The 65,587-nt window shown below is 37.9% G+C and overlaps 1 protein-coding gene across 1 annotated transcript; it reads right to left on the bottom strand.

The window, feature by feature from the left end:
• Positions 1–5,730: 5,730 nt before the first annotated feature.
• Positions 5,731–46,806, bottom strand: LOC134534577 (A disintegrin and metalloproteinase with thrombospondin motifs adt-1). Its single transcript, XM_063373062.1, has 14 exons — positions 46,619–46,806; positions 43,454–43,715; positions 35,537–35,642; positions 34,255–34,389; positions 33,561–33,667; positions 30,611–30,753; positions 26,417–26,619; positions 24,450–24,631; positions 20,725–20,867; positions 19,969–20,247; positions 16,939–17,050; positions 15,095–15,252; positions 13,316–13,478; positions 5,731–10,438 (listed from the first exon to the last, which is right to left on the bottom strand). Exons 1-14 carry the CDS (start codon positions 46,685–46,687, stop codon positions 10,329–10,331), a joined length of 2,172 nt encoding a protein of 723 aa, XP_063229132.1. The 5' UTR covers positions 46,688–46,806; the 3' UTR covers positions 5,731–10,328.
• Between the last annotated feature and the right edge of the window lie 18,781 nt (positions 46,807–65,587).

Below are 65,587 nucleotides of genomic sequence, written 5' to 3'. Positions count from 1 at the left end.
CAAAAGTCTCGCAAGCTGCCTTACCTTTGTCAGCGTGAGTGAACTACTACTCTTCTTGTAAAAACCAAGCATTGTAGTATAAAGAGAGCTTACAGATTGTATACTTTCATGTCTTAATCTTATTACAGCAACAATTATTATCTTTGCGAATCATGTGGAGCAGTGCCGTAGATTGTCCAAAATAGCAAATTTTTTTTATCCACCAATGTAAAGAAAATGTGATACATATTGTTGTCTGGGGAAATTAAGCATAATTATTTAGATGTATTGCTGGTCATGTACTTGGGCACCACCAAGTTGATGGGTACGTAGGCCCGGTTTGAGACTTTGTCTCTGGGCTGTGATGTGGTCCGTGTGGGGGCTAGGCACGAGTTACTTTGTGATCTTATTAATTCTACCCTATCATCCTGCTCTGAGCGGCGAGCACACTATTACAAAAACAAACAGTGGTCGTCAGTGAGCTAACTAGGCATCCCACATGCCTCAATCCCTATACAGGCGCAAACGTGGTCGGTAGACAAAGAACTCACAGTTTCTGCTATGATGGTTTTTTATTCACGTAAATTTCCACATGAGAGAACAATAAGCAAACACAACTTCTAACAATGATACTATAAAAATGCCAACTGCAATTCAACCAGCTTAGGTGCAAACTAGGACACACGTGACCTGGTCTAGAAGTTAGTCTCGTTTATACGTTTAAAATGTCCATTACAGCGCTTAAATTATCAGACAAAGCAGTCTACCACCCAGAATAGGCCTCAGAAATTAAGAAAAAGTTTAAATATTAATTAATAAGGACAGATGCTAATGTATTAGAAATACAAATGGTGACGTTCTCGAGTTGCTTCCTACTCCAGGCGGCAGTCCAGAGAGACAGTGAGTCATGGTGACAGGAAGCTTTTGAATTACCATGGCAGACCTGCCAACTCTCACGATTTCAAGGTCCATCTCACGCCCTCACGCCAAAATAGTTTCTCCTCACGATTTTTCGGGGCTCCAAGATTTTGTTTGTAAAAGTTACAAAACAAGTTTTACGAAAGCTTACAGTAACGAGTTTCCATCAATACTCGAGTCACGTAAAGGAAGCAATTTTGGGTTTTGTAGCGTGTGCCGTGCTGATTTTTCTATCTCGCATAGTGGAAGAGGAGACATTGTGAAACTAGTCACTACATAAAAACACAACTAACACGTGAAGTGTATTGCTTCCAATAAAAAAATTCATTTTGCTGTGAACAGTGATAATAGTGTTAAACGAGCAGAATGTTATTTTACATCTTTTTTAGTTGCGGCCCTGAATGATCACTACATGATAGCGCTAAATTATGTTCAACTAAATTAAATCTGCAACCTATAATTTGTTGAAATAAATTTTGAAGCAGAGACCATGTAACACATGTACCTACAGGTATGTCACTTAAATTTAAAGATTCTCATTTGTTGTTTTTTATATCTAACCTGTATTTATGGGCCTGAAAGTTTTTATAGAGGACCTCATGATTTTTTAAATTTGAATGTTGGCAGGTCTGCCATGGGGTCATGAACACTTACGTTAGGAATCAGTGTAACATAGCATATTTAGTATAAGCATGTCAAACTAGTCGAATATGTTATAATAAACAACTAAAAACTTGATCTTGCGTAACTTGCAGAAGAGACCAAATCTGAGAGTTTCGCCACCAACCCACTGCGGTAAAACGTACAGTATGTTTATCGTATATGCGAAGTGTTCTTTATATTTGTTCGCATATGTATGCACAAAATTAATATTTATTTTAATTCTGCTGGGTTGCATATGCTTACTTTCGGGTTTGGAACTGAAATGTATCGAAAATAGTAATATTTATTCTCTTACACGCTTTGAGGGTCGAGCGGTCAGAGAAGTCTGAGGAGAATTGACATAGAAAACCAAGCGGAAATCTTACTGCTCTCCGAGGCAGGCAGTTGGCTGGCTTCCTCCATCCCCCTTTTCATCCTCGTTGAAGAACATGACACCCCGCTGGGCAATAAGGAATTCCAAGAAAAGCGCCTTATTTCCTCCTGCTCCTCCACCCCCCCCCCCCCTCCCCATCCCCCCTCACGCTACCATAGCTCATCCGTACAGCTAGTGCTCTCTATTGAGGATTTTGGAACTACGTGTGTTGTGTTCTTTCTCTGCACGCCCGGAAGAAACTCAGGATCTTAGCCTTAAAGAAAGTGAGTTCAGCAAAACTATTTTGTTAAGAGTCTCACCATATTTACATGTTTCTAAAACACATAATTTTTGTAATATTTAAAAGTTTGAAAAAGATGTATGCCTTACAGTAGAAGGTTTCGTACATCTGCAAGCAAACTGGTGTCAACAAAAAAACTTAGTGGAATAGAATTGTTCATTCATAATGGCAGATATTCCTTGAAAAGTTTGGGAGAGTACGTGCTAAGTAAACCTTTTGAATTGGTCCACAGTCCCACAGGAGGAGGTAGAGGTGTCCAACTTATGGGCATCCATTTGCTCCTGAGTTGGTGCATCAGTAACTCAAGAAGCTAATGCTACAATTATAAAGTAAATAAATCAAAAGTATTTACTGCAGGTACATTCTGTATTTTTCAGCATATAAAATGAGATCAGCTTTTCATTATTGAGAAATTGGAAAATAAATTTGCGCCTTTGTACAAGACTAGGGGCCTTTTGGTCATGGGCATGAAAGTATCACAACTGGAGTATCCACACACAATTTAAAATATTTGGATGACATCTCAAGGAAATGATGTAAGTACGAGGGTTATCTGGAAAGTTTCCAAACGTCAACATGAAGATGGCAGTACTCGTCAACAAAAATTGGGGAATGGGTTTGCTCATGCTTTGAAATGTACTCTCTGAAATTTCAGTAATTTTGATCAAGTATATGTGTTTTGACAATTGTTTGCGTGAGTCATTGCACATGTTTTGTAAAAATGTAAAATTGAGTATCGAGTTGTCATTAAGTATTTGTTTTTGAAAGGCAATAAGCCTATGTATATTAAAGAGGAGTTGGGTTATGTTTACTAGGACTCTGCACCATCATTTACCACAGATATTTTTTGGGCAGCTGAATTCAAACATGGCCGTATCATCTTGGGTGACAGATGAACCTTTGTGACACCAAAAACTGCGAAGGGGGAATCAGCTAGCTCCAAAAAAGGCGAAGAATTTTTCTTTGGCCGGGAAAGTGATGGTGTCTGTTTTTTAGGATAATCATGGAATTGTAATCAATTATCTTGAAAAAAGGAAAGAAAAAAAACACGATAGGAGCATACTACGCACTATTACTTGAAACACTGAAGGCAGAAAATGCAGAAAAAGGTCACAGTTGCACAAACACCTTGCAGTTTGCCATGGTGAAAATCCTACGAATTGCGGTTTGAACTGCTTGACCATCCTCCTTACTCACCAGACCTAAACTCAATTGATTTTTTTGTTCCCTAAGCTAAATGTTGTGCTTGGAGGACAGAGATTTTTGTTGAATGAGGTCATCACCTTCGTAAACAACTATTTTGCAGACACTCAGGCAAATGATTGTCAAAAATAACTGCGCTTCCAAAATGGCTGAAATTTCAGGGAGTATATTCCAATGCATGCACTAAACACATTCCCCAATTTTTGTTGAAGAGTGCTGCTATCTTTATGTTGAGGCTGGAAACGTTTCAGACAACCCTTGTATGTAAAAAAAACTGAGATTATTTTTTTCCCGAAGAGTCCCAAGAAGAAAGATGAGGTGTGAGGTATGGTGCCTGGAGTTGGAGTTAGTGGACCAGCAGTATTGTAAATAAGTGGAGGGGATCATTTTTAACTAGGGATGAGCCAATCAAATCCTCAAATACTATTGAATACCATTAATACTTAGTGTTCAAAAGATACAATATTCAAGGAAAAAAGTTTGAAGAAAAACTTAAGAGGAAATAAAGTAAATTAAAAAAAAAATTAATCACTGGGTTGAATTTTTTTAACACAAAAATTGTTTTTAATATCTTGTGTATTATTTTATTTGTGACCCTTGAGTCCTGAATTTAGTTTCAAGGGATATATTTGAGGTATGCTTTGGGATTCAAATTCAAAATTTAGATTTGAAAAAATTGGGATTTGACCCATCACTAGTTTAAATTATCTTGCTTAAATTCTGCTACATGGCAGATACAGTTGCACCACATCAAAACTGTTTTGAGTTTATTAAGTATGGATACAAACAGAAAATTACATGCTCATGCTAGTCAATTCATTCTGAATAGTGCTTTCTCACCGTCCTTGCAACAGCAATGTAAGTACTGCCAGTGTGTAGACTTAATGTAGTACAGTTACTTAATATGACCTTCCATACAAAACAAGTTACAGCTGTAAGCTCTTAAAACTTGCATTAAATTCTCGTCCTATACCCCAAAAATACGGTGTACATAAGTTTTCAAAGTAGTAGTGTACACTTTTTTTCTGCGCTAAGAAAATTATATAGACACAACTTTAATTAGGTATTTTATAAGCATAACCTGCATAACATATCTATTAATGTTTAGCAAGCTAACCAACTGCTACCATTAGTTTGTAAACAAAATGCAAAAATTGTAAAAAGAAAAAAAAATAGTGTCATTTATGTAGTTACATGAATAAATTGCAATTATTTCTTATGACATAGCAGATAAAATAATCCAACAAAACGTGTCTCTTGGAGGGAGGACAGACAGATGTTGTTTGTTAGCCAGTCATACTGTGTAAGAAGTAAATTCTGAGATCTCCATCATTCATCACCTCTACTGTACAGCGGATGTCTGTATGTGATAATATGTACATAATTCACCATCTTAGAAGTCTGTCAACATTCTCACCAGTCTGTTCACTTATAGTCTTCGGAGCGCATCACACTGGTAAAAATTGTTATACGTATGACGATTAGGTGAGGCTTCAGTGATTCATCCCCACTCTCGCTGTCTCATCGTTTAATGAGCACCGCCACTATCTTCGAGGTCTCATCAGCCCCAACTCTTTACAGGTGGTGCAGCGTAATACAATAAAGTTCTTCAGGTTATCCAATTGGACGTCAGCCGGGGCTTCGCCTCGTAAGCCTGGTCCGACTCCACTGTCCAGTTCCCCTCCTTCCGGGCATTTGTACCGCCGACGTATGTAGACGTGCGTGTAATCAAATTGCGCGCCACGGATTACCGCAAGAGGGTGCTTAGCGGCGGTGCGACGTCACCCAGAAACCAATAACAACAATTATTACTTAAATGTTAATTTATAAAGTAGCGGATGTTTAAGGTTCTGAGCCCGGATGAGGGATTGTATAAATTATAAGAGTTTTTTGTCTCTTCCTTAAAACTAACCCTTGGCGCGGGATCACAGAATAGAATAACGGTTTTGTTCCGGCGGGAAGCTGCCTGCGCGCAGAGCGCTGCTCGCCCCAATTCCTCTTCATCGGCCGAGGCCAGATGTGCACGGAGTCATGAGAGACGTGTGGCCACGTGTCACCAACCCCGTGGTATCTGTGTGTTAAGCGGTGTGGCGTGTCCGACGCCTAGAGCGGGCCAGGTCTTAAGTAAATAAGCTTGATTAATTAGAGGACTAATTAATATCTCGCCTCACACGGGCCACGTAACGCCCTGACCGGGAGTCTCAGCCGGGTCCACGTGGTGGCGCCCACTACAAACAGCCTCGGGTAAGCAGCTCTGTCCTCAAATTGTAAAACATTTAAGGAATAAGTTTGGAATAATTGGCTCATGTTTTCATGGAAAAGTCATAAAAAATTTATTGACATTATGTAAATACAGTTGAAAGTAATAAAACACATTTTACATAATTTATTTACACAGCCCATTGCTTTGTTCACAAAGCTTATATAATACTGGATCCTGCAACGTATCTTTCACACATTTAAATTTTTGCAATTCATGTTATGGCTTGTTTTCACATGTTACGTAACTGATCACATGCAGATTGGAAAAGACTTGCACAGACATTTTTTTCTGGCATCTAAGTAATTAATCATGTATATAAAATAAATCCTACACACTATATTATCTAAACTGTTGCTATAAAACATTTAAAAAAAATTAAATTAAACTATCATGTACTTGCTTGGATTGAAATAATAATCCTCCATGGTTTCACATCATAATCACACTAGCAATTTGGTTCTTTATTCAGCACTTTGTAAAAATTTCAGTACAAAATTTATTATGAATAAATCAGATTTAATGAGTGTATTATTTATAAAATTAAAGTAACTTGCATTTCTGGAGCGAGCCGAGTTACTAAACAAAAGCAACTTGCGCCCACATCGATTGGGAAGGGTCCATGTTGGCTGTGCATGCTAGGGTTTACCCATGCTTGTGAGGACCAGACAGGACTATTGAACACCAAGGATGCTTACTGCGTGCATGTTTGGAGCTTGCCAAGAACTTGCAGAACCCTGTAACTGCGAGCTCTGTGTTAGACGGGATGATAAGGGCCATGCTCGCTGGTGCTGCTAGTGTGGTATCACTTGCAAGCACAAGCACTGAGCTGTAATCATAACATTATATGGCAGGGAAATGAAGATAAAGCTGTGATTCAGTTCCCTTAGTGCTTTCAAGAATCTATCCAAGTGTTTCATGCCTAAAATAAATTTAAAATATTTTAACTCTTCAAAAAAAATTTAAAACGAAATATGGAGAGACGACTCATCTGTTCTCAGTGTATTTTTTTAATGCTTCTCGTAAACGCATACCGCTTTGATATCTTGAGCAGTTTTCAAATTGTGTAGTTTTTCCCTGAACATCTGCTTACCATATGTGGGGCCAGGTAAGGCAAACACTATTGTGAATTAAAATTACATAGGCTGAAAACAGTATTAAGTTATGTTATGAGCATATGCAATAAACAGGTGTATATGACCTTGCCATAGAGGAGCCAAGAAGATGGGGGAGATAGAGAGATTAACAGAATATATGCATATATTTCTTTTACTATGTTGTATTACCTATATAAGATAAGTTCTGTGTGATAGGAAGATGTGAAAATGTACTTTTGCAAGATATCTGGAATTTCACTATTGTTTAACTGACCTTGCACAAGGACTGCACATAGCAGTGTGGTTTGAGAGAGGAGCCTAGGACAAATTATTTCTTTGCAATATGTACTAGGAAAATATGTCATGTATACATTTTTGTTGTGATGAATGCTGCTAACACAATGCTCAATATACGTAGCATACCTTAAGTGTCGTTCCGTAAATACTTTTCTGAATGTTATTTTTTTTATCATTATTTATGTTGTGGGGATTGTTATTGTGATTCTATTCAGATAACAAAATGCCACCAAAGCTCTAAAAAAAAAAAAAAAAAAAAAAAAAAAATACTATATGATATATACATATATATTAATATATACACTTCTCAAGCATGAAAATTGAAGTCAAGAATGATTATAGTTTTCTATTCCTATGGAATGAGCACAAATACATGTAGCATAGTAGCATAGACAATGGAATATACACAAGCCCTAAAAGAATGTCCCAGTTATAAATTTTATAAGTATCAACTGTGGGTTTCGTTTAAAGTTTTAATTGTTGAAGTCCCTGACCGTTGGATTTGTCCTAATGGTCAAGATGACAGAGCCCTTTTCCCATGTTGATCTGACATAATGCCATGCATTTTTTTTATGTTTGGTATTTTGTGAAAGGTTGTCTACTTTCCGCTGCTACCTAATGATTTGCCACAGTTGACACATACAATTTAAGAGGCCATTACTCCGGATGTGTTAACCAAAGGGTGGGAAGAATTGGGCTTTAAGTTGATGTATGCCATATTTCTAAAAGTGCTCATATTGAACATTCGTAAAAAAACTAGGTTTGTTTACCTTCAATTTTATGTATGATTAGATGTAAATAGTCTAATATGAACTGTTATAATATACCATTAAAACTGGGGCATCTTTTATGGACAAACTATAAAAAAAAACTTAAGCATATTAGCATTTAAAAGCTGCTTGTGATGTTTCAAAGTCTATTTTAATTTCTGAATTACAAAAGGAAGTAGACATCAAAAACCAAAATATGAATTTGATGTCTTTGATTTTGGGATATTTAAATGTTGTCCCAATGGTTGTAATACATTCTGGTAGGCCTACATGCTGATGGGGTAATCCAGCCTTGTATCAACTGCCCTCATGGTGTGGAAGTTGCAACAAGCTACTGAGAATATCACAGCCATAGAAATCATGTGAATGGTGAAAAATGGGTGAAAGATCAAACTGGCTAACTGTGTGATTGTTTTGTAATAATGTTGGATAAGTTGAACCTTGCCACAGTGCTTAGGTGAACAAAAAAAAAAAAAAGATTAACTGAAGTGTGGACTGGATACCTCTAACATAATCTAAGAATAGGGATTTGGTAGATTCGGGATATCATAGTCTGGAGCTTTTTTTTATTATTATTTTTAAGAAAACAGGTTTTAAATATTTAAAAATATTTTGTAAAAAGATGGTATATTTCTTATAGTGATGGTTGAATGTAATTGTTTCCAATTAATACTTCAAAAACTAATACACGTGAATAGAGTACAATTTCATCCATTCAGGTGTCACCCATATCTTTTTTATTTAACCATTTAGAGTTCAGTAGACATATTTTACTCAATGTTTTTTTTGCAAATAATTAAGGCTATACTTTAATATTGTGTTTGTTAATTAGTCAACGGTATAGTGTGCATTGTGCTATGCACATATTTTAAGCTGTAAAATACTTTTTGTCTCAACCAAAAATCCTTATAATAAAGGTCATTAAGATGTCTAAGACTCTAAGGTATTGACACACTCATTACTTACAATAAGTATTGAATCGGTTTTCTATCAGTTATTGGATCTGTTAAAGGAATGTATCAGTAATTGGATCAGTATCTGTTTATATATGTATATATGCCCATCACTAACTACTATTATCCTGAAACACAATGGACCAGTCCATTGTTCATTCAGCTTATGTCTACAATCATACTCGTACTAAAAAAGTTTCACTTGAGTGTTCTTTGTTGGAAAAACCACTATTTTTATATATTCACTTATCTTTAAGTTGTTCCACTGAGACAAATAATTCTTGTGAAGGTTATTTTCTTCTACATTATCAGGCAAGTATCTGAAATCTGGACTAATATTTGATACTGAAATTATTTTGAGGCTTAAAACTTAGAAGTCTGATACTTAAGAATGCTTGTGTTGTCAGCTACCATGATACACTAAAGTTTATCAGGATCAGTTAATTGAATTGTTCCGGTTTGGATACCGAGAACAGTAAAATTATGTTTTTGAAGAGTGTACTTCTTAACCGCCGGCAGGGTGAGTTGAGGCGATGACTCGGCAGAGCGTAGAGAAAAGTGAAATGCTCAGGAGTGGCATGCTTAATGGTACAGTGAGGGAGGGTGGATATTGAGCACCATTCTCCTCACTCTCCAGCAAGCATTAGTGAAGCTATGCAATAGTGCTTCATTTCTTATATAGCTGGCAACAAAAAAGAAATTCAGTTAGAACTGTGAAAACTTGTATCAACATTTTCAATGGTGTCCGTGGTTTTTTTTTAGAATGTTATAGAGTACTTTTTGAATTGAACAAGTAGTTACATCACATTAATATCTGCAAGTTTAAAAAAAAAATAATAGTTAACTGCTGAGACAGCTTTGTTTTCACATACCAAAGCTAAAAGAAAACTTGTATGTAAAGTTCCACAGCGACACACTCATCCCGCTGACTGCCACTCCTCGTGCACAGAGCCAGCTGTCTCCCAACTGCACATTTCCTACACATGGTGGTATTTATGTTAATGTCTACTTTGTGGTTCTACTTTTTGGTGTCTACTTTTATGGTTCAGTGAAGTGTTAAGTTCAACTTCTAACACATGCACCCATCTTTTCTTTAGTCTTATTTCATAGCTTTATTTACATGACATAAACTTAAATCCCTATCATTCTATGGGGCATACATTGCTTTACTGTTGTACAGCTGAGACATCTGACAGTTTGTTTTCAAGTGTTAATTCGATGCTTTCACAGAAAATACTGATATCAAATAACTTTAAAAGGTTCAATGTGCACGGCCCCACGAACTTTCTTTAGGCTATACCCCGCCTTTCACTGATGCAGTTTGCTGCAGCTCTGATAATTGATAAGCTATCATCTCTGTTATATTCAGACCACCTCCTGTCACCTTTCTGCACATATTTTGTCGAAGACAGCACGTGTCTTGCGCCTCTGTCGACACCTCCGTTGGTCCACCGTCACTGCCGGTGAGGTGACGGTCACGCTGTCGTAACGGCATGCGACACCTGGGTTACTACAGGGCAGACCAGACTTTGTCATCATCTCCCCCATGGCGATCCAGTCAGTTCTGGGTGGTTGTTTTCTTCGTGGACCGGATGGTTCAGGTCAATGCTGAAGTAAGAGTGGTTGCTGGATGCGGTGTTAAAACCTGAAACAAATTATGTGATTTAAGTCGTCATCAGAGATTAACGTTCAAGAGTTACAACTGGAGTTCTGGTTCAAAAATGTCATATAAACTATATGCTAGACGATGATGGTCAACAGCAAGTGTTGCCAGTTTGTGATAGTTAATTGATACTTTTTGTTTTTACTAATTGTTGTTTTTTTGCCATTCATCGGTCGACTTGCCGAGTTCTTCCCTAGACCTAGTTCCTCTCTGTTGTACATTTTGATTGGACTTTTGGCATCTGTTACGAAGGAATAGCAAGGGATTTAAATGCTCTGGAGTATGTTACAATGCTCCTCCAGGCACCTGGTTTGGAATCAGTGCAGTATCACAGTCTGACAAGGGTTTAGGGCTAGCACTACCTGTGTTTCCAGGATTAATAGAGGTAGAATCATTGCTGGCAATTTGTTCATGATGAAGTTTGCTGTAAAAGAGGCTGATTAAGCACCCGCTGGACCAAAACACTATATTATTGATTCTATTAAAATCTCCTTCAAGAACTGAGATGTGGAATGAGGCGTAAGAATTAAATTTGGTCTGGAGTTTAGTTACTTTGATGACTTGAGATGGACCGAGCTCATAGAGATGTATTCAACAATCTTGTGTTCTTGAAAAGAAGGACTGAATCGAGTAACAAACAGAGCTTTTATTTTATTAGTGCAGGTTTGTACACCATTTTAAGGGTGGAAAAATTTTTAATGCCCACTTGTACAGACATTTTCTTACTTTTATGATTGCAGTTTTACATCAGAGATCATGTTGGTTCTGGACTTACGTGCATATTGCACTACAGTGAATTCATCTTGGTCAACTTACTGGTTATTATTGTTACCGCTCATGACGTCGTGCTTTTCCCACTGTGTCAGTAGGCCACCTGAAGTTTCAACATGTTCAGCCTTCTTACCGCTCAAAAATTTCTTTAGTACATGACCGTAGGATTGCTCGTTTTCATTTGTGGAACACACACTTGGCCTTATTTGAAGAAGTTCCTGTTTTAATCTCTGTAGTTTCTGATCGTGAATTGAAGAACAAAGTTTTGAGTATGTACCATATTTTCACTTTTAAGGTCATTGACCTTAGCATATAGTGATTCAGGGTGATTAAATCTTACATTTTGAGGACTTTCAACTTAAAAACTTCTATAATGGGCTGTTCTTGGTTTACAGCCATTCTAGATCCCATTTTGTTAAGAGGTGATTGACCTATACCAGATCTAAAGATAGAGCATTTTTTGGGGAAACAGTCTATTTGATCTAAAAGTAATGAATTAAATTGTTTACACACTGTACAATAAATTATACGGACAATGAGAAACTAGAGTTAGATCATGTAAACTGAGGACCACAGCAAATGACCGCGACAGTGAACACACGGCTGTGATAGTAAACACACAGCCGCGACCGAATTTCTCCACCAAATGAAGACAGATAACCACAAATACGTTTTAAATTATTTATTCACACTATCAAAGTTTATATTTGTTCTGAGCCATCTCAAACTTGTAATTGTTATCACATTTTTAAATTTAGTAATGCATCGCAGAGCTGGATTGAATTTTTAAAATTGTAATACTTTTTAGGCTATTTTAAGACATTTATTAAGGTCTTTTTTCTTCTTCTTTTTTTTCTAAATATTTACGGTTATGTTTAGCTATGGCTGTATTTGGAAGAAGGAGGGGGAGGAGATTGCCTCCATTGCACTGCCTCTGACTGAACCTGCCACAAAGTATTATCACTATGCATGTCTTTATAATGTAAAGTACAATCTGCACTCTTTTTTTACGAAATTATTTTGTGTAGCATATTCTATAAACTGGCACCAATAGATTGGCATGTGTTCAGTTTTTTTTTCTCAGTAGATTCCTCTTTTATAGTGGGTTACATTTTGTGTATTTACAGTGTACAGCCATATACATAACAGATTATTACAACTTGTTTTAAATTACCTAGTGATGTGTCATCATAACCCAATTTTCTTGAATCCAAATCTCGAACCCGAATCACAAATAGTGCATCGTATCTATCCCTCAATATAAGATCTAGGCCTCAGGTCAAAAATAAAATAATGAACAAGCCTTAAAGACTTAAAACTATGGTTCTGAAACATTCAATACCTACTTAAAATGTTTGTTTTAAGAGTTAAGTTTACCAAACCAATATATATTATTTTATTTACATAATCAGCGATATGACTTCAATGTGTCAGTGTTGAATTTTTGAATTTACTGTTTTTCCTCCAATATTTTTCTTTGAAAACATTCACTCGAATATTGAATCTTTCAATCACTAAATATTTTATAGAATTTGAGGATTTTATTTGCTCACCCCACTGTATATTAGTTTGATCTTTTTTTTTTAGTCTTCCCATCAAAACAATGTTGGCATGAAATAAACTGGCAAAATCGCTAATGTTGCATGGGCATGGTCCCGAACTTGCCAGATTAAAGAGCTACTGTTATATTCTTTGAATGATTTTTGCAGCGGGGAAATTGATTTAAAGCATTATGTTGGACATATGTTATTACTAGTTTACACTATGTCAACACAAAACACCCACACATATAAGCCAAAATCAGCCAGGCAAATGCTAAATCTTTAGACAGTTACAGAGAATTCTTTGGAAGGAATTCGTCAGAACAATATCACAACATGAGAACAATATCTGTGATGTTGTTCCGACTAATTCCTTCCACAGAATTCTCTGTACTCTTTGCATTTAACATTGGCTGATATTGGCTCGGTATTGTGTGTACATTTGTTATTCATAATTTGTCCGTTGTTCAGGTTTTCCTCATGACACACAGTGTAACCTAGCATGACAGGTTTTAAATCACTATTGTAGTTGCTGAACTGGTGCTACCTGCTCCAGAAAGGTTGAGCTGGGAGATGATCTGGCTGAGCTGGTCCGGGCTCAGCAAAGACATCACTCGGGTCACGTTGTACTGCACGCTGCGTTTCCCCCTGCCCAGGAGGGGCAGTGCGTACTCCACCTCTTGCAGCGGAGTGTCGCTCGGACCAAACTCCTAAAGCACGCACGCAGCAAGCATTGCTCTTGTTCCAGTGTCTGTAGAACCTTTTGCCTTTTGGTTTTATTCCTAACATATTTTTAACATGCACAATTATTGACTACTAGGTTATATTTATGATTTGTGTAAATACTATCTCTTACATCAACCATTGTTAACCAATCACTTTTAATATGATGGCGTTTTTAAAACATGCAGACAATGAATTAAAGACATTTTGAGAGTGTAAATTGATTAGTTTTTACCTCTAATAAATACAAAATTTACTGTTTTGAGAGCATATATGATACCTAGCTTCAGTTGTGTAAAAATACTTATTTATTTGTTCTTTTTCTGAATTATGCATTATAAATTTTATTCTTGACTGTTTGAATAACCATCAAAATAATATAAAATGTAAATGTTCTTGATAACTAAATAGTTGTGCGGCATAAAACTGTAAACAGTCAAACATAAGGTGCAGTGCCTTACAGTAATACTTGTAGTGTAGCTCGGGTGTAATCAACTATAGAGCATCCCACTCTTAGATTGCAGTGTGTCAGTAAATGGGCAATAGCGTTGTCCTGGTTTCTGGGTGCAGTGTTCAAAATATCATACATATTTGAAATTGAAAGTTGTAGGGATGTGCGAATCCTTGATTTTCAGTTCGGTTCGAATCCGATTCGAATCCCTGGCAATATTTGAGATATGAATCCAATTCCGAATATTAAGCACAGAATAATTAAAAATAACTGATTAATTTAAAAATAATGTCTGTTCTCTATTTTCTAACTGTAACTACTGGCAATTATTTATTACACTGAGATTGAAATGTTTATAATTATGTAAATTTAATTAATAATAAACACTTTTAAATATGAAAACAAAAACATATTCGATTCTCCAACTCAATCGTAATAAACTGCACGCCACAGGGAAATTTCAGTTTTATAAACGTTTCAGCAAACAAAACCATTTTTTCTTCAATAAATAGCCAAGACTTTTTTTTTTGTAGGTATGTAATTGTTTTTAGTTTATAGTTTGCTATATGACGAAATTCGTAATTATAGTTTAAGCCCTCGAAATTTTGAAATTCTTTTAATGTCACTTGTGTTAATTATTTAATTTACATATCTTTCTTTGATACATCATATTATAAATACTTAAGTAATAGTAGCCTAATTTTATTTTTCACTGCTAGCATTTTTGAGCCATATTAAATTAATTTATAACTTTTGTGAATATTCGTAATACTGTTCGAATCCATGTACGTACAACGATTCCGGGTTCGGGTAATTGTGGATTTGAATTGTACCCGAATATATCGGGTACTCGCACATCCCTAGAAAGTTGTTATATTATTAATTTCTTTATCAAGTAATATCAATGGATGTGTGTGAATTATTTGTTGTTTTGGTGGTTTATAACAGATGAGTGATAGTATGAAACATTCTAAAATACTATATGGATTTTTTAAATGCTTCTCATGCACTCAGAATTGTAAAGAAGCACATATTCTGAACTTCGTAAAGCACTAGAGATCTGGCAAGAGTGCGCGCCATAAGCCGTGTATAGCAGTCTGCAGTTTGTAGCATCCTCGTGAGGCACACGGAAACACCGGCTCCAGTACGCACCAAGCACTTGCCGCTGATGCAGAATGCCTTCCGGCCGGGAACGCCCCTGGTGCAGTCGGTGCCGAACGGGAACCAACCATCCTCCCCGTTCACCAAGTAGAAGCGGTGGTTCACCTCGGCGTCCTGGCACGCCACCCGGCACGGCCGGTCCGGGTCTTCTGCACGGCCAAGGGTTGAATTGGGTGGTTACGTACACACGCTTGTTCACGGACAGAGTACGTATTGGTAGAACGTTGGACTTGCATTTGTGTTGCGTGGAGAGTAGGTATTTGATTTAACATTTAAGGCTGCTTGCACACAGACTACTTGGTCTCACCACTGTGGCGTTGGGTGGCATGTTAGTAGATAGATACCCCATAATTTGCCATTACTTACACAGGGACCTTCCCACATTATGTGACAGTGGCATGCATCTCTTTCGTGGCACTGAGTAACGTGGAGCTAATTACACGATCTACTTGCGGGAACGTATACAATCGACTGCCACTCATAAACTCAATACGTGCAGATTGTTTTTCAATGGCTTCTTTCGATTCCGACCGTTTTATCATGGAAGTGGAATCACGCCCAGCAATTTGTTTACAAAAGCTGATGTCTACTGCAATAAAATTTAACACGGGAAGGCTCAGGAAGAAGTATATGCGAGTTTCATCCCAATCTTGAAAAATATTAAAACTCTTTTAACTTTCTTATTTATGTGTACTTATCATAGATTTATAACTGTCTGCTAGTCAACCAGTCTGATATTGGTGATGCATACTGTTATCTACGGTGATGCTGACCCTGTATGAGGGGAACTAGAAGAGCTTCCTTCTCGGAGTCCCGCAGTCCTTGACCAAACTACATTCTTCTGTAGCACATCTCTGCAGCTTTATTCATTCACACAGACCACCGAGTGGCACCACTTGGTGACAAATTCAAGCGACTGCATGGTGCCACTCAGTGGTGCGACCGACTGGTTTGTGTGCAAGGGGCCTACATACGAGTGCAGTGTTTAAGTCTGGTCAGTTGGCATTCATACCCTATAAAGGGAAGCAACTTTTTTTTTATGTTAAATACTTTTGTGTGCATTGCATACAACTGCCAACATTTATTGAGATGTAATTTTGTAAAGATCTTTCCAACTTTCTGATGTTGTAGGATATTAATATGCAAGATCATAAGAAATTCCAAATATATTATAAATAATAGTAATAAATGTTAGCCACATTATGCACTGAATAATTTTCTTGTCGTGAAACTGTTTACAACTGATGCTATTGTATTTTATCAATGTTTACCTTACTTAATTAATACTTTGTCTATGGTTTTTGTTTTTCAAAAAGATTGTTTGATTATATCTCAGTAAAGAATTTATATGAAATGATAATATCTAATTTTTAAAGTATTTGTAAAGTATATTTTGACCTTAACATTTTGGGCATATCTGAGTTCAAACACCTCCATCCTAGTTTTGGTTTTTCCTAGTGTCCTAAAACCACTCTTAGCGAATGCTGGGATGGTTCCTGGTAATGGCCGTTGTCGAGTTCTTTTTCAATTTTGTGTCTTTTAATGTATATATCCGTTTTTAATGACCTAGATTATCGATGAGAGACAAAACCAGTATGTTGCATTTTTTTCCATGTAGTTATCTGGTAATTTGTTTGTAGTTATGCCATTATGAATATAGTTTATTTAGGTCCATCTACATTGTGAATTTAACTTTAGATTTTAATCATTTTTCCTTTATAAATAGCTGCACCTGTAGTTAATGACAACATAAGTCTGGTGCTGTAGCTTTGCCACAACTCAAAGACAAAATAAATAAAAATTAAACAAATGTTGTAGTTGCCATCGTGTCGTACCTGCGTTAGGAGAGATCTGCATTCCCAAGCCAGACAGCTTGTGAACGTGCTTCCTGTACTTGCTGCATATTCCTGTGGCATGCTCGAAGGGTGTCTTCAGGTGCCCACAGCCCTGCACATACAAACCAGTTACTCGTTACTTATGCTTTGTGCAGTGAAAGGTCTTTAATGTGGCTCATTGTGGATTACCACCCTGCCGGATTAGCGGTTTTACTCAGTTATCGAACATCAATATAGTTTTTTTTTTATTTAATTCAGTTTTTTTGGACATACGCCATTGCAGTTTTGCACTGTTTGTCATTGAAAAATTCCAAAAATCCAAAATAAATAATAAATATTTAATGAATAGTAATTTTTGATTTTCGGAATTTTTCCATGACAAACAGTGCAAAACTGCAATGGCATAATGTTAAAAAAAACTGCATTAAATTAAGTAATGTGGTATGCTTAACACTTTCTGAATGGAAGTATTATAGTGAGATAAACCAAACCAATACTCGACACAGTTGAAATGATGTACATTGTGTCTTGTTATGGAAATGATATGTTCATTTTAGACGATCAGTAATTACTGATTTTAGTCATAACAGTGAAAAATAAAAAAATATATGTAAATGCAGTTTTTTTATCTGTAACTGAACTGAATTATTGAAATGTTAAGTCTATCTACATAAACTTAAACCAAGTTAATTCTTTTTTATATTGTTATATAATTTCTCTGGATGTAACACAGCAAAATAAGCTCACATATATAAAATATGTAATATAATTTTTTTTTCTAGATTTGATGCTTCATGTAGACAGTGTTATGCAACAAGGAACTTTCCCTCAATGCTGTCAATTTTTAAGGCTTTTGCTTACTTTTTTCCATTATTATTTGAGGAAAAGAAGTAAGCAAAATCCTTAAAAATTCACAACATTGAGGGGAAGTTCCTTATTGCATAAAACTAAGTAATGCATAAACAAATATATTTTGTGTCACTGAATGTTTATTTACTGAAAGCAAGTAGTATAATTTGCAGGCACTTTGAAGGCGATTGTTTTTCAGATTACACAAAGGTGTTGCCATTCATTTATGTTAAAAGATGAAACTAACACTCAAGGTAGAGTGAAATTATGGCCTGTTTTCCTCATTTTACCATCCTCAGAGATTAAAGGACTGATTGATTGATTAATGATCAGGGCTTAATGTCTCGTTGACATGGTGCTCAACTGAGACTGAGGGTTGATAATATGAGCATGGAACAGTGACAGACTGATGTGTGTGTTTGTAGGGGGGGGGGGGGGGGGGGGGGGGGGAAGTGCCTTGAGAAAACTCATCTGCTCAATGGCAATGTGCGCACTATGTTTCCTACTTGCAAAAATTCCAGGTTAGATCCCACTGTGAATTGAACCTAAGACACTTTGTTGAAAATTGAGTGATGACCACTCAACCACTGTGATTCATCCAGAATACAAAACATCTAATAGTCTACAGACAGACACATTCGAAATGTAAAAAATGTCCCCTTGGTTTGTGGTATTGTCATGCCACTGACACATTTTTCCTTGTTATTCTATGCTGTTGTGTTAATTTTATTTTAATTTAACTTATTTTTACCTTAAGTATTTTATTTTACCACTTTCCTTGCGCTTTTGTTTATCTAAGGTTGGTTATAGAGCCGGCAAGAACTAAAAAATTTATATTTTGTAATTTTAACAAGTTTGTAAGTTTGTAACTTTATACATCAGTGTTTTGTAAAATTGTTTATCATTTTTCCTAATTATCTGTGTGGAGCACAGATTACTGTTTGATTATTTATTCTGCCTGCGAGATCTTTGAGTCGAGTCTTCATTGTGTGACGTGCGACACTAGAGACAGAGAGAGAGAATGTAACTGGGAGTAGAGTCGCACCGGCCGGACTACACGTCGGTCTCCGTGCGCAGAACTTAGCTTTACAGGGCGTGCCTCTTGTTTCGTTCACATGAAATGTGTTAAACGGTTTTGGAGCTGCATGGTGGTTTAGAACTTTACGAGTGCACTAGAGTTTATGGTGCCAGCGCATCGGCTATTCACGAGGTGGCGCCCAATGATGAAGTAGAGGGAGGGCCAAGTTGACTTTGCCATGGCTCTACTCGCAGGCATGCTAATCAAGGATCGTGAAGTGTGAGGGCTTCAAGAAGAAGACGGACCATGCTACGGTTCGCAAGTACGCTCTACACCGTGCTGGCAACCCTGTACTACAAGTAAGTGGATTTCCTTTTAAAAACCTTGCTCTGCCCTTTGCACCACAGCTTGTCCATGCATTTGCCCTTTTGACTTTTTGTGCTCCGACATCTACGTAATTTGTGTCTGAAAGTCCTCAACATGAATCATAGAACTGTCAGTATAGTGCAGGACTGTGTACGAATCTTACTATTTTTTGTGAGAAACTGTTTTTAAATTTCTTTTTCTGGCCAGCTTAATGTCTCGTTTTTTCTTTGTAGGATTTAAAGTACCTTTTTTTATATATGTGCCCCAGGACTCTTACCTATTTAAAAGAATTTATCATATTTTATTTAATATTAATTGTAATGTGGGTAATTCTGTGTAGTTATTAATCTATGTTCTTTGTTTTTAAGTTGGAGGCCACTTTATTTTTGATAAAAGGATCACGGGCGTAATCATTTTGCATTTTTTTCTTGGTAAAAAAAAAATATTTTTAACTTTGTCATATTTTTGATTATTCATGTGCCTTGTACATTGCCGTGTTCATGTATTTATTCGCATGTTAGCACCTGGTAACAAATATCATGAATTTAAATAATTTGTTGGCTTGGAATTACTTTTCATATCTCACTGCTAATTGCGCAGCCTTAAATTTTTATTACTTTGCTATTTACTTTTGGTACTCCCAGCACCTGGTCAGAGATATGTTTTTTTTTTATGGAGAAACTGCCTAGTCGGGGAGTGGGGAACAGTAGCGAGATTTTTTTTTACCCTCAGTTTTCAAAGAGTATTATAATGATTTCCCTGTGGTAAATCAGTTTGGATGGTAAGCACGGGCGTACCAAGCTGTCGGGTTGGCACAGCTGCACGCTGGTGACGGGGCTGCTCTCGCAGTCGTCGGGCGGCCAGCAGCGCCGGTGCTTGCCCACGACCAGCCGCAGCCCGCTGGCCGGCGCCATGCAGTTGAAGTGGCAGCCGCTGGCCGGGGCCCACGAGGCGCGGGGCTCCGCCACGTCCCGCCTGCGGCCCTTGGTGCGGCCGAACAGCTGGTTCACCGGCCGGGGGCAGCGGTCCGGCGAGACGCTGTACATGGCCGCGTCGTGGCCGTCGCACACAAACTCCTGCACCCAACCGAGCACGCTCACAGCCTCCCCGTCTTTCTGCAGACTACAACTACAAACACTTACATCATCCCAGTACAGACGAGAGAGCCAAACGTCTGATCGTACTTCCAGCTGTTTTGATCTTTGTGTTCAGTGTGTATCTATGAGCTGTGTTATGTTACCATCTCTTTCTTATTAAATTTTATGACAACCAGTGGTCAGGTGGTAGAACTCCGTATATTCTGTATATTCTGGCATCATTGTTCTGACAATACTGTTAAATGGTTGGCAGCCTTGTTCTTTGGAAAATAAACTACTACTTTATTTTATTTAATGTCACAGTTTATGTGGAATGACAGCTTAATGCTTCTTGGTGCACTTGTTCAGGGAATATAATTTACTAACTTTAAATTTATATAAATGTTTTAAAAGGTGACGTACTGACCACGTGTTTGTGACTACCCGTTGTTTGCTGCGCGAGCCTCCGGTAATTACCTCGCAACGCCCGCCGATGCAGTACATGCTCTTGCTGTAGCGGAAGCGGTGGCTCTGGCAGGCGGTGCCATCGGGGAAGGTCCACCCTCGACTCTTGGAGCCGCCGCTCCGCTTGTAGCACCACACGGTGCATGCGTCCTCCGCTGCGGAACATACACACTTCCAGCTGTGTATCTATGGGCTGTGTTATGTTACCATCTCTTTTTGACATGACAACTTCTAATAAATCGATGAACGCCGGCTGCACGCACGAAAGTGCCCCGTTACACACATTGTCCCATTACGTTGTGTCCCGTTACGCTCATTGTACGCTTGCGCCGCATTCTATCTCTCTTCCACTCGATTGGAACAACCATCGATTTGACTTTTTCGAGGCACATTAAACTTGAAACACTCCCATTCGTTTCCTACTTTTCCTATCATCGTCCTATCCTTAACAGAATAACACAGATTGGAAGAAGTTAAATAGCAAACATGTATAAAAGTTATAGTTAAAATAATCTCTTTGTTAAAGTAATAAACATATTTTAATTAATGAGTGCAAATAAAAGTAAATTTATCAATTAAATTGTAGATTTCAATTCACTTCTTCTTTGTATCCATACAAAATAGTGATAATTCAATAAAAATGATTCAATTTTATTCATAAAAGTATGCAATCATTTCATCAATGTTTTGTTATGACGTTGTCACGTTAAACTATCGTCCGTAAACCGACTTTACAGACAACAAATTTTTTTATTAAATTTTATGATGACAACCAGTGGTCAGGTGGTAGAACTCTGCCTTAAGAATCAGCATCACACAGCCAGTGAGAAGTGTGGTCACTTGGGCCTCAACCATAGGCGTGCGCAGGACTTCAGTATTGGTGGTGCCAGATTACACAACAGCCCTGTCATTCACGGACCCCGAGCCTAAAGTGGGGGGTCCGGGGGTCCTCCCCCGGAAAAATTTGGATTTGAAAGCGCAAAATGGTGCTATTTAAGGTGTTTCCGAACAAAAACATTAAATACACAGATGTAAAAATTTTAACATTTTTTATGACAAATTAGGGCTTTGAACGTTATAATCACCAGGAAAACTACTAAACTATTTACAGTTTTAAGCTTTGTTGAGCCATAAAGTAAATTGCACAAATTGTTTGCACGGAATTCATGCTGGTGGCTTTGAAAAACCGTACTTACATGTTTTCTGAAGACGCCAAATAAATGCTAGAAAAAACATTCTCAAATGTTAAGTTTTAAAATCAACAAATCAAGGGAGTTTTTGTAACATACCTTAAATATGTAAAATATTAAAATAATAAAAATACACAAATAAGAGTGGGCAAAAGTTTTAACTTTTGGAATACAACAAAAATATTTGTCGGCTACTGCATAGAAGTCATCGAGTAAGCCTATCCTTTTAACTAACTAAACTCTCTTTTTTTTAAATAAACCCTGGCAGACGGCGGCTATTATTCCGTGCGCCTGCCGAGTGGAGTGAACAGTGGACACCGAGCGCGCATTCTATGTAATTCGAGGAGAACTAGGAGAAGTATTTACATTTCAGAAGTTTCGTAGCTGCGGCCCGCGTGTACAACACAAGTAATTGCACCTGGCTTGTTTCCGTGTGTATAGTTGGTTCGATTGATAATTGATATACTGATTGTGTTATGAGCACATATCTGTAACTCGACACGATTGGAAAACATATTTTTTTGGAAATAATACGGATTTTTGTAAGTATGTATTATTTCTGCTTGTAAAAAACAAAATAACTTTAACCCTAATGGTGGTGCCAAGGCACCTGTGGCACCTACCGTGCGCACGCCTATGGTCTCAACAACCCGGGTGTACAACCCAGGAGCGTGTGTGGATGTCTCTGCCCACGCAGGATGTGCACCGAGCTATGAAACGGGGTGGTTGTGCTTTGGCAGACACTGCACTTGCCGAGGTTCAACTGTGGCGGGAATTCTCGTCACCATGTCCACGTCTGTTCTGCCAAGGGTCTGTCGTTTTCAACCCCGACCTCAAGGTGAGAAGCCAAAACTACATGAAGGTAGTAGAGTTCAGCTAATAATCACTGGATCCCAGTTTATTACAGATCGCATGAGGCATATATATTCTTGTCCCATAGGAATTCAATTGTGCTCTTGAATTGTGACAATGTTGGATGAAAAAATAAGTATTTTATAATGATAATTCACAATAGTGTGCCACCTCTAATTCTGAATTCCCTTTATTAACCCTAATAGATATACAGCAGGTACTATAGTGAATTGGTCTAGCTTAACATGGCAAAATATGAAAAAATATGAACAAAACCGAGCAAAACTTAACGATTCATGTAAATAAGAGAATTACTTAAATTTTCACCCAAAATCTTTATCTCTTTTGACTTTGTATACTGCTTTTATTTTATTAAAATAGTAAATAAATTTCTATGTATGAACCTGACTCATCTTAAAGAGTATTTTAATGTTAAATAGGTCATACCATGAGCATACAGTGCTTACAATTAGGGACATACACAGAGGGAGAAATGGGTGATATATATCCCCTTCCCCACCAAATATCATAAAAATCTATCATTCCCACCCATAAATAGCAGGCTATCCTCCCCTACCCCCGAAATTAAATCCTGGCATATGTTCCTGTTTACAACTGATCATTCAAAATAAGGGTTATGGAAATAGTTTGAATATTATTTTACAGGACATTGATGTTTTAGGGCCATTATTTAACCTTTTTCCAACCAATGAATTTAATTTCAATCCAAGCTCACAAAACCTAAGGTAAACATTGTAGATAAATTAGGATGACATTAAAAAACAGAGGGGTTCATTGCCAAAAAAAAAAAAAACCAATAAAATAGGTGTGAGTTAGTTGTCTAGTGATTATAATGTTTTTTAAGTAAAACTGCTGTTTACATTTAAATCATTCAACCACATCTCGATAAGATACAGAATTCAGAACCTTTTGTGTCAAGTTCCCAAAATTCAACAAGGTCTATCAAAGTCAATTTTTAATAGTTAATTATTTTTTTATTTTTGTGTTTATCATTCCATAATTCCTTTACGTATAATATATTTAAATATTCATTAATGGAATAATTAACTCATTTAATACATTTAGCCAATTAATCATTTACAAATTCATCCAAAAATTAATCATTCTTTACTCATTTCATCACTCAATCATTCCAAGAGATGCATTAGTATTATCAAAATGGTTTGATATGGAAAGCTTTTACCATAATAATTTCTATAATTTTAACACTTTGATTTTTGCATTTGTCAAGATTGTTTTACATATACTACTGTATTGATTATTGTTTCACTTCATTTTAACTTAAAAAATTAATATTTATATTCAATTGAAGTTAGTATAAACACTATTGTGCCTCTGAATTACATGCTCAGGTGTAAGGTCTGGTAAGGTCTGTGTAAATTACTAATTACACCTTGTTTATTTAAAAATAAAGTTGAATATTAGGATTTTTAAACTGCAATCATTCAAACACTACCCTCGTTAAAATTATATTTGAAGAAAATGAAAGATAACTAATCAAAAACAAATTTTAAAATACAGCCACAATTCCATCCATCAGCTATCAGCATCGTCATATATGTACTCAACATAACAGTGGTAACATTAGCTTATATCAGTAAATATATTTTTTCACATCTGAAGTAGTGAAAATCTTTCATTGGTGCTCATTACTAATTAAATGTTTCTACGTACGATCAGAGCTGCTCTTCTGCAGTCCAGTTCCCAGCAGATCCGAGTCGATTTCCTGAGCCGTTCTGCAGATTTTGTTTGCAAAGTCCCTGATGGTGGTTCGCTGGACGTTGCCGCATTGATCTGCGTTGCAGGTGCGGAATCGCCTGTCGCTTCCACTGCACGGCAATCCTCCGTTCTCGGGTCTGCAAACATTTTAAATATTGGTGTGAGCATTTTGACAAACACAACATTGAACTTATTGTTCAGTACACATTCAAGTGAAGGAAGGTATTTGAAACACAAAGTACAGCTAAAAGTTAAATCTATTCACATCAGTCGTAGAACATGCTGTGACACACGAACAGTCACAATAAAGTATTTTATTTGAGTTGTAGATTTTAGTTTCAGTATTTCACCGAGTTATTCCTCATTACCGTAATTTCATTGGTTAGAATGTTTTAATCTTCCTGCAGAATTTTAAAATACACCACGTTTTAAAATGTAATATAATATTATTTGTTGCTGTCACATTTAGGAATACTACTCATTCTTTTAAGTTTCTTCTTGGTGAATGTTAAATTTATTCAATAGATAGCATAGAAATAATTCACTTTGATGCATTTATTTTATTTTAAATCCAGAATATGATGTGTTTTCCTCACTTTTTCTTGTTGTGTGCTACCTTCCAAAAGTGTAATCTTCAGAAGCGACAGCCATCACGCACATTGAGGAGCTAGTGTCCATGCATGCATGTTTGGGTGTGATGCAACGCACATACATGTGCTAAGAAAGAGATGTTACGAATTCACAGAGATTTCAAGTCTCTAACAATATTGCAGCTGATTTATGTATGTTCGCAACATAACATGACGTGTATTCGGCATTGTCATGGTGTTGTATTTGTAAAAAAAAAAAAAAAGACGTTTCTCTTATTTTATAGAGTTTTGTTAATTATTTATAGTTGTTAAATTTCACTCCCACGAATAATGTTGTGATTTTTTTAATTTGTATAGTTTGTTCTAAAACAGCAGGTTTTTAAGCCTTTTTTAGTTAGCTGGATTTTTGGGGTATAGTTTTACCAAACTAAAAAATAAAGTCTTATTGAAGTGGCCAACAGGAAATAGTATGAAATTCATGAGACATTGTTGGGTGTAGTGGAATTCAAGGGAATCCATGTCGTTTTGTGTACACCATTATGGCTTTTTTTTGGTAGTCAGGAAACAGTCTTGACATTTCCAGCTATATTTGGTGAATGAAGGAACGTATACTCTGTCTGTTTTATTTAATTTTAGATATCTTTGAAATAACTCATAACTGACTTCTCATCGACACAAACATTTTACGTGCATCCTATGAAATCGTCTCTACAAATCCCACAGAGATTACTTTTGACACGTTACAAAGACATCATTGTTTAGGCTGACCTATTCAGTACTGTGACACAGCTGTAAACTGGTGCTTTATGAATTTGACGACGATAGTCCGCAATTTTGAGATTATTCAAAAATTGTATTACTGTTAAACTTTAAATGTTAGAACAATGAAACTGTGTATTGACAAAGCTCTTTTTTCCTTCTTGCTCATGCATTAGCATCGAATCGAAGAACATGTTTCACATAGCCCGGCTCGTCATAGTCACGTTAAATTTGCAATCAGTAAACACGGAGTTCCCAAGCGTAACAACATGCCGCATGTAAACAGCGTTCGTGAGTTACAGTAACTATAAACATGGGCCAGGCCCTAAACTGTAAACTTCTTCATGAATATTATGCGTTATGTGCCATGCATGAATATGCACAAAACTGTGATCATTCTGGCCGTCGGACCAAGAAGTGTTTGCACAGACGGAACACTCGCCTGCGTTGCAGGTACTTCCTGTACGGCTGTCGGGCTGCCGGGTGCTAATTATAAATGGTGCCAGTTCGTAGCCGCAGCAGAAGACTGAACGGGACGGCCCACACAGTGATCACTGAACGCCGGTCGCGGACCTGGGGTTGTTGCAGCGCCGCGTCGACACCATGATGCCCGAGCTGCCAAACTGCAGCCGCCCGTCGTCACCAAACAGGCAGCCGGAAGCGCAGTCCGAGAAGGACGACCAGTTGCTCCACGAGCCGTCCACTTTCTGGTGAGGGAGGAATCCCGCTTGCAACGCAGACAGCCCCTGGCTCACGCACCGGCCGCTGCGACACCACTGGAAGGGAGCCAGGAAATACCAGTTGGGTTCGTCCGTCATCTCGTGCAAGTTAACTCATTCCCCATCCGCCAGGCAAGATGCAATTAGCATTTCTTAGTTTCAGATCGGGACAGCATCATGTTACAGCTTCCTCCTCATCCTGTCATTATGTCTCTTTATGTGATAATTTTTTTTAACTACTTCCACTTACCAGTAACTTATGATAAGCATAGTTAAAACATTTTTTTTGCTTGCAAGGACACTAAATTTCTTAAACTAACTGTGTAGTTAAAACTATCACTACAAACAGTATGTCAACACATTTCATAATCAGAATCACATGAAAAAATAATTTCTTTGCCTAGCTGCACAAATTAAGAGAAATATTTTGCAGAACTTTCCAAATCTGGCTATCTTCAATTTCCTAGTGACTCATCTAATTTTCACCACACAAAGTTACACAATTTGCAATCATTTGGTCCCACTCAAATTTTGGTCATTCATCGTTCCTCAAATGGTAGGAAATTATCAGTTATACAATATTTTGTCATTGACAATACTTTTTATATTTTCCAATAGAAGATTTAATCATTATAGTAACTTGCATTTGTTATTTAGGCACCTACAGAGTTTTCACATCAGTTTGGGAGCAGTTTTTTTTTTTAAAGTAGAAAAATGATTGTTTTATATTTGATAGTCCAAAATTCTGCTGCTATCTGAATATTATTAAATCATTCGGACTACACCTTGTTTATTCTTAGCATGCACATCATGGTGTACATACGTTGCCATTGCATCATTGTAAGAGTAGGCCTACACCCTATCATCCTATCAAACTTCAAAATTCATGCATTTCTTGAAGGTATTGTTCTGTCCAAGCCACTAGGTCAAAGTGCTCAAAAAAAAATTCTTCATTAACTAGCACTTTTTCCATCAAAATCACTGCTTTATAAATTTTGAAAGAAATTCCTTGCTGCAGTTTAAAAATCTATAATCTCGTAAAACTCTTGTCAGTTAAGGTGAAAACAGTGTTGCTAACAGTATACTTAATGTATTCACATTATGTATTTTATTTTCTGGAGTTTTCAGCGAACAACATTAAAACATTTCAACAATTTTATGTAATTAATTTGTTATTGTGCACCTTTTTAAATGGTGGTTTCATCATGGCTTTGTCTAGAACTGTTTAATCATTTAAAATTATATTCTCAACTCTCAGTGTCAATTAGTGTTTGTTTTCAGAAAATTAACATTTCTGAAAGCTCTATGGCAGAGATAAAACTGCTCCCAGGCTTAGCAATTTTGGTCTCTATATAGAAAGTGTAAAAAAGTTATTATCTAGTAAAAATATACAAGAGCATTTTTTTTGCTCAATTCCTTTTCTAATATATTTAACCAAATAATATTCATTTGATCTTAGTGGACTCCAGACTAAATATTTAAACTCCTATAACATTACATTAAGACATGAAAAATCATTTACTTATCTGCTGCAAATTCGACTAGACTACCTTCAAGCTGTGATTAAGTTAAAATGAGTGCTGCTATGAAGGAATGTTCTCGGTAAGTTGAGCTCAAAAGCATTGAGAGTTTTTTTTTTTTACTTTTTCTTGGCTTTTTGGTTGAGATGACTGAGGAAATATATACGAGCAAAAATCATTGAGTAAGTCATAAATAGTTATTATTTTTCTTAAAATAGATGCAATTTCTTACCAAGTATGTTAATAGCAGCATCATCTAGCTTTATATTCACTTCATATTGACTAGGTAGCATTTGCACACATGTGCCATTCAGTGTCTGTGTTTGTGTATGTTGTCTATTTGTCAGTGGCGAGGCGTGAGGTTTACATGAGGAGAAGCAACAACTCCGTTCACCCGAAATCATGACCGTGGGGGGGCGGGGGGGGTCCGGGGCCCTCCCCCGAGAAAATATGGATTTAAATGTACAAAAGGGTGCTATTTAAGTAGTTTTCTTACCTGAACATTGACTATTCCACAGGTAGAAAAATTGACTTTTTTTTTAAATTATAAATTATTTTTGAAAAATAATAATGTTTGACTTACATTATTCTGACAATAAAATACCTACTCTGCATTATTTATATCCTAAGTGGGAGTGTAGTATCATCGATATCTGGTACAAAATATATAAACAGACAACACATGGCAACGTAAGTACTTAAAATAAAGAGAAGAACCTCATAAAAATGTACTAGAATAGTAAAAATTAAATCTTGGTATTTTTCGTACCAACACAAAAGAAATTATCTTCATACGTAATCAGAAACTCTGTTAACTGGTACGTGTACCAAGAAACTGGCACGTCAATCATTCCATTCCTGAAACGCCAACTCGTCACCTGCCGTGCCGAACTGTAGCGGACATAGCCGAAGAAGTCGGCGGAAGAATTCCACCGTCTGCTTCGGCCATGTTCGCTTCAGTTCGGCAAGAAAGTGTTACGCGTAGCTTCTACCACATATTTTTACAGCCAATCCCCTCCTCGAACCTTTGTACCATGCCACCCCCCTTCCGAAAGGAAACTATTGCGGCAGCCTTCATGCTGAAAGCGGTCCTACCAGCGCTTCTAAACCTAGCAACGCTTCTAAAAAGGCATGTTTTGTGTGTCAACGAGTTCTTTTGGGATCGTCCATTAATCACGAGAGGCTCGAAAGGGGGGGGGGGGGGGGGGGGGGGAATTTCGGGAAAAATCACGAAATATCACAAGGGGGGAGGGGAGGTGTAGAGAGATATCACGTGTATTTTTCTACTAAACCGAAAAGCGACGCGTGACCTTGACTCGCAGTAGCCAGGCAACAACATCCCCGCCCGCCGCAACATGTGAACCCACCCGGCTCGGCTTGCCAGTTGCCAGTAAGACTGTGATTTTGGCGCCGAATATACATGCTGTGCTTAATTTTCCAGTATTAAATTAGATTATACCTATATTTAAATATAATATTCTGGAATTTTTAAAAATATTTTGTACCAAAAAAGTACACGTGATTTATTGGAGGGGGGGGGGGGGGGTGTAGTCTAAAACCTCACCACAAATCACTAGGGGGGAGGGGGGGTTAAAAATTTGCTAAAAAAACATCACGTGATTAATGTACGACCCCTTTCTTATAACGCACAGCGCACAGTATTGGGTCCCAAGAAGATAGTGTGAAAAATACATACACCTAACTGCACGAGCCTAAGTAAAATACTATTCTGAATAAAATATTTATTAAAAAAATACAATGTCTGGAAACTGCCTGGGCAAGCACTGCTTGTCTTGCTTGCCCTAATGATACGCCACTGCTATTTGTGTATGTGTTTGTTTGTGTTATGTGGTGCCTACCATAAAAAATTTTCAACTGTTGGTAGGTACATAGCAAATAAATTGAAATTAATTAATTTTTTTAATAAAATGGTGATTGTACTTAGTGATTGTATGATAGATTGGCAGCATTTCCTAATGTGGCTAAGACAGCAACATCGAATAATTTTATGCAGTTATTATTGGGGCATAGATGTATGTATAAATTGACATTGCCCAAGGCTGTGCCCACTTTAGCCCAATACCCCACCGTCTCCCTCCTTACCCATAACCTCCCCTGCTTCACCTGTGTGTGCACGTGCAATGCGATATGTACCGGGGTTAGAATAACGTGCCACTGACCCCGGAAGAGGGTGTGAGTGATTGTTATCGGAAGCAGTGCGATGTTCCCATAACTACATAAAAATACAACATTGGAATATGTTTCCTTTTACTCCCTAAGTTAAAGATGTGCAAGACCCTGCGACATCCAAATGTTGGCGGGGATAATGTTGATATATAAAAATCGTTTCGAAGTGATCATCACTGTAAGAAAATTTTCTTTATGATCTATCGTGACTTATTTTATGTCTTTCCCTGGTATGAATATTTCCTTGTGCGTGGTATCAATCCAGAAGCCAAGGAAAAGTTGTTGTAACTGTGGCCACTAAACCGTACGACCAAGAGCAGAGAGAACGTGAGGACCCGCACCTTGCGGCCGCCGCAGGCTGTGCCCTCGAGGGCGGGGTGCGAGGTCCAGGTGTAGCGGTCCCTCTGGCAGTGCAGGTCCCGACACACGTCCGCGACCGGCTGCTGGGGCGAGTGGATGCTGCCGCGGCCGTACTTGAGCATGCCTGGGAACAACCGCACGCTTCCTCACTCCCTCCTGCCAGTGGCGTGCGAGCATCTCTCTTTCCGCCCACACCTCCACACACTCAACACAGACGTACTCTCATTAGCGACGTTCTTTAATGCTGGACAGCTGCGACGCAAATATTTCTAACCAATCACGCTCGACTCAGCTATGACGACAGTGCGGCCAAAATGGAGACTTGGCAGACTTCCCAATTAGAATTATTTCCATTGCATCGCGGTTGCTACGTTTCTTAAGTGTTGAGTTATAATTTTGTTTTCAAAAGATGGTTAAAATGGTGCTTTGGTAATTCTATTATTATTCTTGTATTTTTAAGGTTTTTTTTTCTTCCTAAATTTCAGCAAGTAACATTTTGTATACAATAATTTACTTTTGGTTATTGCATACAATAATTCTATATTTTGTTGTCGCATCGCCAGGTTATTGTGATTCCAGCATAATCTGGCATTCTTCAGTTCGGCACATTCATTATCTCGCACCTATCAGACAGCTTGCACATTCAACAAAAGCCATGAACTCTGCATGACTTATAAGATTGCATATAATTCATAATGATTTTTTGAAGAAGAAATCTGTATCATGGACATGTCATATCTGAGACATTTTTAGCAATAACTCTTGTGTGAATTTTTTTAGCTACAGAGCAACTCATTACTAATGTTTTTTAAATATAATATAAAGTTTTTTAAGATTTCTTTGATATTTCCATTAAAATGTGGTTGATGTTAAATATTTCCTCTGTTCAAACAATTTAATAACATAGCTTAAAGTTTGTCCAAACTATTAACAACTTAAACATTTTTTTTATTTTGATATCAAATATCTCCTGGTCAAGGATTTGACATATAACTTAATCATAACAGTTGATACAAATTTTGCAAATCTATTACATATCTACTTAAAAGGTTTTTATTTTCTTCTTATTTATAATGCATGTATATGTTTGTGTATGCATATGTATGTATCTATATGTGTATGTCTTGTGTTTATTTATGTTTTTAAATACCTTATGTATGTGTCAGCTATTATTTTGTGATAGAAGTTTGTGACTGTGTGTAGTGTCAGTCTGATAGGTCCCCCTAACTGTTTGGCTGGCACTAAAAATCCACCATTAATAAATAAATGAGTAACACTGCTATTGTGGCATTGTCGTGGTCCTTAACGAGCAAACACAATAGCTATTACTGGAAATTTAATTGCATGCTGTTTAATGAGTGATTTCAATAAATGTTTTATACATCCTGATTAAAAAAAATTCCTTTCAGATTAAAAACAGTATTAGTTAACATCCCAACCAATTTATTTATGTATGTATTCATGGGTGTAAACACCGTAAGCAGTGAAGGCTAAGGAGCAGAAATGTGCTTTATTTCCTTTTCAGTATTGTTCCAATAATGTGCAAAACAAATTGATATTAATGCACTACATCGCTCGTCAAAAATATTGATACTTGAGGTTGATATGGCTATGAATAATGTGGGGAAAACATGTTTCGCAAGGTATAGCCCAATTGAGTTTCACTACAGTGCCATTAATTACCAATATTTACATTACTAATACATAGTTGTACCCAAACATGTCCGATCACCATTCACTTGCACTTAAAACATTTATTCGCAAGTCACTCAATGTAGCTCGCACCCCTCATCGGAGCCAGGCCGACAGGTACCCACCCCCAACTCGCGCCCGTCCTCACACACACAGCCTCACGCACTCGGTCGCACTCCCACGATCCCACCGCTCTCGAGGGAGTCTCCCACTCTCCCCACCCCACTACCCCTCCACCCCGGGCCCGAAAAACTCTCCGAACTCTCAGAACCCGCACATATACCCTGGCGTCCTTCTAGAACGGGCGGGAGCGGCCGCGACATGTCCCTTGCCATCCCAGGCCGACCCCACGCTCGAAAATTCCAGAAAGGCGGTGCTCATTCGCGCCACTCCACGCGGCGGCCTTGGGAAACCCATAGAGTTCCCAGGCTGCCAAAAGGGTCATTGAAAATGGCCTGAGGCGGCGTGGTGAGCGTGGAGAGGAGGGGCAGGTTTGGCAGAGCCTTTTAATCTGACCGGGCATGCATGAGTCAGCGCCCGTGCGGGGCCGCTGGCCAGACTCGCTGGAAGGCCCGCTCAGGTACCTGGCACGCGTCACGGCCTTGCCTCCTAGCACGCAAATAACAGTATATAACTAATATTGTTATTGTAAATATGAGTGTACCAAATATTGTCATCTCAATCCACAACAGTGCAGTTACAAGCTACATACTGTGTCAAAACTGGAATCGCAAAACTTGCTTACAGAGGCATACGCAAGTGGGGAAATGGGAAGAGGAGATATATATCCCCCCCTCCCTCCCGAAATTTAAAAAAAAATCTATCATTCCCACCAAAAATGAAAATAATTTTAAAGCAAAAAGCAAATGGATGTAAAAATGGTTCTATTCCCCCCTCCCTTTTTTCTCTCTCTCTGAAATGAAATGTTCGCTCATGCTTGCGTGTAACAACACATTTCTGTAGGATGGATGTAGCAAAAACATTGAAAAATATAACCTGTGCAAATAGATATATAAGTTGTGACACTTCCATTAGAAACTGAAAAGAGCAATTATTGACATTGTAAACAGAACATCACGATATGTGATGTGTAACAAATATCGCATGCATGATATATATGGCAAATAATGCAATATGCAGTACATCCCAAAATCATCTCTAATTTTTTGAACGTGGCATCTGAAGTGTAGCATTGTGACCGATACGTGGATGTGTCACGGGGCCCGGCGTGGCACGTACACTGCTGGTCTGCCGTGAACCTCTCCCCGGGCAGGACCCCGCCCGCGCTGTGGTCCAACTGGCTGACGGGGCTGCCCCGGTCCACGAGGCACTGCGACTGAGGCGTCCTGCAACCCACACACACAGGCACCGTGAGCGCCATCGCTGACACCTGCACAGGTGCAGAGATTCAGACAACCCTGATCATTCAGGTGAAAGGTACACCTAAGTATGATCACTTAGGGAAAAAAATACTTGTTTTTAAAAGACAGTGTTAAGGCTCAGTTTCACTCATCGAATTGATTGTTTGAATTTCATGTCATTACGTTAATATTCAAGGGCTTTTTGTACAAATGTTTTACGATAGCTCTTGTAGTGGTATATTTTATCTATAGGATGATTGTATTTATCATCTTATATATATACCTATAAAACTAGCTATTGCCCGGGATGCGTTGCAATGCTGCAATCATTTTCTTTTTTGTATTTTTTGTTTGAAGTAGGTAAACATATACAAAGCATCTCTTTCTCTCTCCTCCATATGCTTATACATCTATATATCTAATCTATCTCTCTAGCACACTATTTATCCATCTTTTCCATTTAATTCAGTTGTCATGTACACCGAAAACACACGAATTACTACATATCTGCTTAAAAGGTTTTTATTTTCTTCTCACACATAAGGCCATGTGTATGTGCTGCATGCACTCACTCGAGGAACCTCTCCAGGTAGCGCCGGCTGCACGGCGACCACGTGATCTTGCCGCTGCCGAGCGTGGGCGACATGATGAAGCTGCTGGGGTCACAGTCGTTGTCTGCCAGGGGCCCGTCGTGGCGCATCCCCAGGCTGCGCACACGGCATCACACGCCCCCGTCATTCCCGCTGGGTCCAGACCCGTGAGCATAGGCTTGAACCTCCCGCTTCCTGTCCACCTTACATTTTGGCACAATACCGGGGAAAACATTGGTGTTCCACAAGTATTCTTACTTCTTATGGAACTAGGCTTTCCTTTGCCTGGACCATGAATTATGATTAGGCCCCCCCCCCCCCCCCCCCCCTCCTTTCCCATCCTTTCACCCCTTTTCCCACTACAGCACTGAACATTCAAAACATAATTTGTTTTGGCATCACTGTAATAGGCGAGTTCAAAAAGTGAAAGAATTTTTTTTTTAATTTGCGTATTGTATTAGTCTGATTCACGCAATATTTTCGTTGTTGTTTTGATAAATATGTCTGAAAAGTATTTGCACATTGTTCGCCACATCAGATGTTTAGTCTGTTGTCAGCTGTCAAAAAGGGCACATATGTGTTGTTAAAATTGGCGATTCTTAATTTGTTTAAGAAATGGATCAGAGAATTTGCATTAAATTTTGTTACAAGAATAGAATAAAGTGTAGCAATGTTTTTGAAATGTTAAATATTGCTTTTGATGAGTCTGCTATGAGTAAAACAAGTTTTTAGGGGTGGTATAAGCGTTTCCAAGTAAGCCGTGAAGACATTGAAGATGACGAGCTCTCTGGACACCCCAGCAGATCAAAAATCAGATGACCTGAAAAATTCCGTCAGTTCGTCAAAACTTTGCCAAGCCTTAACTTTCAACTGTCAGGCAGATGTAAATATAAGTTTGTTTATTTGTTCAGCTGCTTCCATATTATGTTTTTAACTTTCCTATAAAGATGTCTTGAGTTTGATATTTGAGAAAAAAATTGTCTTGAGACACAAATGTAATTAATAATTAGTAATGTAACTCGAAAATATATTAAAATAAATATTTTAGAGTTTGTTTCATCATTTATAAGTGCTTAATGTACATGATCGTCAAACTGATAAAACTTTACAAGAGAAATTTCCTCAAAAATATAAGTCAACAGTTGTTGGTAGCATCCTAGTGGAAAAATATTATGATGGCCGTGTGGATCATTGTGTTTGATGAAGAGTGCTCACCTCAAGGGCGCCCTCTACACAAGGATGGTAAGCTGTTGGCTTCACTTACTTGTGCCCTATCTCGTGCGCCACCACGTACACGCTCTCGAAGTGGCGGCCTTCGTTCACCGTGCAGCTGCTGGTCGCTGTGCACATGCCGGCCACTGGAGCCAGTCCTGCCACGTCGGACACATCACGTACAAAATGATCTCATGTATTGTTATAATAATAACTAGTGAAGTAAACAGAAGTGAGTGTAACTCAGTACACATGATAGAAGTCAAACTTCTTTGGCAATTCAAACCTCGATTCACAAGTATATCGAAAGGGGTAAAACGGCAGAGAGCGAGAAAGAGGGAAATAAGACAATTTTCTACATAAACATGAATTAACAAAATTATTACTCAATTCAAAAAAAGCTCAAAGCCCGTTGTGTTGCCCTCTGCCCAAATACTCCTTTATTAGATGCCAGCAAGTCGGGGTGGTGTCAGGTGTAAGCGGGTCCCTATCGCCGCGACCCGCCTATCCCTGCAGCACGGCAGGGTTCAACCTGAGCCGCACGCCACCACGTGGAGCCCGCTCAAGGTAATGGGATCCAACGAGTTCTCTGCAACGTCCGCAACCTATTCTCCGTCCTTTTAGCATCAGAATCGTTTCACAACAAAGTTTCACGAAAATGTTACATTAAAATTTGGCCATGAAATTTTACTCCCATCACGCCCAAAGAAGTTTCAGTTCAAAATTAAAAACTAAATATAGTAAAAAAAAAAAACATAGGTGCATGGCCAATAGGCATGTTTTAAGGAAAACTATACAGACAGGGGTACAGAATGTGCAACGATGTAAGATGTCTGTAATATCAGAGTGCCCATACTCTTGCGTCTTTCTCTGCCCGACCAGGTACGAAACAGAAAATCCGAACTATCGTGTGTGCTTCAGATTTTTTAACAATAGTTTAGTCCTGCTTATCTCAACTAGATTGGACTGGACTGGACAGTGCCTGCATACCCAAAAGTCCAGATCAAATGAAATGGCCTTAAAATTAACAAAAAATATTTTATATGGGCCAAATTAAATAAAATTAACTAACACAACTTTTTCTACAGCTTAACTTTAGTTTTAATACTACTGTATGCATAGACCTAAGTTTTTTAACCTACACACTGGCTTTGGATTAATAAAACAAAACATCTTTATGATTAAATCCTGTGCAGATAAACTGTATATCCAGTGGGGCATGGATTAGCGGGACACTACTTTATTTTGTAGTGAAATTATGAAGCATTGGTTGTACTCAAAGTTATATTATTTTTAAATAAAGTTATGTAGAAATAGCACAAAAACATTCAGTAGATACTAGGTGTATAATCTGGTTACAAATTGCAAAATGTTTTTCACTTGGAAATAGTTGTGCAATTAAGGCTTCGTCCCACACGGTGTGTTTACGCTTAACATTTTTACATTAATGTACGATAGCCGTCTTATTTGGTCACAAATTTCATCAGTTCACATACACTAAATGTTATTTGTGAGCTGTAAAATATCACTCAAGTGATAATAATTATTAACAATTGTGAGTATTTTATCGCTATTATTTTAGACTAGGGGTAAATATCCGTTAACAAAATTTGAGACCAATGACTCAAATGAGAGATATTGTCATAGAATTATGTGAATATCACTTCAATAATAGTAACGTCAAGAAAATGAAATAACCAACATGGCATATCCTTACACAAAAATAATTCTAAAATCAGAAATATAAGTTGGTACTGCTGAAGTAATCAGTGGGCTGTAATCACTTATTCAAGTTGAGGAGTGTTTCCAAAACTTTTTTTTATAGAGTTTCAGCTGAGGAAAGACAGTGATGGCATAAAAACGACGACCCCAGTTTTCTCTCTTCTGGAGCAAGGTGACATAATGGTAATACAGTATGACCATAAAAAAATGTCCCAGTTTTATACAATGTTAATAGTATCAACTGTAAGTGTTGTAAAGTTTTGGTTAGAGAGTAATTCAAACCATTTTAGATAAGCGTATTCACGAGTACTGCTTTGTTTTTTTCTAGCTTGCAGTGCCACTCACACAAAATGGTGACTCCTTAGCATAAATGGTTTTGTGTTCTGCAATTTGCTAAGAGTAAATCTGTAATTTCAGTTCAATGTGCATTTCATTTGAAGTTTAACTGTAGAAGTCCCTGACCGTTGATTTGGTCATAAGGGTCGAGGCGACAGAGCTCTTTTTCGCTGACCTCCACATTCACCTGACATAACGCCATGCAATTGTTTCCTTTGGGGCTTTATAAAGGATTGTGTCTACGTTCCGCCGCTACCCAAGTGCAAGGGCGCCCATATGATAACTTGTAGGGGGGGGCCAGACTTAGGGGTATGAAGTATTTTTAATATTTTGGAAGACAACTGCGGCTTGTTACTAGCCATAAAATAGTTCCAGTTCTGACCCTATTAAAATTTTTTGTCCTGTTACTAAAATACTAGACTACAGTACTCATTCGCCATAAAAAATCTATATTGGCTACTTTATTAATTAATTATTAACTATTTTATTGAAACAAATGAATTTTTAGCAACAAAAATGCAGGAATACAGTCCTTATACTTTTGCAGCGTCTCGGGTACACGGATATCAAGAATACAGTCCTTCAACTAATTGCTCTCTTTACCCATAAATAAATGTTGCGTACAAATTAAATTAAAATAATTATAAAGTTTAAAAAGTGTTGGTCAAAAGATTCAACTTTGGGAGAGAAGCGATTTAAATATGTTATCACAGTCAGAAAACAGTTGTTTTTAAATGTAACACCTGAACTACGCTTATAATTATAGTCAAAAATTGTTTCACAATTAAATGTATATTACTATGTTTAGATATGAATCATAATTGCTTATCATTTAGAATTAGCACAGATGGAGTCAGTAGTCGAGGACTATAAGTTTATTTAGTGATAGAAAAGCGCAGAAAAAATTAGTTTATTATTTAACTAGACAATTTAACCAAACAGTATTTAGAGTTTAAGGAATTAAGTGACACCAAAACCAATGAAAATAATCGAAAATTTCTAAATGCTGACATAACTCATATATCAGCTTTCCACAGAAGAGTTTAGTTCGGCGCAATTAATCCACACAAAACAACTGGACACTATGTCGACGCATATTTTAAGAATATAAGAAGATCCACGTCGCAGTATAATTTGTTTTTCGTGTCGTGTGGTGCGGGCCCCCATTTGTGGTGCGGGCCCATAGGCTACAGCCTAGATAGCCTGCGCGTAAATACGGCCCTGATAAACCCTTAAATAACATGTTCAGTACTTAACTTCAGAATTAAGAGTACATTAGAACCTCGATTTTACGGAGCCCGGACTCAACGAAGCCGCGATTTTACGAATACATTTTTCAGGAACCATCTAAAATTCGGAAAATTTGACACCAAAATATATTTAATAAAAAATTTAAAAAACTATGAAAACATATAAAAATATTAATTTTAATGCACAGCGTATTCATATTTTTAAGCTAATACTACATCCATTTACCGTTAGTGAATATTGTATACGTTATTGCGTCATCAAACTCAAAATCGAAAAGAAAAAAATGGACTAGGTACACTATTTGTCGCAAAGTTCGAAATTTCTTCGATTGAAAAATTATGTCAAGGCTGTAAAAATATTAATTTTACTGCAAATGAACTATACTCAACATTCCTTACCCATTCCAACATTTCCAGCTCGTGAGCATAGCAACTGAGCTTGAAACCTTGTGAAGCGTGAGAGAAAGAAACGATATTGAGTACCTAGCTACTTCCTCTCCTTTCCGCTAATATCCAGCAACCCATGCCATTAGGCATTATCTTGACATGTGTCGCATTCATTACCTTCGCTGCATCGGTTTCCCAGTAAAAAACGCTCAAAAATGGTATAAGTGACGCAGCAAGTAGACGTGACGAGCGGGTTTTTAACTAAGCTTTTTTTAACTTACTATACAAACAAATAATTCCCTATGGCTATCACAAATTCAAGGGCTTCTCGCACTAAAATGTACTGTGTTTTTAATGGATGTCTGTCGTTACAGAGCAGCGTTTTTCTTCACCAAATAAGCCTATGATTAGAGACCGTAAATATTCGTGGATTCCTTTCGAGACAGGCTGGAATCCAAACTCGTTTAGCTTAATGCTGCGTCAGTGATTGGACCGCAATTTACCTGAAGGACTCTGAGCCAATGGCAAACACTCAACAAAAGAAGTATCGAATCATAATAATCGCAATAAACAGGTGTCCCGAGTCGGTAGCCAATAGCCAGGTGATATTTGCCCGAGTACATAGAGAATCGTGGAGTATATCCTAGTGGTCATTGAAACCGCGAATTTTTCCAATCCCTACCTATGATCACTTTTATGAAACAATACAGGTGTACACTGAACTGTGTGCTTGTTCTCCTCGATTATGTTACTAAAAGTGCGTTCATTAATATTTTTCAAGCCGATCTGTTAAAGATTAACTGATAAATATGATAAGGTGAAGTCCATAAAAATGCAAGGCAGGGAATTCTTCCAGCCATGGGCGTAGATCCCGGGGGGGCCAGGGGGGCCCGGGCCCCCCCTGGAATTAATGGGCCCCTCCTTGGGGGGGCCCACTTCGTGATTTTAAAGTTAATGGTGTACACAACATATATATATTATTTATATATATATATTTATATATATTTTTATATATATTTATATATATTTATATATATTATTATTATTTACAACGACGACAGACACTTTGACATGCTTTGCATTCCTACCTTCGAGTTCCGTAGTTATTTTCCCCTACCCCTTCTGCGAAAGCCATGGTATGGAGTTTTCCAGTGAGAACTTTGAAACCCTTAATTCCCAGAAAACGTTCATTCCAAAGGAAGAAGCTAGGGTAGGGTTCCGTTAGCTTTTCCTCCCTATTGTTACCCACACTACCTTGTCATCTGAAACGACAGTATTATAGGTTTCAGGTAGTCTGTTTTTAAAGTGGTTTTGCTCTCGTGTGCCCCAGTCTTCTGCTTTCTTGGCAAACATCAACATGGATAAGTTCGTGACGCGGAAGAAATGGAAAACATAATCTGATTCTCACCTGATAAGCTTGATTGTTTTATAAGTAGTGACTATTATTTAGGTAATATATATTTTATTTAAGTGATTATGTAACGTTATTTTTTCCAGTAAATAAACAACTTAATACTTTAACAGTAATTATAGCAGAATTTAGTTTATTTACGAACTGAAACTTATATACCATTTTCTGGAATTTTTTAGCTCATCTCCATTCTGTAAGGCTAGCTGCTCTGTACGTTACATGTGAATATACATGGAATAATTTTTTTCCTCGTCAATATGGAATTTAAAATCACTCCCCTTTTATTATCAAACGATAATTTTCACAATTCATGGCCGATAATCACTTTATAACATTTGTTATTTGATAACTGCAACACTGCACGAGTAAACAGAAGTAAGAGTGAGAAAGAAGTATTTAAACGTTACACATCCGTATTTAAGTTAATAAGGAAGCAAACGCGTCTCTTTAATAACTAATCAAGAGGCATATTTTAACTAAATAATTCACTGCCAAAATACTGATTATACTAAATATAAGCCGAGAAATGTATGTGGTTCAATTAGCTGTAGGATAAATTTCATAGTTCTATCTCCGAGATTTTTCATTTGTGTCATTAAATTTTTTTTTCTTTTTTACCTGGTTGATGCCTTTACTAAATAAAATAGTCTTTAAGAGTTTTAATATGATTCGATCGTTCATTTGATGTTGATCCGTTTATTAGCTGTGGCGCTTTGGGTTTTTAGGGCGCAGTGTTATAGCGGCAACAGAAATACATCATTTGTGAAATTTTATTCTGTTTTCACGTTTGTTGTATGGGAGCCCCCCTTAAATATTTGTTTTATTTTAATTTAATCATTTATTTTTAAATTGAAATTAGAATAAACACTTTTGGAAAATGGTAATGTATGGGTGGGGTGTTATCTATTTGCATTATATTCACGTATATTATTTTTATAGATTTTTTCATGGATATTTTATGTATTTAGGTTAGCAAATTATTCAAACATGTTTGAGAGATCACTTCTATAGTCATTAATTGATAATTACTAAAACATATGTTGCTCTGCTTTATTGTTAATATCACTTACGTAAAAATAAAGTGTATAACATACGAGCTTAATATCCAGAGAAGACTTGTTTCGGTTGACCTCTAGCGCAAAATTCTTAAATTAAATTCACGGGCCCCCCCTGGAAATCCTACAGATTTGCGCCCATGCTTCCAGCTCATCAACCCTACCCTGGATAGTCTCGTCTGTGTTCAGTCGTCTCTGGCAAGGAGTGGACAAGTTTGCAAACTCAAATATAAATTTATTTTAGTAGCACGCGTCTTACGAAAAGGAAATATATCCAAGAAAGGCATGTCGGACAACCTACTGTCACCACACAAAAGTTAACATGATGCAATGCGTGGTGCAACTGTGTTTAGTCGCTGTGATGTCACTTTTATATCACTCGTGCAATGAGGCAAGTTGTGGAATGCTAAAAAAATAAGGGGAACGCAGGGGAGGGTAGAGGGAAGACGGCAGTCATTGTTTTTACTATTTTATATTATATATATATTCCGTTCAATAAATTATAACATGTATCTTCACGGGGTGGGGTGTTTAAAATTTTATGAAGATAACGATTTTACGAATGCAATCCAAGCGACCGTGAGCGTACGTAAAATCGAGATTCCAGTGTAAATTGCTTCCGAGTCTACTGAAGGTAGCGGAATCCTTATCCCTTTAAACACTTTTGAAGGGGAAAAAGTGGTTTTCCTCTAAATTCAAAATTCCAACATAAATTTTACGTTGTAGACTTTTCTGAACAATAATTCTTATTTGAGTAACTTTAAAGGTGTTAGCTTACCTTAAAATTTGTGAATATTCTGAGCGGATGTGACGAATGAGGAAAACTAAGAAACACTACATAATAACAATGGTTTTTATCTTTACACTTTTCACTGATTTATTTACACTTAAGTTATCTTTACTGACTGAATACACTAAACTAAATCTAGACCAGATGCATAAAACTGTAGACCTAAAGACTATTGAAAAATCTGTTTTGAGATGTTATTTGTGAACATACACATTATTATGACGAAAAAGTAGCAAAACATTTCGCCGTCTACAAGTACATGTCAACTGTCGCGTCGTCTAACTCTGACTTGTCTAAATCTGTTGCGTTGTGTTATCGAGTGAGCTTGGGCAGGATTACGAAGGGGAATGACTCGCCACGGGCGTTGCGCTTGAACAGCGTTTTCTCCCTGTTCACAACACCTTATATCGCAGCAGCAGAAACTAATGCTTCAACTAACATAAAAAATGAAGTAGACATGTAAAAAACGATATACAATAATATCTTCGTGTTGAACCACTTCTACATAATACCGAATTTAAATAATTTTCTTTAAAGTAAAACACCTGACTACACTATATTTTTTTTCCTTCCCTGAAAGCTAGGGGGGGGCCACGGCCCCCCCCTGCACCCGGGTATGGGCGCCCTTGCCCAAGTGTGGGAAAATTTTGGCTTTAGGTGCATGTATTGATCATTTGTTAAAAAAAAAGAAACTATGTTAGTTTACCTTCAATTTGATGTATGATTTGTTGAAAAATGGTCTAACTTAAACCTTTATAATACGCCATTCAAACTGGGACGTTCTGTGGGCTTGCAGTCCAAAGGATTGAGGTTCGAATTGTGGTCTGGCTATCTGAACTTGGGGTATCCATGGATCTCCTAAATCACTCCAGGAAAATGCTGCCATGGTTCTTTACCATAAGCCAGGGCCAACACCTTCCCCAACAACTGTGGTCTGTGTCATGTTTTTACAGTTGCTCAGTTGCTGTCGACGAGGCATTGAGCCCAATTGGAAAAGAAAATCAAAACTTTCCCTCACCCACGACCTGGTTGCTGACTTTGCCACTCTTGCTGACGACGTAGAGGTCGAGGCCGGTGAGGATGAGGGCGTGGTCCCAGTGCAGGGGGTCCCCGTCCCCGGGGGGGTTCTCCCCGTGCTGCCACGTGCAGAAGCTGCTGAGGAACAGGTCGATGTCGTGGGAGCGGCGCAGGCCCGCCGGGTCCACATGCAGGATCTCCACCCGCTTCAGCACGAAGTTCACCTGGCGCTCCAGCGAGGGGTCGTGGTACAACAGCTGCACCTGCGAGCAACGACCGTGTCTTTCACCACCCACTGTCCAAGCTACCGGACAGTCGGTTCCAACATTGCTGCACAAACTAGTACATACAGCATTTCCACATTCTGGAAAGTCAGGGGAAATATGGGACAATTCCATTCTGGAAAGTCACAGGTAAAGTAATGGATTTTACTTTAAATCTTGGAAAAGTTATGAAAATTTTCCAGGGACAGTAATTTGAAGGGAAAATATTATGCTTCATATAACATTACCCAGACTGTTGACATTGTTCAGGGCTTCCCCCCCTCAGAACCTGAGATGTCAACACCCCTCCTTTCGAACCTCCCGCCAGCGACTTGCATGTGATGCGTGTTTGGAATAGTGCGCCACTATTTCCACAAACTACCGCAAGAGGGCACAGTAGTGTCAGTGTCAAATGTATTCTACAAGTTTATTTAATTTAAATTATACTTCTACAGAAATGGACCTGAACTTGCCAAAGGCCACCTAAGTATTTAATAATTTTTAACAGTAATCTTAATATATAAACTGACTACATTTTTTGGAGGCTTAAATAATGTAATAATTTTAGAACAAATTGGTTTTAATCTTAATGCATACATTAAAGGCATGAATTGGACATCTTTCGGCCCTATCTCTCTATTTTATGGTCATAACGCATTGCTACCCGAGGTAAGAAGCATTCCATACTCCGAGGAGTCATATTTGTATCGCAACTGATCTTAGTCATCCTGGCTTCTTTAATTAGTCTAAATGGTTTTCATCCATCATCAAAGCTTATCTCGAGGGGCCCGACTGTTTATTTAATATAAATAGTAATCCCCTAGCCAGAGTTTGTGTCATAAACGCGAATACTTTATCCAACCACGTGATGGCTCTGGACATCACATTAGGCGTTTCAACAGTTTTGACTTTTTAATAATACAATGTGTGAGAAGCATGTGGTGCAGTGGTGTGTAATGAATTTCAGTACTGAATATCTTGTATTTCTTTCTACGCTCTTCCAAGTGTTCGCGGCATTCTGTGCGACCGGCATGTGGTACACCAATGAGAGCCCACTTAATTAACCTCTATAGCGTGCCCGATGCTGAGAGCGGGCCAGGTCCAACTACATCAGGGTAATTTTGCTAGAAGGATATAAGTCTCACTCCTATGTGGTTGACGTCACGCCCAGAGAACAGTGTCTCCACCGGTTCAGTGTTCCCTCAATACGGTTATGCCCATTAATTATTCTATCATCATTAAGCAAATCCCCCCACCCACATCACTGTGAAAGCATTTTTCTCTTCATAAGGTGTTTAAGTGCATAATCATACACACTATAAATGACATACAAATGAAAGGTTCTCTTTTAACTAGGTAGTCATGAGGATGATGGAGTCTTGATTTTCATTATTTTTTTCAGAAGATTGCCAAATAGGTAAATTATTTTATATATATATATATTAGTTAGGGAAATTTTCAATTTAAGTTAAATGAAAGTCAATCAATGATATTTTACTATGGATTTTTGTGAACACTTTATGATAGAAATTGGATGGCTTAGAGCACAATCATTGTATTTTTTTTTTCTTTTCAAAAATTCACTATGTGAATACCTGCGAATGCCTTTGCCTGTATGTTGCAATACACCACTACCTTCAATTCCAGACACCCAGTGTGTTTGGATGTATTAATTTTGACACAAGCTTGGGATGCCTAACGATTTGTAAAACAAACCAACAAAATAAACAAAACTTGGACCTACAATAGTTGTGTTCTTAGGCCATTGATATTATCATCCAACAGAAATAAGGTTAAATATGGCAGAAGCACTGAAACAAAAACTTTATTTAATTTTTTTTTTTCAAAATAATTATCAAATTTTTTGTTGTGCCATTTGAGTTTTCAAAGGTGAACAAACCGAACTACCTGAATACCAACTTAATGCTTCTAAATTAGGATCAATCTTGTGACTTTTTCCACGTGTGATGTCTGAATGGCTACCAAAAACCTCCCAGAAGTGTAAAGCATTAGAATGTAGATAGTTCATTATTGTCACTTATTTTTTTTAACTATACACTGCATTAAACATTTAAATTCATTATATAAATTTTAAACATAAACACAAGTGTGATTTTTTTGTAGTGCTTCATTATATTTATCACTAGGTAATGCATGAGTAAGGTTTTGCAGTGGCAGTACACTGGACTTGCATTCTGGAGGGCTCTCAAGTCCCTAACACATGATGGAAGTTCCATTGAAAATTTTTCCATGGTAGCAGGTATGGATGGTTCTGTGGAAGTATTGGTAGAGCGCTGGCCGTTATCGTGTAAGTTTTTGGAATCAGTCGTGTACAAATTTCTGTGGAATGTTTTGTAGAAGGTGGAAATTTTATCCAATCAGAATGAAACGGTAGGTAACCCCTAGTGTTAAAAACGGGTAATTTATTTTGGAGGGATTAAAGTTTTCTTGATTATTGATTTGAAATGTGGTGATCATGTGGTCTGTTGAAGCAGTTATAGCTTTATGCGACAGTTATGGGAAACATCCGTTTCTATACGATACAAAAAGTATTAACTAAAATACCGGTAACCAAAACCCTTTGCACAAGCTAGAACTACACTAGTCACAATTCTAAATGTGATAGCTTCTTCCATAGAAACATCCATCACTATACAGTTAAATTGTGTAACATGTTCTGTATTTTTTTTTGTAACTTGCATCATGTAAATATTAATGTTTGCACATACATATTTGTATGTAAAGGGAACTACATGTATAACGTGACATGTTCTATATCCCGGAGCCTTGACTCCATGTGGGATCAACGGAACAAAAATAATAAAATAAAATAAATACAAATAGACCCGGGACTCGAACCCTCGGAGGTGGGCGCCACCGAGCCGACAGTAGGGCTGCCGTACCGCGTTGACCATGGCCAGCACGACGCGCACCAGCTCGCGCTCCGTGTCGTCGGGGTAGTTGGCGGCCATGTGCGCGAACAGGTCCTTGTCCACGAACACTGCCGTCTCCACGTGGACGGGCGCGCCCGGCGGCAGCGCGCGCCGCCTCCTCCTGCGCGCGGCCGGGGGAGGGGGGACTCCCGCGTCGCCCGGGGACCACCGCGCCAGCACGTGCGGGCCGCCCGCCCCGCCGCCCGCTCCCTGCAGCCGCCGCGGCAAGGGGCTGATCACGAAGTGCTCGTTGCTGCGCGTCCTTATGACGCCGCGCTGGAAGCACACGCGTCGAGGCCGTGTACCGTGCGACCCAAGCTAGACACGGGAGGGAGAGAAGACATTCGCGGGATGGACATTTTGGGAGTTTGACAGAAAAAGGGGGATGGTTTTTTTTTCTTCTCTCAATTCAAGCTATTTCATGGAGGAAGAATGGTTCATTAGGTCATACATTAATAAACTATAACAAAAGGAAGATCATCATTTTTATTATTTTTTTTCTAATTAATTTCTGAGGATAATTTACAAATTTTCTCCAACTACAACTTCTTGCTCCTAGTTTTAGTTTTTTCCCCACTTCGGAATGAAGGGGGCAGATATACCCCTTCCCCCAACCCTCTGCATATCCCCTGTATACGCCCTGGTGTGCAACTGTTGCCATAAGAATTTATATACATGATAAGGAAGTTATAGGCCTACTTAGGACAGACAGGCCTGACTGCGCCGGGCGCCACAAGTTAGAAATTATATCACTTAAGGCTCGGTCTCACGTGCTTGATTATGTATTTAATTTTATTTTAACTAAGGGATTTTCCTGTAAATTTTTGTGACAGCTCTATATCACTTGTTAAATCACAAATTACTTACTTACTTACAAATTGCTTTGTAAAAGCAACAGTTATTAGATAATCTTCAGTAAATATGATACCGTTATTAGATAATCTTCAGTAAATATAAATTGAAAAATGAGTGACGAACTATAAAACGCAAGAGTTACAGTGATCAATTTACCAGAAAAAAATCACTTAAGTAATTTATACTAGTGATAATAAAATTAAATAAACACCTTGATTATGTGTGTTTGCATTATTTTCGAAAATTTTTGGATTTATTAAGGCAACAACACCGAATAGTTCTAAACTCTTAGACGATATAGGCCTACAGAATAATTAGTCGGCAGCAAAATTATGTACACTGTCCTTTCGAAGTTCCAAGTAAGTCGGTGTAGACGGTTGGAAGATGCGCAAGATATGTTAACACAGTTACTTTCCGTTCCGACATATTCTAACATTAGTTACATCACTTAATTAATTCTCGTGAATTAATTAAGTGATGTAACTAATGTTAGAATATTTCTTGACATTCGCGAACGCAAAATTGATGCAAATATTTTGCTAATATGAATATCAGAAAAAATCATAATTTTTTAAAATGAAAATAATAGACTATTAAATAAGAAAAAATATGAATTTCGTAGCATTTTTTAAAAAGGTTTATTCTTACTCCTATTTTTAAATAACTTAAGTTTTTTTATTAAGGTAACCTTGAAGTTATATCTTTATCAGGCTTTACTTTAACATTAGGTAATCCCTACTTATATTATAAATGCGAAAGGTTATCTTTTTGTCCTTTCACGCAGCAACGGAGCAACGGTTGGGCAGGATATTTTTGCATATAGGCAGTTTATGGGCCGGAGAGTGACATCGACTACATATTATTATGAAATTCCAAGAGAATTAAGAAGGGATAAATTCAGTTTCAAAATAGAAAATCATAGGAATTAGGTTACAGACATAAAACTGCGAGTATGTATCATTTCTCTGTGTCCGCCACACGGTCATATAGTAAGGTCTGGAAATTTCATATTCTTCTCCTTGGCGAAACTCACTCGCTTAGTGAAGCTCGAGATTGCTAGCGAACTAAAGCCGCAAATAAGAGTTTAGTTTAGAACCTCGTAAATAGATGGCGTTGCCTAGAAGTTGTAACGCGCTATCTTTTGGTGCGTCCGTCAAGTTTTGCCTAGGGGTTACCTGCCTTTCCACAAAGAAGTTAAAAATTGGCGTCCCGGTTTTGCTCATGCGTTGCCTTAATGGACCGAAATTTTTGCAATCAGTGGGAATTTAAAATCAAAAAATTTCCTTTTTCAAGTGTATCTATGTCTCACAGACTTGAAACTAGGTAGTGATGTAGTGATGTTCCTCATACTATGATGTGTTTTGCACGGGCAACGCCGGGTACTTCAGCTAGTACGTAATAGGCTTTAGATTTAGTATTATAAATAATAAAATTTGCATTAGAAAACAAAAATTATACATGGCAATATATATAATTTAACAAACAAAAACATATTTTCTCTTAAACTTTTATCAGTCTTTACTTATGCATTATTTGGAATTTTAGTGTTTTAAATAATCAACTTCTTAAAAACGTTGTTTAAACGAAGAAAAAAATTCTTTTCTTTACATTCTTTTTTTTTCAATTTCAACAAATTAATAATAAAACTGTAGTAGAGGTGTAATAAACATTCGATCTGTCGTTAAATAAACAATCAAACGGTCGGCTTATTTCGGATCAGTTTGGCAATCGAGTCCAGGTGCCCCAACACCCGCATGGTAGACTCTTTTCTACTCTGATCAATTCTTCATCCAGACCATCCCCTGTCTTCGGTATGTTCCCATATTTAGTGCACGCAAACTTGCACCCCGCATGACAGTGCCCAGGGTTTTCCCTGTGCCTATGCAGGTTTTACCTGGGCCCAACCTATCTCTATTTATAGATTAGAATTAAGAGCGAGGGTAGTTAAGTCATAGCATTAATCGCTGCCATGGCTGGCCAATCCCCGAACAAAACACACGATTAATGCGACCCTCTCCTTGCATGTCTGATCCCCAGCATGAAAGGACGGATAGGCTTCGGCCTGAGACGCACCTAGGTCCCTCCCCTAACCAGGACCCCTCCCAAATACACTTAGTTTTAGTTAGGCTAGGAAAAAAATTTATAAATGTGTGGTGGTTTCACCGGTAGTATCGACGGGTGACGCTAGGGCGAGCGTCAGTCGCGCCAACAATTAGTACCAACCCAGGATTTAAACAAAAAAAAATTGATTGTAAAGTCGGTTTACGGACGATAGTTTAACGTGACAACGTCATAACAAAACATTGATGAAATGATTGCATACTTTTATGAATAAAATTGAATCATTTTTATTGAATTATCACTATTTTGTATGGATACAAAGGAGGAGTGAAATGAAATCTACAATTTAATAGATAAATTTACTTTTATTTGCACTCATTAATTCAAATATATTTATTACTTTAACGAACATATTATTTTAACTATAACTTTTATACATGTTTGCTATTTAACTTCTTCCAATCTGTGTTATTCTGTTAAGGATAGGACGATGATAGGAAAAGTAGGAAACGTAAGGGAGTGTTTCAAGTTTAATGTGCCTCGAAAAAGTCAAATCGATGGTTGTTCCAATCTAGTGGAAGAGAGATAGATGCGGCGCAAGCGTACAATGAGCGTAACGGGACACTTTTTCGTGTGTGCAGCCGGCGTTCATCGATTTATTAGACGTTGTCACGTCAAAACAACTGAATATTCGCATTCGTTACGTCAGTATAGTTACTATGAAGGGGCTCACCCAGATCTCCGTCAGCCTTCGGGCGGGCCTGCTGTGACGGAATGAAGATACCGAGCTCAGCGCCGCCCAAAAACTATTAATCCTCACCGACTGTAATTTGTCCCAATTATCTACATCTAAAGGCATGTGACGTTATTGCGCGTCGTGTGTGCGCCGCGAGTTTTATCGCCGCGATTATGACGCTGCAGATCGTAGCCATTGTTATCCCCCCCTCCCACCCTTCAGATATTATAACGCTGTTTTGCATACAATAGGGACATGTGAGAGCCGTTCTCAGGAGTCGTGTCTCATGGTGCAGTAACAAACCGCTATTTTAACGGAACCACGAATGTTGCTGCTCTCGTTATGTGGTTTGAAACAGCTCTGGCTCGGGTTCCTAGTTATTATTTCCTTCATTGCCCATCATAAAGGGACGAGTGGTTTTTAATGAGCTTGCAACATTTTACAAAGCAGTCAGTTAGTCGCATAAATAATGTATTAAATGCGGGAGTGTGGACGAATTCACCTATTTATTACGTTTAGGTCACTTGATATCGATGAATAGTAGTGGTTTATCGCCTTGGGGAAAGACGACAACCGGGTAATCTGGAATGCGAGTCCAGCCAGCGTCTTTTACAACTACGCTTCTGAGCTAGATAGGCTAGCTATTGGCAGTGCTATTAAATAAAGAACCCACACCAATGATTTCAGAATGGGAAGATATATGTTATTTGTTACAGTGTTGCACACAATTGCTGTTACTCTTTACCATTGATTTAATTGTAATATATTTATAACTAAGAGAATTATACAAATATATATTAATTAAAATTAATTTCTTATATTTATTTAATCCAAGATGTCTTTAATTTTTTATCCTTTAAAAAATAAACTTTTATGGAATTAAATCACTTGAATGACATTTGAAGTCAATCAGACTTCATAACCGTGATCACATTTCTTCCAAAATTTGTGTTTCGGACATGTCCTAATTATTTTTTTGTCTTTGTGTTTAATAGCTTTAGTCCTTTCGTGGCAATTGTAATTGTATTTTAAGAAAATTTTTGGTAAAAAAAAAAAAAGCAACATACAAGAAACCAGGAAATAACAAACTTCTTATCAACATCATATTTAAAAAAATATTTTACAATTAAACTGAAGCAGTTCAAGTACATTAATATGATCCAAAATGAATTCATTTTAAGATACACTTTACATTTATAATGAATCAATTATTTGAAGGGCATTCACATGTGTCTTTGAATTCAAAATGTATTTGCTAGCGCGAGGACTCCAGTAGAGTGAAAGACGTGACGAGACTGCAAATATCGCATTATTGCAAACATTAAATAATCAACCGCGTGACAAACATAAACAATAAACTAGATACACAATGTTTCTTGCCATTACATACGCTTACGAGTTTTTTTTTCAAGCGAACCTGTTTGAAAAAAAGTTGATAGATCCAAATTTAATATTTATTCCCGAAATTTAATTATTCGTGAATGTGTTTAATAGACTCCCCAAACTAATTTAGTAAATATATCCTTAAAAATAAACAAATAACAATAATATAACCAACGTTCGGAAATCAAATTCTCTCGCTTGTTTAAATAATAGGTACCGCTCCCGATACGCAAAGTAAAATTAGAAAAAAAAAATATTATAGGGAAATCTTGTATTTCTGACATTTTTTTCGCACTGACGTCACAATTGATTCTAAAAATATGTCTATCGCGTCATGCTGGAATCACAATAGCACAAAGTATACGATGCGAAAGCAAAATATGATTATCGCCCGCACAACAAACAAACATGAAACATTAATTTTTGACGTGACAACGTCTAATAAATCGATGAACGCCGGCTGCACGCACGAAAAAGTGTCCCGTAACGCACATTGTCCCACTACGGATGTCCCACTACAGATGTGTCCTGTTATGCTCATTGTACACATGCGTGGCATCTCTCTTCCACTCGATTGGAACAACCATCTGACTTTTCAATCATATTTTCGTCGTTTGAATTATTAATATTATGTAATTTAACGATCGTCCACCGATTTTCAGCACAATCGGTACGGTTATTAATTTCCCGCCTACCGCTATAAGAAATAAACATGGCGGACTACATCAGTTTTTAAAACTTCCACAGTACAAAACAAATTTTTTATTAATATATATAACATCTGAAACAATTATTTCCAATATGGCCTCGTGGCCGTGCGGTTAGCATCGCTGACTACCAATTCAAAGGTTGACAGATCGAATTCCGGCCGCTGCAATACCTTAATTTTTGTACTTGTAAAAATAAATACTGCGCGCGCGACACTCCAAAAGTAATAAATATATTTGAATTAATGAATGCAAATAAAAGTAAATTTATCAATTAAATTGTAGATTTCATTTCACTCCTTTGTATCCATACAAAATAGTGATAATTCAATAAAAATGATTCAATTTTATTCATAAAAGTATGCAGAAGTAGATTTTATCATACAAAAGATAGAAAAATTTTAAAAAAAAATTTCTTCCTCAAAGAATATAATATATTTAATGCCTAAATGGTTTGGTTGCAAAAACCTATTTGGCTCAGTCTCAGGACAAATGTGATATTTCATTTTCTTCTGGATCAATCATTTCATCAATGTTTTGTTATGACGTGGCGTTAAACTGTCGTCCGTAAACCGACTTTACAGACAACCAATTATTTTTTTTTTTTCCATTATGTACGTACCTAACATACGACAGCTATCAGGTTTTTATTAAATCGACATATTTGAGAGTAATATGTTTACTATAAATTTAATACTCAGTTTAAAAAATCATTGTGTGTGAACCCATTTCAGAACGTGCACAGATATATTCAGTTAACAAAACCTTATCAACACACCAGTCTAACAATCTTTCGAAAATAAGTTCTGACGCACTTCGAGCCCGCGACGTGATGGAAACAGAAAATATTTCCAGTCAGGAAGTTTGTAGCGTCAGTCATCTATGTGGTGGTGACGTCACAAGATGTGTCGAACGTAATTGGTTAGAAAACTTACCGCGTTCGCCGCGCTATTGTGATATCGCGATTCCGTCATAAGACGTCCCAGTGTACAAACACTGGTTCAAATCGCAATGTGCAGCTAAATTTGTTTAACGTGCCTGGAATTGCGTATATGCTGCCTTAAGGCCCCACCCACGATCAGTCCAGCTCCCAGTCCGGGCTACTCAGTCCGAACAGACAGTTTGGATTGAATTCGGGCCATGTGCGCACACGATCGCGATCAGTACAGGTGATCTGGGGCTCGATTCTGAAATGCACTAGCCTCGTCTTATCGTGACTCACGCTCACAACAACCCGTCTTCCACCAGCATTGGATTCTCAAATGTAAAAATTAAAAAAAAAATTTAAAAAAACACGGATAGGCGACATAAAGACACCCGCCTACTCGTTGTTCCAAATGCGCTAACCTCACACTGCCGTGACTCTCGCTCATGACTACCCGCCTTCTACAATAAACGTATTCTCAAATTACAAAAACACGAATAGGCTACATCAAGACTCCCGTCAACTTGTCGTAGCCTCCGAGCATTGCGGACTACCAGGCGGTACGACTACTGTTGAATGCTGGGAAATAGCGTTATTTTTCCTGCTATACGCACGAGCCGAAAACTGTCAATACGGCGGAGACTCGCGCGTGTGGCAAGCCTGCACCCGCATTATGTTCGCGTTTCTGGACATCGAGAAACGTACCAAAAATATTTGGTGTGTCAAATGAATATATTTTGCAAACTTAAATATTTTTAATATAAAATAAACACAAGTTTAAGAAATCGTGATTAAACTAGTTTAATTATATTAATGAGGTAGGTCTCGGGTTTGTAGGTTATGCAGTGTATACAGGGAGGCAGGGCCGGATTTAGAAGCCTGGAGGCCTCGGGGCAACAGAGGAGCGGAGACCCCCATGGCCCCAAATTATTTTCCAAATAAAATGAACAATTTTTTTTATCAGTTGAGTTTTCCAATAAATAATTTATTGTGAAATCAAGTAGATTCTCTTAGTATTTAAAAAAAAACATACATAAATATAATCGGTATAATCGGAGAGAAGAATTAAGTATATGAAATTATTGTGGGGTCCCTCCGTTTGTGAAGGCCCCGGGGCGGTTGTCCTCCCATAAATCCGGCCCTGCAGGGAGTCTGGAGCCACAGTGTATACAGAGAGGCTGGAGCCACAGTGCATACAGAGAGGCCAGCACTGGTCCGGCTCGGGAGAGCGCAGACGGCTATGGGACTCACGACGGCGCCGCAGACTGCGAGGGCGGCCTGCCCCCAGGGCCCGCTCGCGCGGCGCTGGCAGTCCTCCGCGGGCGCCGGCAGCAGCTGCGAGTGGTTGGCGAGCCGGCGCAGCACCACGAGGCGCGGGTCCGCCAGCGGCGGGGCGGGCCGCAGCCTCAGGCGGAACCAGCGGCCCAGCGCCGCCGCGCGCAGCTCCACCTGCTCGCGCCCGTGCCGCGGCCGCACCACCGCGAACACCGGCGCTGCAACACGGGCCCCCGGGCTTCATTGTGGTGTTACACATTGTGGTGCGCCGCTGCGCCTCCGCAGAACACCCCTGCAGCCCCACGGGGGTTTTGGGCAGGGGCGCAACAACAGGGGGGGGGGGGGCAAGGGTATTTGCCCCCCCCCCCTCTGAAACCTTGAAGTGGGGGCAAACGGGGGCAAAGAAAGTGCTATGTAATCAATTTTTAGATAATAAAACTGCTTAAATAGCACCATTTTCCACCTTCAAATACAAATTTTCCCGGGGGGATGACCCCCGGGCCAACCCACTTCAATAGGGGGGATCGATGACTCTTTATAAAAAGGTATATTGCCCCCCCCCCCCTTTTGGAAATTTAGTTGTTGCGCCCCTGGTTATCGGCATGGTAGCTCTCCATCCCGCATCCGTGAACAAGATTCCGGTTTGGAACTGCAGGGTTTGTGTTCGAAGACAGGGCTGTCAAAACAGGGCCTCACACTTCTTATGGGATGTTCGTCGAAGCGCCGAAGTTGCTGAGAATGCGGCAAAAATGAATTTAACAGAATGTTTCAGGATGTTCGAGCATTTTCGAGGATGTTCTATAATGTCCCAGTATGGGGTCTGGACCTTCGAAGGGAATTCCGGGTCCGGTTTGATCGGAGCTGACTTTTTATTTTTTACGAAGGGCGTTTTTTTATAAATTGCTTTTTGTTTCCTAATTAACAAGTCCCTACTTTAAGTTATTTTTATTAACTTAATGGCAAATTTGTATCTCAGTCCTAGCATGTGCTGAAATCAGGGAATCGTGTGATGTACAGCTTTGGGTTAACTGTTCGTATGATGTCCTAATCTTCGAACTCTTTGCTTTTCGTATATAATTCATAGACCAATAATAATTAGATTTCCTCAAAACCCAGAGAAACTAAGGTTTCTTCCGCTCATACCTTCTCCCGCTTCCATCCCACATTGATCCTTTTTTTTTTTCGCCTTAACGGCCTTTACATTATCTCATACTGTTCTCCTGATTGGGCGCACGCCACCCCCACCACCGTGCCGTCCGCGGGTTGCTGCTGGGGAATCCCCGTGGGACTTCGGTCCCCTAGCTCTCACAAACTTCATCACAGCCCGGGCAAGCAGATTCTATAACTCCGCGAAATATTCCAAACATCACATAGTCAGTTCCATTGCTGGATACTATCCCACACTTCTGTGGGAACAGAAGTTCGTTACAAACGCCTTCACCCTCCGTAGTATCCCAACTACTCAAACGAACAACCAAACCACTGACAACATGAGTTCCAGCAGCAAAATTGAGTGAGTGCGGCTTGGGGAAATGTGAAAAAACTGCAAATAAATGCTTCAACTATCAATTTATGGATCGTATGTAATTTTATTGTCAATTATTTTAACATCCTCACAGTAACCATTATTAACTATCATAACAATTGTAAATCTACTAAGATAAGTTTTTTACACTAATTTTCCTCTCAAACATGCATGGAGGTAGGACAAGTCACGAGGCGGCCTGCTGCGACGTAGTTGAAGTCACTTCTAACCTCGCCTACGCCATTTTGTTCCATGTTGTTGTTGGCAACGTGCGATGATGGTTAGTAAGTATATGAATTAGAATATTCGCCGTTAATAACGGTCACCCTTATCAATCACGTCATTTAAAACTGTTTCCAGAATGCAAACACTACGCTTTAGCCAATGTTTTGGGCGTCTAACCTATACGGCACAACTATCAGATGAAGATGAAAAACGGCTTCCTACACTTACCATTTAATCACGCAAAAACGTGGCCACCCCCTACCAACATGAACCTTTTCGTGGGTTAGATTTAAGGTTTTTCCATCAGAAAAGGGCAAAGACGATCGAATGCAAGAATAATGGGAGATGCGTAAGGAGCACGGTACATGGTAATCTGTAATGTGCATGTATTAATATCACTGAGTGTGAATTGTTTGTACATACTCCGAAAATAAGAAAATAAACCAAAACTCTATATATATATGTATAGATTTATATATTGTTAAAACGCAGACAGGACCGCGACGCGCGCCAGGTTCGGAGCTGGCTGGCGGCCCCGCACGGCCTCTGACGTCACGCGCCGTGTCCACTGACGTAAGGCATGCCACGCGCGCCTGCTCGGATTACAAAAGGGTCCTCGCTACCCACCTCTCTCCGCTCCCAACGCACCATCACACCTCGTGCTATTGTCAATGACCCTTTTAGCAGCCCGGCGTATTCTGTGGGTTTCCCGAGGCCGCCGCGCGGAGTGGCGCGAATAAACACTGCCTTTCTGGACTTTTCGGGCGTCGGGTCTGCCCGGGGTGACGCGACACTTCCAACCACGGGAGTTCCGAGAGTTCGGAGAGTTCCGGAGTGAAAGGAAGTGCGAGACCGATGAGTGGCGCAGGCGTGGAGCGAGGGGACCGTGCGAGTGTGCCCGAGTGGCGCGAGACTGTGTGTGCGTGATAGGGGGCGGACCACTGTTGAGCGCAGCTCCAGTGAGGAGAGCGAACTGTGGACTCGACAGACTTTACGTGACTTGTAAATAGACTTATTTTTATGTGCGAGGGATGTGATCAGACATTTTTAAGTGCGATTATTTATTAGTAATGTAAATATTATTAATTAATACAACTATAATAAAACTTAATTGGTCTATCCGTTACGAACCCCGGTTTTCTCCACATAGGTTCATGTTTGTACTGACATAAAAACATAATACTTGCAAAAAATTTGATAAAAACATTTTTTATTTAAAAAGTAATTTAATAAATAATTAAATATGGTTATTTTATGAATTTAATTATAATAATGTACAAAACTAACATATATTAGAAGCACAGTCTTACACGCCACATTAATTATGTCGTTTTATTGTAATTACTATTATTTGAGAATTTTTTTTCCTTTGAAATCCATCATGATAGGATTCTTGAATATTATCTTTCTTCTCAAATTGTATTTAAAAGTGGTAAGAAGTATAGTAAGTATTCATAATTATCTTCACTTACTTGACCGATTACAGCTTGAAAATAACGTTTAATAAATGTCTGGTGAGAATATTTGTGACACAACAAGAAAATGCCAGATAGCTAGCTATAAGAAGATTAAATTTACAGGAAAATCCCTTAATTAATAGTAATTAAAAGAAAACGAAATAAACTACTCGGCTTGTGAGTTTGAGCATTAACAACACTAGCTTTTACTCGGTATTCTATAAGCATGCTGTGATGTTATAATAAGTTAAGGTTGAGTAGACTTAGCAATCCAACATTAGGCCCTCTTGACACTTAAATTTTGTGTGAACACAATCGTTAGTTTTTTCAATTAAGTTATTAAAGAGTAACACATTATTTTCTTTATTCTTTGGCATAGGTATTTCGTTTTCCTTGGCTCAATAAAAGCCTGGATTGGTTTAAAAACACTGCAAGTCAAAATGTTAAGTATTATATTTTGCAGTTTTCTCGCTACTAATTTTTCTGTACAATTATAGACATAGGCCTACAAATGAAAAAAATGTATTAAAATAATTAGAATTAAAAGTAAATTTAATACTTATAACGTTTCGCTTAAAGCATAAGCACATAAACATTACATATATATAATTTTGTAAAATTTCTCATGAGTTAAATATAATGTAAAATAAATGCACTAAATATAAATATACGGTTGAATGTTACTACAACAATATATATTATCACTTTACATTAAAGTTAATATACTATATCCGAGATAATAAACCTACATGAACAATATAATAAACTTCTGAGGGATGTTCCATTAACATTTGTTTTCTCATTACCGTACATTAAATTTCACCAGTCTTATGTTACTCGACGGTGAAGGTCAGTAGCGAGTTAAAGTCACCTTCAAATAAGGATGCATGATAATGTGATGAGAGAGATTCGGCTCGCAAATCGGCCCAAGCAAGGCAGTGCTAGGCAGGTGAACGGAGACGGATCACGTAAACGTAGCCGGATATCCCGGAACATTGCACTATCGCGTCTGCTGCTTCCACAATGCACGGTAACGTAACAAATGGCAACCAAGGTTACGAAATATTAATTTAATTTTTTTAAAGATATATGCTTTGAGGGCATAGAACTTACAGAATTTACATGTATATGAAAAATAAACGACAAATTAATATCTAATAGAACACTAGATATTCTAGTACAGGAAACAATTTTTAAAGTTATTTAAAACAAACATAGCTATCACTGCAGCCAAATACTCTGCTTCTATTGGTCGCTCGGAACAACGTAAACAGAATGGCTCAGCATTGTCGAACTAATCCGTACGGATCTGTGTCTCCATCTGCGAGCTATTGTGGAAACTGTGTTCCGTGAGATCCGCCTCCGTTTACGAGATCCGTCTCTGTTTCCGTGTCATTGTGGAACGGGCCTAATGATGATTTATATCGGGGGGAGGGAGGTTTAACCGTAATTTCATTTCTGGATAAATATTTATAATACATGTCATTTAATGTTATAGATCAATAGGCTTTTTTTTAATTGGACAATCTAAAAATTAATATTTTACCTATAACTCACGTTAACACCACGTTTTAACACCACGAATTACAAAGTATTTGAAGAGCAAGCACTAAATCAAATGTAATTACTACTTCCGCAGAACTTGGTGGAAGAATATAACTCTATTTCATCCCTCTTGGCTACATCCCTGATATAGACCACGCATGTAGCCGTAAACGTTTACAACAAACAATGGATCCAACACTGAACGGCGGTTGAACGATCAGTACACTCGCTTCTCGGGGGCAAATAATTGTGTTTAAGCCCACTCCTCATTACTTAAAGCCATACAATTTAAAAGAAAAGATACATCTTAAGTTTGTAAACTTTACCAGTCATATCTGTAAATATTACTTTCGCATATAGCATAAATAGTAAGGTTTCTGGTGTATTATATTAGTAATAGATTTGTGACTTGGTCTCATTATTAGCGGATCCAGGATTGACTTGTGGTTGGTCACCTGTATACCTAGGGTAATACCTGTTCATTACTTCAGAAGTCGTATAATCCAGTGCATATTTCACCCTTCTGAGGGGGGGGGGGGCGTTTGCACGTGTCCCCGTATCCCCCCTCTAAATATCCGCTTCTGGTTTCCGCACCCGCCGCTATAACTCCTTGCCGGAGCAACTACGTCGGCTATCAGTCATTCGACTTGCAGACCGAAATGTTAAACTGTACCTTGGCACTTGGTGTCACTGTTATCACATTAAAAGGTTAACTGAGTTAACTACCTCCAGAGACAGGTGTTCTACGACTCCAGGAGACGGAGTCCCGCGGGACTCTCTACGTGGTCCGACAGGAAGAAGCCAAGTCGTCAGGTATTCGAGAACCAGAGAGCAGGCGGCTGCCGCACTCCTGCCGCGAGGCCCGCTGGACTGTTGGGCAACGACGCCTTGCGTTCAAACAATTCGTCTCCGGACGTGAGTTTCCCGACCAAAAGTGGTTTCTCGTCAAGCAACCAGAACAAGTTTTATAATACGAAACTTGCGTGTAACACCTCAGCTCTCGGTATATACGGCATTTGGTGGAAGTAATTTCGTGAACGAAACGGGAGTCAAGGAACGGAAATGTTTAACAACCACGGTGCTGCCATCTGGGGTGATGGCGTAAACAAAATTTCAAAGTGACAACAGAAATCTTTATAGTATTAACTTTGTAAATTAATTTTAACACGTTAGGCGGCATATTAATAAAATTCCTTGTCGAAAATCGGGTCCAAAGCAGGAGTTTAGTATTTTTTCAAGTCTTTTTACATTTTATCGGAGCCGTTTCATTAAATACATCAAATGATTCGATAGTAAACACAGCTGCTCCGGTATCTACTTCTAGCGGCGAGTGCGAAATCTACGTGTGATTCGCTTCCAGAAATCTAGTTGAAAACACAATTTGCGTAATTTTTATCACGTTCGGCAATATTTTAAAGAATTCTACGTTAAATTTTGCGTCCTATTCTCGTATTATAAGTGTATTTGCAACATGAGAACTCATGTCTGTGATTGTTAGCGAGATCAGATGTTACACATCACTGGCGAGTACTGAAAGACTAGCTCACATTCCCCCCCCCCCCCCCCCCCTTTATTTAAGGCTAAAATTATTGTTCTGCCACAAATATTTTCAACAGACATTCACTTAGTGTATTACTTGTAAAAAATATATTTGTGACAGAACATAATGGAGGTAAAGCCTACTGAGTTACACTTTTAGAAATAGCTCTTAAATTTGATTTTATTTAATTTAATTTTTTATTTCATTCAATGGACCATACATAATGGTATAGAATATGTCAAAATAAAATTACAAATAAACATAAATACAAACACATAAACAGGTACAAGAACAGTATTAAAAGCATTACAAAATTAAAATAATATAGTATAACAGCTGCACTTCCATGAATAAGTACCTATTTAGATAATATTATATATAAAAGAAAAGTAATACATAAAAAAAATTACGAAGTGATGACAAAAAATCGAAAAAAAATACACACGGCGTGTGGACCCTAGTCTTAAGAGAAAGTAGCTTGAAAGGCAAACAGAGTTAAATATTTAACTAATTTAACAATAAGAAGGGGTAACTTACTGCTCCCACCCTTACACTTTCGTTACTGGAAAGGTAGCAAGCAATAAGCTCACGTCTTTATGAATATGTTTGAGTTCTCACCATTATTGGTGGGTCCAAACAAAGCAACCCATTCTTCTTTTGTCAATAGATAACGTAGGTTGTCTTCTGTAACCTGCAAAATCATAAATGAAACAGTTATTTTAACATTTGAACTGTTATAAAGGTTAAATATATTTTTTATCTCATAAAAATTTACTTAATAAAAATACACAAAGAAATATCTTTTTTTTTTTTTTGCCAAAATAATTTTAAACATTAAAGCATTCTGAAATACCCTACGTGAATAATTTGTATGTATTTTTCGTTACGTTAAAACATTAGTTATGAAATATTTCACAACGAAATGTATCACTACATAAAATATTTAGTTTGTTTTCTTTTCTCATGATTCATTCATTCATTCCAGCAGATGACTGATGCGCGCGGTTGAATCACAAGAGTCGAAAGGTGACATAGATCACACGATTCTGCTGGTATAATTGCTTTTATGTGTCTTGCACTTATTTAATTGTGGCGTTTAACCAATGCTAAGCTGCATAGTAAAATGGTTAGTTAAATCACATAACACACATGCGCAATCCATTTTACAGCTTAAAGCTGATGTTCCCTTCAAGCTTCATAATTTTGTACTCCGTAAGATTCGTATCACCATCACCTTGGGTATGATGAGTTGTACCTATCCGCTTAGCTTTAAAGTAAAATCTGTTATTGATTTTTATTCGTGACTTTACCTAAAATTGCACGATATATTTAAATCCATTAGTGCAATTCATCGTTCAACAAGTGTATTGTACTATAAAACTATATATAATATATATTATAACTATTGATATATTTAATATAATATTAAACTAATATAATTCATACAAATAATCAACTAAACCTTTAAAAGAAATTAAAGAAGTCACACTGCATACAGATATTTTGTCACGAATAGGATGTAAGTGAACACAGACAAATCTTGAAAATATAAGTTTTAGCAAGTTGCTCTTAAAAGTTTAATTTTCAATAGGCCTTAAAAAAGAAATTGTAACTCTTTCAACATTTTTGAAAAATAAAAACTAATATAACTTTTAAAACATTGGAATACATTCTGATTGCATACGTATTTTGAAGTCTACTATAGGTATATTTATATTTTAGCTCACCTAAACTTCATCATTATAAGCTTTGTTACTTCTTTGAAATACAGATTTAAGCCATTTTTTTTTTAAACTTCCGAATAGTTAAAAGGATGTTCACAGAATCGCCGGTGCAGGCTTTCAGGCTTTCGTGAGAGGATCCTTGTGGGTTTCCTTCAGGAGTTCGTGTGACGATAGGCGGTTTTTTCGCCAGCCAACTGCTTTCAACACCCTTTCATGTTTATCTATTACTGTCAAATGAATAACTTGAACATGTGACAATATAAAATTGCCTGAAAATAATGTGTGGAAACAAAAATGCAAACAAATAACTGGTCAAAAAAGTTTTTTTTTGTGGACACACTAAGTTGTGTTAGCATCGAAAGAATTGGGATGTCCTTTCGCAACTAGTTTCTCACTTGATGCACCTTGCAATATAAAGAATGTTTGGTTCAATTTTTTTTACTATTTTATGTTTTGTTACTTATTCGGTAATATAAATTTACTTATCTGCTTCACTTGTTTTGAATCGCTCACTTACAACATTTCCAGCTCATTTCTCGTATTCTGTATTTTTTATGATAAAAAACAACACAACTTCTCCAGCAAGGTAACCTTACAGAATGATGTACTACAAATACATGTAACTCTTCTATGTACAGAAACACTCCACGTAATATATATTTTAATGTTTCTTCTTTTGGTACGCATGTTATTGGAACAGAAACACTAGAATGATGGGTGATGGAAATGCCCACGATAACTTGTTCTAAAAATCACTACATTGTGTAGGATTTTGACATGATTAGAATAAAATTTGAATGCCTTCGTTACAATAAAATTTATGTAAAAATAGTTAAAACAAAAGTTTTGTTCAGTAGACTTTGGATAAAAAGTTATTTAATCCATAAAAAATTTAATAAATCAATTTAGTACCAAGTGAATGCTTTACATATTTTACAAGCCAAATTTGAGGAAATTCAATAAGTTTGCATGTTAGTGTATATTGCTGTGTATTGTATTTTTACAAAACACAGACATAGGCTTGCATTACGTTAACTATAATGTTTTTTTTTCCTCTTACACCAATCCTCGTAGCAATGAAAAAAATTAAATGCACTTCACAAAAGTTTCAGCAAATACTTTAGTTAATACAAATAATTTAGTATTACGATACAGGATGAAATAAATTTTCTGTTTAAAAAATTACTTTCATCATTATGGGTGTATATCAAGTATCGTGTTCGGTTAGATTGTAACGTGTGTACCTGCGTACACTTGCAAAGTATTGTACCCCCGACTTTTCACGGCATACCACCTGCAACACAGTGAGCTGGGCAGGCTTCCCCCGAATAGACGAGACTATTCTTCTTCCAGCTCGTCAGGGAAGCCTGCGAGTATAAAAGGGCATGCGCCCAGACCATCGATAAGCAGAACAACTGGGACATCCAGCCAGCAGGCTGCTTCGCTGCTCCGACACCGCTCGCCGGCCTACACCGTCAATCGCCGCGGAGTTGCTGCCGCCCGAGGACCGACAAGACATCGACTGGGTGAGACCTCTCCGAGTGGTAACCCAGGATATGGACAATTCTTGTGGAATCGTCGCTGGATTAGGCATAAAATCTTTCAGTAAGAACATTAAATAAAAACGAAGGTCCGGCCACAAGGCCAAGAGGGCGTGGATTAGCTAACTTCAGTGAGGGCCGAGCGAGCGGAAGTATTGACACAATCACGACACTATCAGGACACTATCGCGACCAGATCGCTACACAGTTTGGACTCTAACTCTACCGCCGGTAACGAAGAATCGTAGCCCCAAGAGACAGTGAACAAGATAACGAACTTACACGTTACTGCGGGAATGCGGAGAGAGCTTCCAATGGTACCGGGGGAAGAGTAACGAAAACCTACCTATAAACATTGACAGCGTTACACGACTAGTGGCGCGTATATATTTGTAACCTCTGGTATTAACTATCTGTATTTACATTACGTGTAACCTTGAGTAATATTAAGATTAGGTATGTTCCTTGTAACTTTGTAAAACTTTGTAAATGGTATAGCCTTAGTAGTTGAAATTGACGGCGTTTTGTTCGTTACCAGGACAAGCGCACGGCTCGCCACAATATTAAGAGTATTGTTTTGTTTTGTTTTAATTGTTCAGGAATCTAGCACGTAGGGTTAATTCGTACGTTTTGTGTTCTAGTGGGAACTTACCACAGCAGTTCGTCTCCACGAGAACCCGACTTGTTTAAGTGTTATGTCAGTTTGAGAATCAATGCAATTCCTTTTGGTGTTATTAAGTTTGTCAATAAATTGTTATTGGATCGAATTTAACTTAGCAACTAATTTCATGACTTGATGTAAGTTTTTGGACATAACTAATTAATAACTAATTTCATAACCACCCGCAAACGTCCCTATTCTTCCTTGTTAGGGTTTTCCTATGTCCTTAGTAAAACCCGCGACAAGGTTTTACCGTGACCTCAATAATGCAATTTGTAGCTGTTGTTGTAAATTATAGCCACACTGGTTCATTCTGCTACAGTTGAGTTTTGTTTAAATTGTATCCTGGAATCCAGGTGAAAGTAATTTGTTACGGTCTAGTAACCAGTGTGCTCGAACAAAAACGAAGAATGGTATGCTGTGATAAGTTTCCAGGAAATAATTAACTGTTGGAATGTAAAACTTTATTTACACTTTTGCATTAATTAGTTCAGTTTTAAATAGGCCAAGATGTTGCATATGTATTTGCAACACTCTGAAAACTTTTCTGTCTATAGAACTGAGAGAAAATTTGTTTCTTGTTTTATGATTCCGAAACGAAATTTCAATTAGTTTTTTCTGTGAAACTTTTTCCTTCAATGAAAGTGTGTTTCATATAGCGTTTGGTTGTTGTTAGAACACCCATTCACCCCATAATTTTAACATAAACACAGTTTGGAGCCATTCCTCAAATTATTTCACTTGGGGTAGGTTGGATATAATTTAATTTAAATTATTTT

The sequence above is a fragment of the Bacillus rossius genome, chromosome 1 (assembly GCF_032445375.1).
Source record: "Bacillus rossius redtenbacheri isolate Brsri chromosome 1, Brsri_v3, whole genome shotgun sequence".
Taxonomy (NCBI): Eukaryota; Metazoa; Arthropoda; class Insecta; order Phasmatodea; family Bacillidae; genus Bacillus; species Bacillus rossius.
This window is presented reverse-complemented; position numbering and strand designations above follow the sequence as displayed.

Coding starts and splice junctions, on each gene's coding strand:
- LOC134534577 (XM_063373062.1), bottom strand. CDS start 46,687: ATGGCCGCCAACTACCCCGACGACACGGAGCGCGAGCTGGTGCGCGTC. Junction 35,643..43,453: donor AGTCAGCAACCAGGTCGTGG/GTGAGGGAAAGT, acceptor CCGACGTGGCAG/GACTGGCTCCAGTGGCCGGC. Junction 30,754..33,560: donor GTTCACGGCAGACCAGCAGT/GTACGTGCCACG, acceptor GGTTGTTCCCAG/GCATGCTCAAGTACGGCCGC.